The sequence below is a fragment of the Vicia villosa genome, unplaced genomic scaffold, assembly GCF_029867415.1.
Source record: "Vicia villosa cultivar HV-30 ecotype Madison, WI unplaced genomic scaffold, Vvil1.0 ctg.000926F_1_1, whole genome shotgun sequence".
NCBI classification, from domain to species: Eukaryota; Viridiplantae; Streptophyta; class Magnoliopsida; order Fabales; family Fabaceae; genus Vicia; species Vicia villosa.
The window spans coordinates 466218-538306 of NW_026705416.1; the positions used below are offsets into that span (position 1 = coordinate 466218).

The 72089-nt window shown below is 35.4% G+C and overlaps 3 protein-coding genes across 3 annotated transcripts; 1 reads left to right on the forward strand and 2 right to left on the reverse strand.

The window, feature by feature from the left end:
- The first annotated feature begins 43551 nt into the window (after window positions 1-43551).
- Window positions 43552-44804, forward strand: LOC131632303 (uncharacterized). The gene is made up of 3 exons (XM_058903077.1): window positions 43552-43648; window positions 43754-44330; window positions 44465-44804. Exons 1-3 carry the CDS (start codon window positions 43552-43554, stop codon window positions 44802-44804), a joined length of 1014 nt encoding a protein of 337 aa, XP_058759060.1.
- A 1222-nt stretch (window positions 44805-46026) lies between these two features.
- On the reverse strand, window positions 46027-52476 carry LOC131632304 (uncharacterized). Its single transcript, XM_058903078.1, has 5 exons — window positions 52422-52476; window positions 47294-48297; window positions 46922-46972; window positions 46693-46788; window positions 46027-46185 (listed from the first exon to the last, which is right to left on the reverse strand). The coding sequence occupies exons 1-5, from the start codon at window positions 52474-52476 to the stop codon at window positions 46027-46029; spliced, it is 1365 nt and encodes a 454-aa protein (XP_058759061.1).
- Window positions 52477-58963: 6487 nt separating this feature from the next.
- LOC131632305 (ABC transporter G family member 22-like) lies at window positions 58964-59448 on the reverse strand. Its single transcript, XM_058903079.1, has 2 exons — window positions 59171-59448; window positions 58964-59092 (listed from the first exon to the last, which is right to left on the reverse strand). Exons 1-2 carry the CDS (start codon window positions 59369-59371, stop codon window positions 58964-58966), a joined length of 330 nt encoding a protein of 109 aa, XP_058759062.1. The 5' UTR covers window positions 59372-59448.
- Between the last annotated feature and the right edge of the window lie 12641 nt (window positions 59449-72089).

The following is a 72089-nucleotide window of genomic DNA, read 5'->3' on the forward strand; positions in this document are numbered from 1 at the left end:
GGTCCTATCCCTTTGAGATCGAGGTTTCATAGGCTTTTTACTATCTCCCTAAGACAATCCGCCAATATTTGGGAGATGGGGAGGTTAGTAAATGGGAGGGTTGTTTAGGATTTTGGGTGGAGGAGAGATTTCTTCATTCATGAAGAATTGTTAGCGACCGAGTTTCTCCTTCTCCTTCATGACTTTCAGTTTTCCAAGGAAAGGGACTGTTTGGGCTGGAAATTCTCTAATGATGGGTTCTTCTCGGTCTCTTTTACTTACGTGTCCTAGTTAGGCTCTCGGGATCTCCTTGAGACCCTTTTTTTAGGGGGGAATCCAAATCTCCCGCGGGTTTGGGAGAGTTGGGCCTCCTCAAAAATCTATATTTTCTATTGGTAAGTTTTGCAAGACAAGTTCTCATCTCGGGAAACTATCTTTAAATGGGAGGTTATTAGAGAGTTTGGGGGATTTCTTGTATATTATGTGTTCACCGGTTGGAGTATGTGTCCCATTTATTTGATACTTGTAATTTCACGTCTGCTGTTTGGTATCGGGTGTTTGGGTGGTTAGGCTTTCAGGTGTTTCTCCCTAGGGTGTTGGGGAGTCTTTTTTAGTTTGTCTACTTGTTAGGAGGAAGGGCTAAGAAGAGGGGTGGTTTTATCATGAGTTGGAAGGCGATGAATTGGTCTATTTGGCTTTTGCGGAATGATAAGCTTTTTTCTGTTTCAACTTCTAATGTGAAAGAGGCCGAGGATAAGAGTATCCTTTTGGCCCGGTCTTGATATCTCAATACGTCTGGGCTGAACTCTCTCTCCTTCTCAAATTGGCCACGGAATCCTATCTTGTGCATTGGTCAATAGCAATTTGATTAGTCTAGTCCACCCCTCTAGCGGTTCGTGGTTTTGGAGTAACTTGTAGTTCTCTTCTTTAGTTTCTTTTCGCCTGGTGGTTTGAGTTCTTGTTTGTACTTCGGTTTGTTGGTCAGTGGTGTTTCGGAGCTCTGGTGGTGGGCCTTTTTGCTGTGGTGGTGTTTCGTTTTCCTTCAGTTGTTTTTTATATTTTTTTCTTTTGCTGGGTGTTGCACCCCAAAAATTTCCCTCCCAATTTTATTTCTAAATAGCTTAAGCTTCACACTCATGTACATATTCCCATTAGGATATTGACATAACTCAATAACTCGGCATCGGGATCAAGGATCTTGAAGTGTTATGGTTTCTCTATTTCTGTGAGGTCTCATCTTCTTTCAAGGTTGATTTAAGTTGTCTCTTTATCGCTTATGGTTGGAAGTTATGGTTTTTATTCATGGTTACTGTGGACTTCTTTGTCATTAAGCTACGGGGTTATTCTCCTCTTCCCAGCACCAGGTGGCAAGGTTTTCTCCAAGGATTAAGGATTAGTGTTTTAGACTTTTGTGCTCAGAGTTTGTCAAGATAAGAGATACATTGGTTATTAATGCAAGAAGTTTTCTTGTTCAAGTCATAAGGCATGTTTCGTGGTACAATTGAAGAATGGTTGAATAATTCAAATTCAAGGAGTTATGCTTATCAAGTGTTTTGCTTCAAAATGCAAGATAACTGGAACTTTGGATTCAAGTATTGAACTAAGGTTTTACTAAAGATCAAACGTGGCATACAAGGTTTTAATTCAAATTCTTGTGCTAGTGTGGTGTACCAAGGTTCGTTGATTCAAGTGATCACATAAAATCAAATTTATGTTCAAGATTAATCAATTGAATCCAAGTTCTTAAACATGTGATTTGTCAAGAAATAATTCAAGCTTGCTAAAATATGCAAAATTCATTCATATGGCCTTTTAGGCACATAAGTTTCAAGATTCAAGTTCATCCATCATTACAACTTCAATTCTGAAAAATTTGAACAAAAAGAAAAGAAAAGTATATTCAAGTCAAAGGAGTTTTCATTCATTAGAAAGTCCAAGTTACATTTTAAAAACACCATCTTTTCATTCAAAACTTACAAATAATGTGGTAGATCGTTCCCTTTCATTTTGAAACATTACACAAAAGAGAAAGAGAGTACATCAAAATATCTTGGAGCATACATTTGCTAAGCTTCAAGTTGCCACTCAAATAACATTCATGACCAAGCTTGATTTCAGGTCTTCAATCAAATTTCCAACATATACCTTGGCCCTTGTTTCAAACTTTGATACCAAATCTAACCAGTCCATAATACCTGCATAATGAAATTCTACACCAGAAATAAGTCTCAATTCCAAGTAAAACAAAATAAAGCTAGTCGAACTCCAAAATAAAATCGATACCAACCTGCTACCTCATCAAAACTGGCATAAAATCGAACTTCCATCCAAATAAAACCAAGCCTGCAATATCATTAAACCGAATCCGCATAACTGGTTCGACAAAAAGTCGCAGTTCCGAAACAATTTAAACAAACAGCTCTGCATTCAATTCTAATAATACAAAATCTGCATAGAAAAAAGCGGTTTACCTGCACCTAAAATCGAATCGATCCCCGGTTGAATACTAATAAAAAACCCTACACGAACAAAAAAGCAACATAATAGAACTTGGGGAAAGAAAAAGCTATAACAGAAAATGAAGAGAATAAAATCTGGTAACTGAATGATAACAAACTTGTAACAGAAATTCCTCTGGGATCTCCCATCTGAATCCACTCTTCATCTTCATCAAACATCTTGAAAAACTCTCTCCTTCTAATTCTCCAAATCAAAAGATTCAACACTCCCTTCAATGCTCTCGATCATTCATTCACCATTTTGATTTATTAATCCTTCACCTCCGTCCTCTATCATCGATCTCCAATATCTCATCACCAATCTTCAACAATTAACAATTCTGCAGAAAATCATAAAGAGATTCATCTTCTTTTTCTCAAAAATCGTGAACCTTCAATATAGTCTTCAAGCTACTCTGCAACTTCAATATCACCATAGCCAAATCTGCAACAATCACTTCATCAATCTTGTTGAAACAACATACTTAAAGAAACTTACAAATCTATGGATTTTGACATATTTCTTAACAAAGTACACTTTATATATGTTACTTATAAAGAAATCATAAATTCGTTAACTACAAAACTTTTACTAACATTTCATATATCAATGAAAATGAATGTGATTCAAGTTCAACATCAAAAATAATAAATTATAGGAAATCTTTTGCAACATAATTGTCTAATTGAGTTTCCATAACTGACAAATTATTCAAATTGAATTCAAACAGAACAATTAATTATATTCAATTGAATGTATGGCTATTAATCATAATCAAGCTCAAGTCTTACTATACTTATTTATTCTAAACTAAATTTGAAATTTGAACATGGTGAGTTATGACGAGAATGATAAATATAGTAAGTATACAAAAATAAATAATAAATTATACATTGATAAAGGCATAATACTTTTTTCCTCATATCTCAAATCATCTATACTATTTATCACGTCTGTACATTTTGGAGAATCAAGCCCATTTAACACAATTAAATAACCTAATATCACTAAGTAATATGTCATACATTTTCCAGATTCATGAATATGAAGTGAAATATATGTTTAAAATTACTTGGTATAATAAATCAATAAATAACTTATCCATAAGAAAGAAGATGAAAAATGTATAATGTATAAATATTTATTTACCTGTATCTTCATTGAGCCTGTAATGTGTAGATGTTGTAGGATGCTTAAAACCTATTACATATATTACATACTTAAATATTTGACTAGATGAATGCTACATTAGTAAACATTATAATACCAATTATGATATAATTCTACCAATTTAATCATATCAATATCAATGTAAATAATAGACTTTTCATTATTTTCATTCAATTGTAGTATTAAACTCCAAATGCATGCATACACCTATACCTAAGATAAATAAATACATAGTATTTGGAAAGTGAGTATATTAATGGCAATAAATTAGTTGTTACTAATCCTCAACCAAAATATTATTAACAAGTAATCAAGAAAGTAATGTGAAAATACCTCATCCCTAAGCATGTTCCTCCGAGCCCTAAGTGGAGGATTAGTTCTCATGAGAATGTGGTTATTACCATGAAGATGATTCCTTGATCTAGCCAATGTTGTACTGGTCTGCATGTGTTAGTCAAATTCTACAACAACACTCAATCCTGGTTCAGGTGGAGCTGGTGGAGATTTTAGGTGGTAACTACTTATTTAAGGATCAAAAGGCGACTGTGGTTATCGTGGTATAGAAGTTTTTGGTCACACATGAACAATAGACATAGTGGGAAATCGATCCACATGATATCCTTGTAAAGGCCTTGCATGTTGTTGAACATTTATGGTGCTATGAACAAATGTATCATTAGTTCTTGCAATTTTTCGAACATCGGTTAATTATGCGAGACTCTCTCATATTATAAATTTGTGTTGCACTTACACCAGATCGTTCATTTGCTCTTGCAACATACTTGAAAACACACTATTACCATTGTAATTGTATCATGTTGATAATGTAGTTGAAGATATTAAAGATATGTTATTGTTTACTTTGTCTTGATAAAAAGTGGGAGGACGTGGATTTATGCGTCTTCTTGAGGTTCCACCAACTATTTAACTTTGATTTAAACTCACTCCTCTCACAAAACTCGGTTATCTACTTCTCTTGGACGAAGCATTACCAGTACCGATAGAAGTAACGATAATAGGTGCAACAATGTTGTTAGGTGGAGCATTACTATTATTTCTTGTTCTACTTTGAACTTGATGTTAGTTAGGTGGAGCAACTCAAAGTTATCCAATGCTTGGAAACATAGATGTTGGCCTGCATGTTGTATTGACACACCAGGCAATACTTCTTCTGGTGGTATGAACTAATATGAGAGTTGAACCAAAAAGTCATGGTGGGGAAGAGTCGGAAGAAGGAGGTGTCTCATTATAATTATAATTAGTGATATTGACAGTTGTTGTAAGTACCAAAGCGGAAGGATAATGATTATCTTTAGTAGAACGAATAGTAGTAGTTTTTGTTGTGATATTGATGGTTGTTGTGTTTGCCCCACTCCTGTTCCTCTTCACACAAACACAACAAAAACTACTAATATACATTCAATTGATGATAACCAAACTACTAATATACATTCTATTGATGATAACCATTTTCTTCTACTATGGTACTTCCAACAACCATCAATATCATTAATTATAATGATAATCAGACTCCTCTTTCTTCCGACTCATCCCCACCGAGACTCTTTGGTTCACCTCTCACTTTAGTTTCTACTACTAGAAGGAGTATTTCCCTGTGTATCAATTAAACATACATACCATCATCTTTGTTTTTAAACATTGGACAACTTGGAATTGCTCCATCAAACTATCATCAAGTTCAAAGTAGAACAAGAAATAATAATGGCAGTTCTACTTCATTCAATAATGGTAGAAATAACAACGTTGTTGCACCTGCTACTGTTATTTCTACTGGTACTAGTAATGCTTCGTTCTAGAGAAGTAGATCCCCAGATTTTGTGAGACGAGAGTGTTAAAATCAAAGTTAACAAGTTGGTTGAACCATAAGAAGACTCACAAATTCCCCTCTTCCTACTTGTCAACCAGAAATGTAAACATGTGAACTCCTTAACAACTTCATTATCAACTCCATTATCAAAATAGGAAAGGTATACCTTTCGTTAGATTTTTTTTCTTTTTGTTGGGGCTAACTTAGTTGTGCTTTTTGTGATCTCTTTGTATTATCTTTTCTTTTTCACATTGAGCCTTCATTAAAAAAAATTTTAAAAAAAATGTTGGTGTAATGGAAAATCATATAAAATAATAATAATACGTTTTTTAAAATAATGTTGAACAGAAAATATTTATTAAATAAAATGACACCAATCGTAATCTACACTTCTCTCAAAAATAACTGAAGTAAACTTTAAATTGAAAACTTCTTCCACATGAAAAATAATTGATAATTCAAGTTTTACTAATAAATTGGACATAGTTTTGTTAAAGACCAAAAATAAAAGCACAAATGTGACCTCAAAGTTTATTATTTTTCTGGAAATTAACTATACAACTGTAAAATTCAATTCTACGACCCACTATACATTAGACAGCAGTAATAATTTTTTAACTGAGAAATATAAGATTATAAGTGAACTTCTTCTACCTAGTTCAGACGAAAATGATTATAAGATAATAAAAAAAATGAAAATAAACAGTTTAATATCACGCATGAAAATAAAAAGTTTAATTCAAGAAAATATACCTCAATAGATGAGTAGCTTTGAGAATGGATTGAGGCTAGGAACCAACAGCCGATCAATGCTACCGCAATATCACACACTGGAAATTCTCTGTTACTGTAATATGAAATGTGAAAATGAAATTAGGGAGAGCTTTAATTTATAGATAGAATTTTTGTTTTTTATATAGATTTAGATATTATTTTAATTCATTTTTTAATATATACTTTTATAGAAAATTCAAATTTACAAAATAATTCAAGGTAATTAGCTAATATTTTGTCTAAATTCATCCTGCACCTCAGGTACCAACATTTTTTTAAAAAAATTTCCATAAATAATTGATACCATCTATAAAATTAAAAACAATATATTTAATATATATGTCAGATAGTCAAAATATATTATATATTAAATTAATTTTAGTTTATAAAAATAAATACAGAGAATAAACTTTATAAGAATATATTCCTAATTTACACATTGTAGTTATATTAAAATGAATTTTAATTTTAATTTAACTATAAAAATTGGACTGATTTTGATAAAATGTCTTTTATATCAATTGTTGCCATACCGTTTTAATTGACTGGACACCAACTTTTATCACATTTCCACTTTGATTTTTTTTCTATTTTTATATTATTCAAAATTATCAATCAATACAAAGAATGAGTTTTTGTGGTTATTCAGTAACAAATATAATTGTTTTTAATATATATGAAACATAATGTAATAATATACATAAGGAATCAACAAAATCTCTTTTAAAACTTTCTTTTAAATGAAAATATAAACGACTTACCCTTTGACGAACTCGGGTTAAAATAATATTATTATTATTATTATTATTATTATTATTATTATTATTATTATTATTATTATTATTACTATTATTATTATTATTATGGTTAAATATGTTTTTAGTCCTTATACAAGTATCACTTTCGATTTTTAGTCCCTATAAACAAAATTAAATTTTAGTTCCTATAAAATTATTTTTGCACGCAGTTTTAGTCCCTCTACAAATATTAAAACTGCGTGTAAAAATAATTTTATAGGGACTAAAAGTAAATCTTTTTTTTATAGGGACTAAAAATCAAAATTAAGATATTTGTAAGGATCAATAACATATTTAACACTTATTATTATTATTCACCATTATTTTTTTCTTCTATAGTTCATTATAAGCTTTGATAATATTACAATGCTTATCATTTTTTTATAAACAGAGGAGAAATTTCAATTAAGTATGAGTACAAAGGTACTACATGCAAGATACTAGGGATCCACACTAAAAATTACGTAAGTTCAGATTAAATTCCCATTTTAACTAATGATACTCAAAATCACCATCGACCTTAGCTAACAACCATTCTTATTTCTAAAATTTGACCTTAACTATAGCCTTTATCATTGACAATTCTTCTTTGAACAAAATATTCTTTCTATTGAAGCAATTGATCTAACACTTAGCAATGATACCTTAAATATAGGGGAACACTCTACTGGTAATTTGCGGGTTATGAAGGCGATCCGCAGGGTTTGAGCTTGGTTCTGATCTTGGGATGAACCTACATAAGAGGGGCTTGATCGGGATTAATGTTAATCCTTCTTTTCTAAGTGTGGTTGAGAACTTCCTCCTTTGTATGGTGTAGTCTCTTCCTTTTAAATGCATTTGGCTTCATGTGGGTGTTAATCCTAGGTTAGATTCTTCTTGGGAGCCCCTAGTTACCCTTATCTAGAGAAGGCTTAACTCTAGGAGTCATGGGTATCTCAGTCTCGGATGTAGGGTCACTCTCTTTAGTTCGGTCCTCAATGTTATTCCCATTTTCTTCCTTTCGATCCTTATGATTCCTACCAAAGTTTGGAAGAAAATTGTTAGGATTTAGATGAGGTTCCCTTGGGCAGGGATGAAAGGGGGTTCTAAGATTGCTTGGGTCAAGTGGTTTGCTGTGTGTAGGCCTAAAAAGGTAGGTGGGCTAGGGTTAGAGTTCTTTTTGTGGTCAATCTAACCCTCCTAGCTAAGGGGCGTTGGCGTCTATTGTCTAGGTCTTCTGGGTTGTGGTTCGATATTTTGGTCTCTATACATGGCCTATCCATAGTGGTTTCCTTAGATGGGGGCCGAGCTTTAGAGTCTAATTTTGTCTCCTCCTGGTGGATAGATGTATCTTTCCTTAGGTCTAAGAATGATGATCCCCCTAAATGGTTTGAGAATGGGTTGTTGAGGAAGATTGGGTTTGGGTTGCAGACTTCTTTCTGGGAGGATATCAGGGTGGGTCCTATCCCTTTGAGATCGAGGTTTCATAAGCTTTTTACTATCTCCCAAAGACAAACCGCCAATATTTGGGAGATGGGGAGGTTAGTAAATGGGAGGGTTGTTTAGGATTTTGGGTGGAGGAGAGATTTCTTCATTCATGAGGAATTGTTAGCGACCGAGTTTCTCCTTCTCCTTCATGACTTTCAGTTTTCCAAGGAAAGGGACTGTTTGGGCTGGAAATTCTCTAATGATGGGTTCTTCTCGGTCTCTTCTACTTACTTGTCCTAGTTGGGCTCTCGGGATCTCCTTGAGACCCTTTTTTAGGGGGGGGGGGGGGGGAATCCAAATCTCCCGCGGGTTTGGGAGAGTTGGGCCCCCTCAAAAATCTATACTTTCTATTGGTAAGTTTTGCAAGACAGGTTCTCGTCTCTGGAAAATATCTTTAAATGGGAGGTTATTAGAGAGTTTGGGGGCTTTCTTGTATATTATGTGTTCACCGGTTGGAGTATGTGTCCCATTTATTTGTTACTTGTAATTTCTCGTCTGCTGTTTGGTATCGGGTGTTTGGATGTTTAGGCTTTCAGGTGTTTCTCCCTAGGGTGTTGGGGAGTCTTTTTTAGTTTGTCTACTTGTTAGGAGGAAGGGCTAAGAAGAGGGGTGGTTTTATCATAAGTTGGAAGGCGGTGAATTGGTCTATTTGGCTTTTGCGGAATGATAAGCTTTTTTCTGTTTCAACTTCTAATGTGAAAGAGGCCGAGGATAAGAGTATCCTTTTGGCCCGGTCTTGATATCTCAATACGTCTGGGCTGAACTCTCCTCCTTCGCAAATTAGCCACGAAATCCTATATTGTGCGTTGGTCAATAGCAATTTGATTAGTCTATTCCACCCCTCTAGCGGTTCATGGTTTTGGAGTAACTTGTAGTTCTCTTCTTTAGTTTATTTTCGCCTGGTGGTTTGAGTTCTAGTTGGTACTTCGGTTGGTTGGTTAGTGGTGTTTCGGAGCTCTGGTGGTGGGCCTTTTTGCTGTGGTGGTGTTTCGTTTTCCTTCAGTTGTTTTTTCTATTTTTTTTCTTTTGCTGGGTGTTGCACCCCAAAAATTTCCCTCCCAATTTTATTTCTAAATGGCTTAAGCTTCACACTCATGTACATATTCCCATTAGGATATTGACATAACTCAATAACTTGGCATCAGGATCAAGGATCTTGAAGTGTTAGGGTTTCTCTATTTCTTTGAGGCTCTTATCTTCTTTCAAGGTTGATTTAAGTTGTCTCTTTATCGCTTACGGTTGGAAGTTATGGTTTTTATTCATGGTTACTGTGGACTTCTTTGTCATTAAGCTACGAGGTTATTCTCCTCTTCTCAGCGCCAGGTGGCAAGGTTTTCTCCAAGGATTAAGGATTAGTGTTTTAGACTTTTGTGCTTAGAGTTTGTCAAGATAAGAGATACATTGGTTATTAATGCAAGAAGTTTTCTCGTTCAAGTCATAAGGCATGTTTCGTGGTACAATTGAAGAATGGTTGAATAATTCAAATTCAAGGAGTTATGCTTATCAAGTGTTTTGCTTCAAAATGCAAGATAACTGGAACTTTGGATTCAAGTATTGAAATAAGGTTTTACTAAAGATCAAACGTGGCATACAAGGTTTTAATTCAAATTCTTGTGCAAGTGTGGTGTACCAAGGTTTGTTGATTCAAGTGATCACATAAAATCAAATTTATGTTCAAGATTAATCGATTGAATCCAAGTTTTTAAACATGTGATTTGTCAAGAAATAATTCAAGCTTGCTAAAATATGCAAAATTCATTCATATGGCCTTTTCGGCACATAAGTTTCAAGATTCAAGTTCATCCATCATTACAACTTCAATTCTAAAAAAATTGAACAAAAAGATAGAAAAGTATATTCAAGTCAAAGGAGTTTTCATTCATTAGAAAGTCCAAGTTACATTTTACAAACACCATCTTTTCATTCAAAAGTTACGAACAATGTGGTAGATCGTTCCCTTTCATTTTGAAACATTACACAAAAGAGAAAGAGAGTACATCAAAATATCTTGGAGCATACATTTGCTAAGCTTCAAGTTGCCACTCAAATAACATTCATGACCAAGCTTGACTTCATGTCTTCAAGCAAATTTCCAACATATACCTTGGCCCTTGTTTCAAACTTTGATACCAAATCTAACCAGTCCATAATACCTGCATAACGAAATTCTACACTATAACTAAGTCTCAATTCCAAATAAAACAAAATAAAGCTAATCGAACTCCAAAATAAAATCGATACCAACCTGCTAGCTCATCAAAACTGGCATAAAATCGAACTTGCATCCAAATAAAACCAAGCCTGCAATATCATTAAACCGAATTCACATAACTGGTTCGACAAAAAGTCGCAGTTCTGAAACAATTTAAACAAACAGCTCTGCATTCAATTCTAATAATACAAAATTTGCATAGAAAAAAGTGGTTCACCTGCACCTAAAATCGAATCAATCCCCGGTTGAATACTAATAAAAAACCCTGCATGAACAAAAAAGCAACATAATGGAACTTGGGAAAAGAAAAAGCTATAACAGAAAATGAATAGAAAAAAATCTGGTAACTCAATGATAACAAACTTGTAACAAAAATTCCTCTGGGATCTCCCATCTGGATCCATTCTTCATCTTCATCAAGCATCTTGAAAACTCTCTCCTTCTATTTCTCCAAATCAAAAGATTCAACACTCCCTTCAATGCTCTCGATCATTCATTCAACATTTTAATTTATTAATCCTTCACCTCCATCTTGTATCGTCGATTTCCAATATCTCACCACCAATCTTCAACAATTAACAATTCTGCAGAAAATCATAAAGAGATTCATCTTCTTTTTCTCAAAAATCGTGAACCTTCAATATAGTCTTCAAGATTCTTTGCAACTTCAATATCACCATAGCCAAATCTGCAACAATCACTTCATCAACCTTCATCTTTATGCATCAACCATCTTCATCTTGAATTCAACGCAAGAGCAATCTCTGCATCATAATTTCGACGATACACAAAATGTGTTCAAAGGAACAACAACGAAAATCAGTAAGAGTGAAATAATGTTCACGCATCTAGTAACCAAAAGAAAAAAGAACAAGAAGAAGTGAAGAAGCGGATTCATGATGTATTATCTAAATATTTTCTTGTTTTCTATCCATTAAAATCGGTAAGCCCTATACCTTCTACAAGTCATATCCATACTAATGTTGTTAAACCTGCAATTGAAAGAAGATTGATGAGAGGGAGATAAGATGAGGGATTGAGATGCTAAATGATTCGAAAAAAGGGGGAATGAGATGAGAGGAGACGAGAGAGATTAGAGGGAGCAAGATGAGGGAGTTATCAGTAGGGATGGCAAACGGGGCGGGGCGGACATATATGAGAGGGCGGTTTAAAACCTTGTCCCACCCCGCAAAAAAATGAGGGTGGGGCGGGGAAAACCCGTGGGTATTGAATCTTTTAGGCCAAAAAGAGTAAAATTATATGAAAAAGCTCATGCCCGTTAAAAAATGGAGCGGGGCGGGGCAGGCACATTAAAGGGAGCAGGCCTAAAACCTTGCCCCGCCCCGCGAAAAAGTGTAGGCAAAACAGGCTTTCCCCGCGGGCCGGGCCCATTTTGCCACCCTAGTTATCAGTCGGCGATTGTATTCACTATTCATGGTATAACTCCCCTTGTGAGTCCAGCATACCTCCCCTTGTGTCTTCTTTTTTAGGCCATAACAAAAATCAGATTTGGGCCAATCTTTGGGCCCCTGCGCCATTCTTGTTGGCCATACACCATAATTTCACAATACACCCTTTGAGCCCACTATTTTCTTGTTACAATTTAGGTGTTTTCCTACATAGTTTGTTCCTATCATTTTAGGTGATTAAAAGAGACTAATGAACGCAATAAAAAACAACAAATCTTGTTATATTTTTCCCTTAGAATCTAATTAGATTTTTTTTCTATTATTTTCTATGGAGGGTGAATATAATCATTGTTTCTAATCATTTGCTTTGAATTTGATATAGAAGTTTGATGCGATTATTTTGATCTCAAGTGCTTGAATCTTATATTGTTGGACCACTGGGGAAGCAGCAGTAGAGTTTTCTTATTGCATGCTTGGCTTTGAAGAGGCAACGAACCTTCTCCGTTCGACACCTTTCTTTGTTTACCTTATCTCGGCATTGTCTTTCTGTTTCCTTTCCATGAGAAGTAGGAATAGATGCGCATGACTGGGAGTCCCTACTCTAGGTGGGCACTGTCATACCCCAAATTTGTCCTACCCTTTCAATTTTATCTGGCTTAGGCTTTGCATTCATGTACATCTCTCCATTAGGTCATTTAACACCTTCATGCTTAGGCTTTGCACTGTCATACCCCAGTGTTGATGTTTATCCTTTCTTTCAATTCTTGTGGATCGTAGGTCCGTTGACCTTATCCTCATCTTTTTCATTTCTTGTGGATCGTAGGTCTGTTGACCTTATCCCCATCTTTTTCAATTCTTGTGGATCGTAGGTCCGTTGACCTTATCCTCATCTTTTTCATTTCTTGTGGATCGTAGGTCCGTTGACCTTATCCCCATCTTTTTCGTTCTTGTGTGTAATACGGTGAACTGACTTTATCGAAATGTGCGGATAGCAAGAGTCGCCACCGACTTTTATTTTATCCAATTGGAAAGGCAAAAAGAACAGGAAAGACCTTTGAAAGATTTTGAGTTCGGGGGTAGGTTATGCAAAGGGAAGGTGTAAGCACCCTTTGCATCCATGGTTATCCATGGGCTCTTAGTTGCTTAGCTCACTTTTGTTTGAAATGTTTGATTTGTTTGAAAAAAGTAGTGTGTGTTTAGAAAAACACTTTTGTTTTGAAAATGTCTAAAGAGACAACGTTAGAAAACGGGGTGTGAAAAGCATTTGAATTGTTTTTGTAGTGAGCAAGCACTTAAGAGTTCCTACCCTAAGTTCGAAAGGTCTTTCCCATACTTTAAAGTTTCCCTTGGGCGACAGTACTATCCATACCATTTGAGGGTAGGTAGTCTTATACATTGGATGTGTTTAAGGGACATCGAAGGGTCATCGATGGTCTTTGAAAGCAACAAATAGAGATACTTTAGCAATTTAGCGGGACTATCATCATTTCCGAAGGGACTTCGAGGGACGAGATCTTTTACCGTAGGCAACTCCGAGGAACATTTAGGGACTAAGATCTTTTTATGATAATATTTTCATGAGGGTCATCGTTTGCTAAAGTACCTCTATATTCGAGGGACATGACCATTGTTTATTCGTAAGGCAACCAAGAGGGGCGTACCCTAGAGGTGAGTGAGTGCGAGTGTGTTAGATTCGAATATTTTATCTTGCAGTTAGTGAGCTAACGGTCAGTTGTTATCTTTCCATACAATCCTATTAACATACATCTAGAAATTATATAGCGGTTTATATGGTGCGAAAAGTAAATTGCGGAAAATTAAATCTACGCTATTACAGGGCTTCGGGGTGGGGGATTACAATTTTAACAAACGGGGATAAAAAATATTACAACCCAAAAATAGAAATTAAAAGATAATTAAAGCATATATAAAAGAATATGTAAAAATGGTAAATGTCCATAAGTAACAAGTTCGAGTGCCTAAATGATAGCAATACCTCGCAAAAAAATCAAGAAAATATTAGTATGGATACAAAGATGATATACGCATAACGGTAAAGAAAATATTAACACTCAAAATATCTAGAAAAATGTTAAATTCTAAAAAAGGAATTAACCACAACATTTTAGTATTTATATTTTTAATAAACAAATAAAAAGAAAGGCATTATTTATTTTTTGTGTTTTTAAATGTTTTTTTTTATTGTTTTCAGTATTTTTATTTATTTGAGTTTATGTAGTTATAAGATTATTTGCAAGTTAATTCAGTCGGAAAAAAAACTATGTACAGATTCATTAATCTAGCCTAATCAATTAAATTAAATTAGTTACAAGACTAAAATCAATTAAACAAAATAAATCTGAACCTAATAAAACCAATTAACCCAATAAGACTAAATTGTCATGATAAAGCTAATAATAAAAAGAAACCATTTTTTTTGTTTTTTAGATTAAAAAAGAAATTAACTTTTCAGATAGAAGTGAATCGGTCCAAGGGTGACATATGTCCTTCTTATTATTAAAATTATAACACAAACTATATTAATAAAAAAAAGTGGAAAGAGATAATCAAAATTAAGATCCAACATATTCCTCTCTCTCAAACAATAAACAAGTCTTCTCAAACAACACACAAACCAACAAAATGACACAATTTCAATCATGCAAGTGAAACAGAGATTCATAGATAGGAAAAAATACCGTATGGAGATCGGAACCGCTATCACTGAGACCTTCACAGTGCTGGGGCATGGTGGTGTTTACGGTTGCAGCGGTGTCATGGTGGAACGACAATTGAGTTCCGGATGCGGTCCTTGCCGGTTCCCGATCGGAGTTTGTGATGGCGGTGGTTCATGAGGATATGAACCGCAGGGGTTGTTGCTGCACTCGGCGAGATGGTGGATCGGAGATGCTGCGTCGTTACATGATGGCCGTGCTATCGGTGCCGCTCTTGTCCTGAAAATTAACTTAAGAAACAAACAATATAAATTTGATTAATGGTTAATGTTAGATTTATAAAGTAATGTTAATGATGATTGAAGGATGATAGCTAATGGTTTTGTGTGTGTTAGAGATGTAGTTTCAAGTGTTTTGTGTTGTTGCTAATTGGTACATGTGAATTTTTGTACAAGTCTAAAAAACGTGTGGTGAGAAAGAGTGGGTTGTTAATGGACATATACAGTGGATGAAAAGGTTGTACATGAGAGTGTTGGTTAAAATGGAGAGAGGATCGGAATATAGAAATTGGTGCGGCTACTATATGAGGCTAGGGTTAGAATTGTTGCCCTTTTGACAATGAAAAAGTGTTTATTTATACATGAAAATTTAGGTTAACAAAAAAGGAAATAATCAATTTAATCAATCAAAAATAATTAAAAGTTCAAAAATCAATTTTATTTGATTTTGATCTTGTGATCATTTTTTAATCAATTATTTGATTCTTTCTGTAAAAAGAGATTACTACCCTAAAATAAAAAAGTGAATAAAATGTTTTCTTTTAAATCTTTTTTTTTTAGTTTGATTTTTTGGACTAAATATGCATAAAAATTAAGAAAAATAAAAAATAAATATTTTTTAAAATGCTTAATTAAATTATACGAAAATTAAAATTAAATGATTTAAAAACTTATTTTTTTGTGATTTTTTGAATATAAATGGAAATAAAATTAGAACTACAATTAGAAACAAATAAAAGAGAAAAATGTCAGAAGTGAGATTCGAACCCAGGACCTCTCGCTCTTGCACCTCTTACGCTCAAATCCTTACCAATTGTGCTATGTCACTTTTTTTGAAATAAAACGACATCGCCAAATATATGAAGGCAAATTTTGGGGTGCAACATTGTGGATCGTAGGTGCGTTGACCTTATCCTCATCTTTTTCATTTCTTGTGGATCGTAGGTCCGTTGACCTTATTTTCATCTTTTTCAATTCTTGTGGGTCGTAGGTCCGTTGACTTTACCCTAGTTTCGAGTCACGGATCGTAGGTCCTACCTTTCCATCAAACCCGTATTTTCCAACCACAGTTTCACACGTAACAACCACCTCCTTTGAGAACCTTGTATTGGCACCTTGGCTACGTTACAAGCTATCACCATCCAACTATTGCTTACCATAAATCCCTCCATCATAAAAACAAAAATTTCTCTTTCCCCAGCAGATATCAAAAACAAAAAATAAGGATAACACTTGCACCGTCTTTTCAGGACAAATTTCTGGTCTTGGTATTTAATCTTCTTCTACCTCGAATGTTCGAAAGACTAGCGCCAATCTCACCTTCAGGTTTAAGACGATTAAATAGGGGCAGCTATCATACCCCAAATTTGTCCTACCCTTTCAATTTTATCTGGCTTAGGCTTTGCATTCATGTACATCTCTCCATTAGGTCATTTAACACCTTCATGAATCACTAACCGATAATTTGAGACATGGGATCAGAGGTCTTTTAGTGAATTAGGATTTTATTGGTGTGAGGCTCCTACTGCAGATAGATTTGTTTCAACTGGTTTTTCTGTGATTGCATTATAGAATTAAGGTTATGGTTCATGGATATTGTGGATTTCCTCCTCATCAAGCTTCATAGTTATTCTTCATCAAAATTCATCAAATTCAATGATTGAGGGTTTTATTTCCCTATATTTCTGGTGATGATTCAAAGGATATCGCTCATTAGTAGAATTACAAGTCATTGACATTAGGGTTCTATTCATATGCTTGAGGATGTTTAAATTGATGTTGACTTGTATTAGTGTTAAGATTCTCCATAACTTATTAGACTATCTTTTCATCAAGAACATGGAAATTAAGGTTGGGTCAGTCATGTTATGCTTATGAAGTGGTACAAGTTGGACTAAAGGATGCAGTGATCAATTTCTTTGACTTTGGCCAAGGTCAACTCGGGAGATTGACTTTTGCTAACCAAAGTCATATAACGCCTATTAAGTCATGATTTTGGATCAAGCATGAGAAGAATAAACAAGGGTCAAGCAATATGGAAAATTGAAGCATGGAATTAAAAGGTCCAAACACGTCCAAGCATTGTTCAAGTTATGTCACCAAAGTTCATTCCTGTTCATATCAAGTTACATTCAAAAGGTGAAAGTCCCAGAGTTTTCCAACCAATCATGATATCATGTTCATCACAAAAAGTTCAATCTACATCACAAAATTCATACAAAAATTTCAGACTATTACATTATTATTCATTCAAGAAAAAGAACTTCTTCATACAAAAAGCCTTGCTGCACAGAACAGTGTCGGATAAAGCTCCCAGTTTATCGGGACGACCGGTGTCACCTTGAAGAGCAATATGCCAGCCCACCAGACTTGTGCCTATCTGCCCACCGAAAAACGCCAGCCAATCGCAGTCCATGCTGCTACACAAAACCAAAGAAGATGACTCTGCAATAGAAAGTCAGTTCAGAATATACAAAGAACTGGTTCAAGACATAAACCTACTAACAGTTATAAAACCATTTCACAAACCAACAGCATTATTCATCACCGTGCAGTTTGTTCGAAATCAGTAGCGCCCACCGAAACTCACTTCACATATCAGCCCTGCACTTAACACAATTCAGTTTACATCATCTCAAGCACATACATTCACACTCAGTAGCATTGTAAACAACTTCTAACAGGCTTTATGTGAACTTGCTAAGCCACCCTGCATATTCAAGAAAAGAAAGCAAAACAAACTTCATGACAGTCTACTACATTCATACATGTTAATTCAAAATTTCCTAGGCTGCAGTTCAATATCTCAAATACAATACATTCAGGACCAAGACCAAAATCCATACATTCAAATGACCACATTAATTCACTTACCAAACAGCCCTCATCAAGTAAAGAAAATAAAATGCTGCATCATATTCAATTCAGCCCAGCAATGTTCATCAACAAACATATCATCCACACAATATACCTAAGGCATCAGTTCAAACCACAAACCATATGCTAACCACCTGCATCAAGACAGAAAATCCATGACTATACAAACATACATAAGTCAGCCCCATATTTCCTATCAATTTCAAAACTAGTCCAAACTTACTTTGAACCTATACCAACCTACTGCATTGTAAAGAAAATAAACCAGTTCCATTTAATTTTTCCCACCCTCGCAGCCAACTCCTAACCGCCTAATTCCCTAACTGAATCCAACCCCGAACCCTTTTAACTGTCCTAACAGCTCTATAACTAATTCATAACTAACCTAAATCTTCATAACAGAAATTCAAACCTCTACTACTAAACCTAGTAACTAACAGACTCGACTAACCAAGCCAGCTCAGCAAATAACCAAACTACTAACTAACTTTCCTAACAACCAAAACAGAATTAAAACTAACTTCTAACCGATTCAATCACCACCCTTAATCCTCTAACTAACTGACTTCAATCTAGTGGCTCAGAACTTCCCATCTCAACCTATATAAACTCCTCTTACCTCCATAATTCAAACCCTACACCATTTCACAGGCTCATTCTTCTTCATCATCATCAACCTTCACACGCCATTTCACACACCACAATCTTCAACCTATCACTCTTCATCTCTCATCTCTCTGTCACTCTCTCTGAACGATTCTCTCAATCTGCACCACTCTCTTTGTATCTCCCAAACATCACTACAAGCTCAATCCACCATTGAAGGATCTTCAACCTTTGAAGATCCATTCAATTGAGCATAATCCTCAACACTCATCTCACCGCAACAATAACGATTCACACACAGAGAAAATTGCCAGAAAGAAGAAGAATAGCATAAGAATTCGAGAAGAAAAACAAGAAGAGGAAGAGCAAGGCGAAACGGAGAAGAGAAGGAACAAGAGATACTCACCAGCTCGAGTTCACCGGAAGATTCATCTTCACCGCCGCGCCGGAATATCAAAAACTCCGATCAGGTTCTTTTACGCGTCTTCCTCGTTCAGTTGTGCATGTTATAGCTTGCTCTGATGTTCATAAGTGATATTCTGTTTGAGTCGTTGCTAATTTTGCTTGAATCCGGGATAACTAGAACTTAGGGCTTGACAATTGAATTCCTCGATCCGGTCAAAAGAAGGAGTTTCAGTGCAATCTGGTGAAGGAATTAAGTTCACGGCGTGATTTTAGGTTAGGTTTGTGTTTAGGTGGCGTCAGTTGAAGGAGATGGCAACGGCGGTGGCGGTGGCATTCCACCGGAAATCGCTCCGGCGAGGGGAATTTGAGAGTGGGATAGAGATAGGTTAATTTTGAAGTTGAATCGTCACCTAACCCTTTTTTTTCTTCCTTTTTAATTTTGTTATAATTCAATTTTATTTTTTATTAAAATCTGAATAAAGTTTAGAATCATGAGGGATTAATTCACAACCTCCTGGGCCTATACACGAAGCGCTATCCACACCCCACTCTGGCCCATGCGTTTTTTGGTTGGTTGAACAAAAACTCTAAAAAAATCATCCTCGGGCCGGAGCGCCATTGTTGCTGGCCGCACCCCACTTTGGCCCATACACCCCTTTTGTGAACAAAACAAAACGCCTTTGGGCTTCCTTCTGCTAGGCCTGGGCAATTTCTGGACTTTACACCCCATTGCTAGATTTTTACCCCCTCTGGGCCCTTATTTTCCTTATTAGTTTTTAACATAGTTTTCTCTTATTTTTCTTAGTGATAAAAACAATAAAATCAATAAAACATTGTTAGACTTTTAGATCATTTTTAGGAATTAATCTTGGTCCCTTTAATTGATAATTTTTCACATAAAAAACCTATAAAAAAAAATAGATAATTTTTTTGTTAATTCAAAAGTGGTTTCTAACATGAATAAAAATTGCTTGTGAATATCTTCCTCTTTAGTTTAGATTTTAACTCTCTCTTTTTGTGAATATTTGCATATTTTGTGAAATACCAAAAATGCCCTTAGTTGTTAAAACAACTCCTTTTTTAGTTAATCTCCTCTAGATTTTAGTTTAGACTTTAGGTAACAACAATAACTCTAGGTTTAGAGATTAGGCTAGTCTCCCCTTTTCTCATTTTCTTTTCTTTTACAACATTAAAACATCTAATAAATGCTTGATTAAAATCCCCATAAAAAATACAAAGAAAACACCTAAAAAACATTAATAAAAAAGTGAAAATTCTTAAAAAGGGAATGGAAGCTTGAACGTCCCTTGCTTAAGGGAATGTTCGAGTGCTTGGATCTCCCTTGCTTAAGGGTCCCATTCAGGCGTAAGTTCCCAACGTTAAAAGACACAAACCAAAGAGTAACTCGAGTTTCCCTTGCTTTAGGGATTTCCCTGAAACACTCAAAATCACTCTCTTCTCTCATTTCTTAAGGGCATTGTTATCTCCGCTCTATTGCATCCTAGGTCGATCCCTTATGCAAGAGCGCGAGCGTTAACTCCGCCCAACTAAAAAACACAAAAACAAATAGAAAATCTTGAGCCGAACTACGGCGCTCTGATTCCTGAAAAGGATACGTAGGCATCAAGTCGCGGGGCTTGAACGAGCACATTTGTAAATATTTCCTTCTTTTCCCCGTACTTCTTTTGCATTCATTCATATATAGACATAGACATAGTACACACCCTTTAGATAGAAACAAACATAGGTGGATACCATCGAGTACGATGGGCGTGAGGGGTGCTAATACCTTCCCCTCGCGTAACCGACTCCCGTACCTAGATTCTCTGGTCGCAAGACCCTGTTCCTTCCTTTGTTAGGTTTTCTGATATTCCTTTCCCTTATGGGATAAATATATTGGTGGCGACTCTGTTCATTTTTCGCGAGCGTGCGACAGCTGGCGACTCTGCTGGGGATGTTGATAGACCTGTGCTGGTCCATTCTTAGCGAGTCGATCCTAGCCTTTGTTCGTTTTATTTTATTGGGTGTTTATTTATTTGTTTTTTATGTCTATATCTTGTATATATGTTTGCATGTTTATTTTCTGCTTGCATATCATGGTTATTTCTGCTTGCACATCATGCATCTGGACTATATTATGGGTCCCCGTGGGGGCCACATATTTTTCTGCTTTTTTTTGCAGGTGGGGGGTTTTTGTGAGGTAAAAGGCCCACTACCCAGGCCAGTGACACATAGGATTAGCGTGGATGCTCATGTTGACTCCCGTGGCTCTTGCTACGATCGAGCTTGACATGGGGTACCACAACTGGGCGAGGTTCTTTCATGGAACACTGTGTCTGGCACGCTTGTTGCCTCAAACACTTTGTACCCCATGGGAACTGTAGACCCTAGTGACCATTAGGGACCACTTGTCCGTGTCTAGACTACATACCCGTGAGATTGGGGTGGGACAGGAAACCTTGACTCCTACATACCTTTGGCTCTTCATATTTGAGGTCGGACCTTTATTTGGTCTGTTCTCATGGTGCTTGGCATTCTGGTATTCGAAAGGACGTCGAACCTTTGATCCTGTGACATTTGGTCTGTACAGAGGTTTCACATCAGTTATCCAGAGGGTTGTGCGGTGGTTACTAAGATTATATGGACCTTGATCCCATGCTTTTGCATTGCATAACATCATTGCTTTATCCACTTCGTTTGTGGGGGGTCCTAAAGTCTATGTCAAAAAAAAAGAGAAAAAAAAAGATAAAAAATAGAAAAAATAGAAAAAAAAAAGAAAAGAAAAGGTACTCCATATAAAAAAGGCTTCGATTCCAAAAGAGAACAAAAAGTGTGAAAGGACTTAGGATCCCTTGGAAATGAAACATGCATTCATCCTATCATGCATTTCATGGTTCTATCAGCAACTTGTGGGGGCCTTTTCTACTCAAATTCTGATTTCAGCAACACAATTGACTTCTCACTATTACATGCTCAAATGTTGATATTGGAACAACTCTGTGGGTTTTAAATGAGATGAGAACAGAAATGGAGACTGACATGAATCAATGTATGGAGGTTATTCAAGCGTTTTCTCTTTTACAAGAAGAATTGAGACATGTTCCTCAGAGGCCTATGAGAAGGTCTTATGTATCAGAATGTTTGAAATGATGTTGAGATTCCTATTCTTGGTGAGGAGAATTCACATCATTGAAGTCTTCAAGTTTCCAAGTATTGAATTTGACAAAAGGTTTCACCTCTTGGAGAAAAGATTGAAATCCATAAAAAAGTCGTGACTCCACTGATTCAGATGTTGTTGGTTTGTGCCTAATTCCTGATATCAAGAAATGCAAGGATCATCCACTCTCACTCCTAATGATGGATATTGAAGCTAAATTGGTAATCATCTCTTATACATGTGTGGAAGTTGCTTGGGGCTCCCGATCGAGGGATAAGCAAGACGTACTCTTATCTTGAGCATTGCATCATTTGCATTGCTCGAATCCCTAAAAGCGTTACAAATTCCTAGGTGATTTCGTCAGAATCTTCTTTCAAGTGGTAATCAAAAATGTTCTACACAATGCTTCTCATTCTCAAGGTTCTACTTCATATATCAGTTGCCTTTTCTCAGGATCTCCTTCTCAGTGGCCTTGTTAGTTAACAGAGACAAGAAGAATATGAGAAACAAGTGGATGTGATTCTATTTGCCTTGTGCCCATTCGTTTCCCTGCTTGTTGGAATTCCAATTGGTTAAGATTCGAGTATTGGGTCTTCTTCACCTCAAAAGCTCTCTTGAGTTTGATGACCATACAAGATTTTTTCCCATTCATGATGGTGATTACTATTCCAATATCTATGCTTGGGGCTCCCGCACGAGGGATAAGCAAGACGTACTCTTATCTTGAGCATTGCATCACTCGCATTGCTCGAATCCCCGAAGTAAGGCAAAAATCTACAACTCTTGGGTGACTTCGTTGGAGCTCTCTTTTGAAGTAATCTGAAGTGTTTGGAAAGAACTGCAAAAAGTATTCAAGATCAAGAAGTCCAGACGGAGTCAAGTCTCCTCAACAATGGCATTCATTTAGTTTCTTTATTGCATTCTCATTTGTAACATTTCATTGTTTGTTTAAGCATTGCTAGCATGTAAAAACTTGTTAATTTCTGAATGAAAATCATAATACATTGTTTATGTTTGTCTTGAAGAAATCCATTCGTTTTCACTCATAAGATGTTTTTGGCATTACGATACCAACTTTACTAATTGCTTGCTTATGCAAAAAGCTGAGGGAGAATGATGAAGAATAAAAATGAAAAATCTCCAATTGTGTACTTTTGAATAAAACCCTACTGAGGATGTACAGGCATTATTTCAAATCCCCAAACACCGGAGATATAAGGGAGATAGACCCTCGTCAAACCCTTTGAGCCTTGAAGTAGGAGTTCTTTTCTAAATCATTACAACCCTTATTTTGACCTTGGGGAAGGGTAGTGTTCATTTAACTTGATCGAGCTTTCAAAACTCACCAAAAGGGTGTGCATCTAAGGATACAACAATGGTTATCCTTCAAAAGGTTGAGGAATGTCAAAACCGCAATGATTATCCTTATTCCATCAAGAGATCAAGAGATGACGATACCACAATGGTAATCCTTCATCAAATCAAAGGAGTGAGGCAGTCGCAATCACCTCCAACAAATCCAAGACTATGCGAGGTCACACGACTTGTTCAAAACAAAAGAGCAAAAAAAAATGGCGAAAAAATAATGAAAATAAAAAAGGATGAAAAGAAAATGGCAAAAGAAAAAAGATGATGAAATTTCCAAGCAAGAACAAAGTCGTGTGACAATGAATCAGAAGAATAAAAGGTGAGCGACCGCCATGTCCAAAGAACCTCATTGATTCCTCAACCATTTCAAATTCCTTGTGAGGGATGAACACTCGTGTCGAGTTAATTGAACCTAGGAATGGAGAACATCACGAAGGGGGTGGGCACCAAATAATTTTGAGCCTAAAAAATCCTTTGTTTCCAAAACCGTGAACCTGGCCAAGTTACAACCCTTAAAAGTCCTAATTGAAGTAGGGTTTATTTTGAAAGCGCACTCTGATGAGATAACGTTTAACTGACTCCCAATTAAGCGTGACTCATATCCATGTTGGTATCGTACGTTTGCTTCATCTTCCATATGCAAAAAAATCGAGGTTGTGTCAACTAGTGATTCGGTCACAAGAGGTCGCAACCTCATTCAACAAAAAAAGTTTTACAACTTCAAGACTAACATAGGCTTTGCATTAGAATTATCATTCTTAGAATTAACATTCTTTTGCATGCGAAATATGTGCTTAACATCAAGGAAGTTTTCAAGGATGAGAATCAGTGAGTAACTTGATCATGTCAAAGTACAAGAGACTTGAGAACTCCGAGGAGTAAAAGCTAATCATTCCAAATGTTCACCATCAAGGGGAAGGTTCTCTAAAAACTCTGTTGGGCATGAATAGTTGATGCGTCCTTTGATTACTCTGTGGGGAAGAGTTTGAAGACTCCGTTGAGCGTGGTAAAGTTGTTTCCATGTTTGTTTGACTTCAAAACAAAGAAAGCTTGAGGATTCTAGTAAGATGTACCTAATCAGGGGCAATTGAATCGAGGTTTGACCTCTCAAACTTTGATCAATCTGGGGCGATCATGTCGAGGAATCTCTCATATTCAACCAATCTGGGGCAGTTACGTCGAGATTTGACAAATCTCTACAAGGATCCATACGGGCAATTTCCTTCATGGGTCATGAAACTTGGGGCACGATCTTCTGAGTTTTATTGTCCTCTCCCTAATCATAGGAGTTTATTTCTCCTGGAACCTTGGTCTCTCCCCAAGCATGGAGTTTATTTCTCCCGAGAGTTTGTTCCATTCCTCAAGCATAGGAGTTTATTTCTCCTAGGAGTTGTCCTACTTCCCTAACCAAGGCTCGTTACTTGGATTTCTCATCTCCTACATGGTGAATCGAGGGAATCTCCTCAAGCTGAAAATCCTCCAAGCAGTGGCACATGGTGAGAAGTCAGGAATCATTCTTCAAGTCAAAGAAAGGTGCATCTTACAAATCAAAGTCCAGTATCTATTGGCATCTCTACAGAATCCTTAACACTAAGGGGATTCTCCCTGGTGTTTACCTCACTAATGCCTTTATTTGGCATCCTGCATATAGTTTTCACTGCATATAACATTGCATCCTCAAAAGCGTAGCATATCCATCAAAACGGAACATTACGCCATAGAAAAATTCAAACATGCATACAAAGCATAAGCCAGATAATACAAATCAGTACTCAATCAAGCCGACGATACTTCCCCACATAAAAAAATGACCCTACAAACTCCGATTGGTATCTGCTACTACATTACAAATCTCCTTATGCCACGGTGCCGATACATGGTATCCTTAATCCCCAAAAGAAGTCTCATTTTCTCCCTCCAACGAGGATTGGATGCAATGTCTTTCTTCGTCAGAATCGTTGTCTCCGAGGTTATTTCCCGTATGCTGCATGCAGATTATAGCGTGAATGAGGGTGGGCATTCAACCCATCTCATTTTTCAATCGTTTGAATAATCATACTTAGTGTGTGGCAATTCGAACGATTGCCGCTCTTGAAGAGTTACACCCCGCCTTTGGCCTGAGGGACCGATGTAATTCTTATGCTTCGCAAGCATCAATATCTCCGTAATTCCCAGTGGTTACTTCTATCTTCTTGTCAAGTCTAGTCGTCACTAGTCTTGTTGTGGTTATTTCCCGTGTGTTGCGTGCAAATTAGAGTGCGAATGAGGGTGGGCATTCAACCCATCTCATTTTTCAATCGTTTGAATAACCATACTTGGTGTGTGGTAATTCGAACGATTGCCACTCTTGAAGAGTTACACCCCGCCTTTGGCCTGAGGGATTAATGTAATTCTTATGCTTCGCAAGCATCAACATCTTCGTGATTATGTCTTTTGATCGAGTCTAGTCGTCACTAGTCTTCGTGGTCCTCTTCCCTCGTACGGGAAAACTTTTTAGATCCAACCCCCGTGTTGTGTATCCTTTGCCTTCCGTCCTGGCAAACCATTTCAAAACTAATTCCCAATCCCCAACCTCAGTGTTGATATTAATTCTTTCTTCCCTTGACCTCAGTCTCGATACCTTTCTTTTCCAACCTCAGTGTTGATGTCTATCCTTTTCTTGTCCAACCTCAGTGTTGATGCCTATCACTCCTTCACCGACCTCCGCGTCGATGCCAATCGTCATTCACAACCTCAGTGTTGATGTTTATCTTTTCTTGCCCAACCTCAGTGTTGATGTCCTCGACCTCAGTGTCGACGCCTTTCCTTTCACAACCTCAGTGTTGATGTCCCTCAACCTCAGTGTTGATATGCTCCAACCTCAGCGTTGATGTCCTCCAACCCCAGTGTTGATGTTTATCCTTTCTTTCAATTCTTGTGGATCGTAGGTCCGTTGACCTTATGCTCATCTTTTTCATTTCTTGTGGATCGTAGGTCTGTTGACCTTATCCCCATCTTTTTCAATTCTTGTGGATCGTAGGTCCGTTGACCTTATCCCCATCTTTTTCGTTCTTGTGGATCGTAGGTCCGTTGACCTTATCCTCATCTTTTTCATTTCTTGTGGATCGTAGGTCCGTTGACCTTATTTTCATCTTTTTCAATTCTTGTGGGTCGTAGGTCCGTTGACTTTACCCTAGTTTCGAGTCACGGATCGTAGGTCCTACCTTTCCATCAAACCCGTATTTTCCAACCACAGTTTCACACGTAACAACCAACTCCTTTGAGAACCTTGTATTGGCACCTTGGCAACGTTACAAGCTATCACCATCCAGCTATTGCTTACCATAAATCCCTCCATCATAAAAACAAAAATTTCTCTTTCCCCAGCAGATATCAAAAACAAAAAATAAGGATAACACTTGCACCGTCTTTTCAGGACAAATTTCTGGTCTTGGTATTTAATCTTCTTCTACCTCGAATGTTCGAAAGGCTAGCGCCAATCTCACCTTCAGGTTTAAGACGATTAAATAGGGGCAGCTGTCATACCCCAAATTTGTCCTACCCTTTCAATTTTATCTGGCTTAGGCTTTGCATTCATGTACATCTCTCCATTAGGTCATTTAACACCTTCATGAATCACTAACCGATAATTTGAGACATGGGATCAGAGGTCTTTTAGTGAATTAGGATTTTATTGGTGTGAGGCTCCTACTGCAGATAGATTTGTTTCAACTGGTTTTTCTGTGATTGCATTATAGAATTAAGGTTATGGTTCATGGATATTGTGGATTTCCTCCTCATCAAGCTTCATAGTTATTCTTCATCAAAATTCATCAAATTCAATGATTGAGGGTTTTATTTCCCTATATTTCTGGTGATGATTCAAAGGATATCGCTCATTAGTAGAATTACAAGTCATTGACATTAGGGTTCTATTCATATGCTTGAGGATGTTTAAATTGATGTTGACTTGTATTAGTGTTAAGATTCTCCATAACTTATTAGACTATCTTTTCATCAAGAACATGGAAATTAAGGTTGGGTCAGTCATGTTATGCTTATGAAGTGGTACAAGTTTGACTAAAGGATGCAGTGATCAATTTCTTTAACTTTGGCCAAGGTCAACTCGGGAGATTGACTTTTGCTAACCAAAGTCATATAACGCCTATTAAGTCATGATTTTGGATCAAGCATGAGAAGAATAAACAAGGGTCAAGCAATATGGAAAATTGAAGCATGGAATTAAAAGGTCCAAACACGTCCAAGCATTGTTCAAGTTATGTCACCAAAGTTCATTCCTGTTCATATCAAGTTACATTCAAAAGGTGAAAGTCCCAGAGTTTTCCAACCAATCATGATATCATGTTCATCACAAAAAGTTCAATCTACATCACAAAATTCATACAAAAAATTCAGACTATTACATTATTATTCATTCAAGAAAAAGAACTTCTTCATACAAAAAGCCTTGCTGCACAGAACAGTGTCGGATAAAGCTCCCAGTTTATCGGGACGACCGGTGTCACCTTGAAGAGCAATATGCCAGCCCACCAGACTTGTGCCTATCTGCCCACCGAAAAACGCCAGCCAATCGCAGTCCATGCTGCTACACAAAACCAAAGAAGATGACTCTGCAATAGAAAGTCAGTTCAGAATATACAAAGAACTGGTTCAAGACATAAACCTACTAACAGTTATAAAACCATTTCACAAACCAACAGCATTATTCATCACCGTGCAGTTTGTTCGAAATCAGTAGCGCCCACCGAAACTCACTTCACATATCAGCCCTGCACTTAACACAATTCAGTTTACATCATCTCAAGCACATACATTCACACTCAGTAGCATTGTAAACAACTTCTAACAGGCTTTATGTGAACTTGCTAAGCCACCCTGCATATTCAAGAAAAGAAAGCAAAACAAACTTCATGACAGTCTACTACATTCATACATGTTAATTCAAAATTTCCTAGGCTGCAGTTCAATATCTCAAATACAATACATTCAGGACCAAGACCAAAATCCATACATTCAAATGACCACATTAATTCACTTACCAAACAGCCCTCATCAAGTAAAGAAAATAAAATGCTGCATCATATTCAATTCAGCCCAGCAATGTTCATCAACAAACATATCATCCACACAATATACCTAAGGCATCAGTTCAAACCACAAACCATATGCTAACCACCTGCATCAAGACAGAAAATCCATGACTATACAAACATACATAAGTCAGCCCCATATTTCCTATCAATTTCAAAACTAGTCCAAACTTACTTTGAACCTATACCAACCTACTGCATTGTAAAGAAAATAAACCAGTTCCATTTAATTTTTCCCACCCTCGCAGCCAACTCCTAACCGCCTAATTCCCTAACTGAATCCAACCCCGAACCCTTTTAACTGTCCTAACAGCTCTATAACTAATTCATAACTAACCTAAATCTTCATAACAGAAATTCAAACCTCTACTACTAAACCTAGTAACTAACAGACTCGACTAACCAAGCCAGCTCAGCAAATAACCAAACTACTAACTAACTTTCCTAACAACCAAAACAGAATTAAAACTAACTTCTAACCGATTCAATCACCACCCTTAATCCTCTAACTAACTGACTTCAGTCTAGTGGCTCAGAACTTCCCATCTCAACCTATATAAACTCCTCTTACCTCCATAATTCAAACCCTACACCATTTCACAGGCTCATTCTTCTTCATCATCATCAACCTTCACACGCCATTTCACACACCACAATCTTCAACCTATCACTCTTCATCTCTCATCTCTCAGTCACTCTCTCTGAACGATTCTCTCAATCTGCACCACTCTCTTTGTATCTCCCAAACATCACTACAAGCTCAATCCACCATTGAAGGATCTTCAACCTTTGAAGATCCATTCAATTGAGCATAAGCCTCAACACTCATCTCACCGCAACAATAACGATTCACACACAGAGAAAATTGCCAGAAAGAAGAAGAATAGCATAAGAATTCGAGAAGAAAAACAAGAAGAGGAAGAGCAAGGCGAAACGGAGAAGAGAAGGAACAAGAGATACTCACCAGCTCGAGTTCACCGGAAGATTCATCTTCACCGCCGCGCCGGAATATCAAAAACTCCGATCAGGTTCTTTTACGCGTCTTCCTCGTTCAATTGTGCATGTTATAGCTTGCTCTGATGTTCATAAGTGATATTCTGTTTGAGTCGTTGCTAATTTTGCTTGAATCCGGGATAACTAGAACTTAGGGCTTGACAATTGAATTCCTCGATCCGGTCAAATGAAGGAGTTTCAGTGCAATCTGGTGAAGGAATTAAGTTCACGGCGTGATTTTAGGTTAGGTTTGTGTTTAGGTGGCGTCGGTTGAAGGAGATGGCAACGGCGGTGGCGGTGGCATTCCACCGGAAATCGCTCCGGCGAGGGGAATTTGAGAGTGGGATAGAGATAGGTTAATTTTGAAGTTGAATCGTCACCTAACCCTTTTTTTTTCTTCCTTTTTAATTTTGTTATAATTCAATTTTATTTTTTATTAAAATCTGAATAAAGTTTAGAATCATGAGGGGTTAATTCACAACCTCCTGGGCCTATACACGAAGCGCTATCCACACCCACTCTGGCCCATGCGTTTTTTGGTTGGTTGAACAAAAACTCTAAAAAAATCATCCTCGGGCCGGAGCGCCATTGTTGCTGGCCGCACCCCACTTTGGCCCATACACCCCTTTTGTGAACAAAACAAAACGCCTTTGGGCTTCCTTCTACTAGGCTTGGGCAATTTCTGGACTTTACACCCCATTGCTAGATTTTTACCCCCTCTAGGCCCTTATTTTCCTTATTAGTTTTTAACATAGTTTTCTCTTATTTTTCTTAGTGATAAAAACAATAAAATCAATAAAACTTGTTAGACTTTTAGATCATTTTTAGGAATTAATCTTGGTCCCTTTAATTGATAATTTTTCACATAAAAAACCTTTAAAAAAAATAGATAGTTTTTTTGTTAATTCAAAAGTGGTTTCTAACATGAATAAAAATTGCTTGTGAATATTTTCCTCTTTAGTTTAGATTTTAACTCTCTCTTTTTGTGAATATTTGCATATTTTCTGAAATACCAAAAATGCCCTTAATTGTTAAAACAACTCCTTTTTTAGTTAATCTCCTCTAGATTTTAGTTTAGACTTTAGGTAACAACAATAACTCTAGGTTTAGAGATTAGGCTAGTCTCCCCTTTTCTCATTTTCTTTTATTTTACAACATTAAAACATCTAATAAATGCTTGATTAAAATCCCCATAAAAAATACAAAGAAAACACCTAAAAAACATTAATAAAAAAGTGAAAATTCTTAAAAAGGGAATGGAAGCTTGAACGTCCCTTGCTTAAGGGAATGTTCATGTGCTTGGATCTCCCTTGCTTAAGGGTCCCATTCAGGCGTAAGTTCCCAACGTTAAAAGACACAAACCAAAGAGTAACTTGAGTTTCCCTTGCTTTAGGGATTTCCCTGAAACACTCAAAATCACTCTTGAAGGATAGAAAAACACTTAGAAAGGGGGGGTTTGAATAAGTGTAGCTTTAAAAACTTGACAGATAAAAATAAATTGCACAGTTATTTTTATCTTGGTTCGTTGTTAACTAAACTACTCCAGTCCACCCCCGCAGAGATGATTTACCTCAACTGAGGATTTAATCCACTAATCGCACGGATTACAATGGTTTTCCACTTAGTCAGCAACTAAGTCTTCCAGAGTCTTCTGATCACACACTGATCACTCCAGGAACAACTGCTTAGATACCCTCTAAGACTTTTCTAGAGTATACTGATCCACACGATCACTCTAGTTACAACCTGCTTAGATAACTTCTAAGACTTCCTAGAGTATTCTGATCCACACGATCACTCTAGTTCCTTACAACTTAATGTAATCAATTCTAAGAGTATTACAATTGCTTCTTAAAAGCGATAATCACAAACTGTGATATTTCTCTTAACGTTTAAGCTTAATCTCACTAATATATTACAACAGCAATGTAGTGAGCTTTGATGAAGATGAAGATTCTGAGCTTTGAATTTGAACAGAGTTTCAACAAGTTAATAGGCGTTGTTTTGTTCAGGATCGTTAACCTTGCTTCACATCAGAACTTCATATTTATAGGCGTTGGAGAAGATGACCGTTGAGTGCATTTAATGCTTTGCGTGTTCCGTACAGCATCGCATTTAATGTTATACGCTTTTGTCAACTACCTCGAGCCTTGTTCACGCTGTGTCTACTGACGTAGCCTTTAGTAGCTTTTAACGTTCCTTTTGTCAGTCAGCGTAGCTTGCCACTTGTACTTCCTTCTGATCTGATGTTTGTGAATACAACGTTTGAATATCATCAGAGTCAAACAGCTTGGTGCATAGCATCTTCTGATCTTCTGACCTTGAAGTGCTTCTGAGCGTGATACCATCAGAACTTCAGTGCTTCTGTTCTCTTGTTCTTCTGATGCTTCCATAGACCCATGTTCTGATTCTGCTTCGACCATCTTCTGATGTCTTGCCAGACCATGTTCTGATGTTGCATGCTGAACCCTTTGAGACAAAGCTTCTGAGCGCTGAATTATGCTTACTCTTTATATATTTCCTGAAAGGGAAATTGCATTGGATTAGAGTACCATATTATCTTAAGCAAAATTCATATTATTGTTATCATCAAAACTAAGATAATTGATCAGAACAAATCTTGTTCTAACAATTTCCCCCTTTTTGATGATGACAAAAACATATATAAATGATATGAATTTGCGATCAGAAAGAACAGACGGCAAAAGACAAATTACACAGCTATATCATAAGCATATGAATATGTCTCCCCCTGAGATTAACAATCTCCCCCTGAGATAAATAATCTCCCCCTGAAATAAATACTCGAAGAGCTTTAATAAAAGACTTCCCTGATTATTTCGGTAGAGACGATCATATAAGCTTCTGTCTTTAGAGAATTCATAGCTTCTGACTTCTGCTTCCATTGGACAGCTTCAGAACTAGAATTTCTTTAGATCCCTAGAACACTCACAGCTTCTGATTCCTGCTTCCATCTAGGACAGCTTCAGAACTTGAATTTCTTTGATCTTCTGAACATTCACAGCTTTGAATCTTCTTTCTTTGAATTTCTGCTTCCCTCGGATAGCTTCAGAGCTTTGAATTTCTACCAACATCACTTCATGCTAGATTTGTATCAGAACATTGTTGAATGTACCAGAGCATCATCAGAGCATCTCTACATCCTGAAATGTTACAGAACAAAAACTAAACGACAAAAGTCAGCATGAACGAGTCAGAATATAAAGTATATATTCGAACAACTGATATGTATCAGAGCCATATAGGCTAAAACAATGTATCAGAGCAAATAGAATTTTGTCAAAGCAAATAGACAGATATGGATTAAATTCTATTTTCAGTGCTTCTGATTTCTGAAGCTTGATAGCACTCAGCTTGCTTCAGTTTCCATGGTTTTGCTTCTTGTGTTTGCTTTGAAGATTCTCTTTACTTCTTTATACCTGCAAAACACTTAAACCATATAGAACTTGCAGTTCTTGTTAGTGAATGTATGGGAGCTTTACCCAGCAACTGATAGATTAATCAAATCATTTATCATTTATCTTCTCCCCCTTTTTGTCATATCATCAAAAAGAAAATTTCAAAAGATTCAGATGAGTAAAACGACAAATAAAAACACTGGAATGTAAAAAAAAACAAAGAAACTTTTCATTGATAATCAAAAGATATTACATGAAGATGTTTAACAAGCAGATGCAACAAGGAAAAGAAAACTACAAAGACCAAAGCCTAAGACCCTAGCTAAGACAAAGTCTGTGTCAGCATGCCATGAAGGAGTGAAACGCCTCATTGACTGCTTCTTGGGCTTCCAGGCGAGGGGTCAGGGAGACTTGGTTCTGATGCAGATCTTCCACAATCTTTATCAGAGACAACATTCTCAGCAGGTGAAGATGAGGAGATTTCTTTGGAATGGGTTGAGGGAGAGGAAAGGTTAGATGAAGAGGAAGTTGAGTCTAGAAGGAAACAAGATGAGGAAGAAGATGGAGATGATGGAGGGCTTTCACCAGGGGGTTGAAACACACGTCTAGAATAGTTTCCAGATAACATTGCTTCGAATGGATTCACCTTGAGAGGGTCATAGGTGATTTTTATCTTTTTGGGTTTGGAAGGAGATGTTTCAACAGCTTTTCTCTTGTTGTTTTGATCATTTTCATGATTTCCTGGGCTTGATGAAGAGCTCATGATGGATTTGCAGATAATGAACAGCTATGGTTTGATATGAATGCAAAAGGATAGGGAAGTAAAACAAGGACAAAGTGTAGAGAGAAAATATAAGAGGGAAAGAGAAGCGTTTGAAGAGAATTTAAAAAAAATAAAATGAAACGAATGATGAATAGCATTTAATGTTACGTGACATGAGGAGAGATAATAAAGACAAATGAGGTGACTAGCACAGTTACCTATGGTCGGCGTCCCTTCAACTGCACGCACGCTTATCCATGAATAGTAACGACAGGTTTACCGTCCCGAGATAAAACGTTACAGCTGTTTTGCTTTAAAAGAGGTTCTGAATCAACTTAGACAATGAAACGTTAGTAATAACCGAATCATAATTTCTAAAAGATTTCAATCAGAACTTCTGATATAAAGAATAGTCCATTTTCATTTCAGAAGATACTCATACATAAGAACTTCTCATCTTCTCATTCTGGGCATAAATCCATACTGATGTTCTTCAGAATGAACTTAAACCTATCTTCAGCCAGGGGTTTTGTAAAGATATCAGCCCATTGATGGTCTGTATCAACAAAGTTTAAAGATATAACACCCTTCTGAACATAGTCCCTTATGAAATGATGTTTAATCTCAATATGTTTAGCTTTTGAATGAAGAATAGGATTCTTAGATAAACATATAGCAGAAGTATTATCACAGAATATAGGAATGTTACTCTCATATATCTGATAATCTTCTAACTGACTCTTCATCCAGAGCATCTGTGTACTACAACCAGCAGCAGCGACATATTCTGCTTCTGTTGTTGATAGAGCAATAGTTGCTTGCTTCTTGCTATACCAGGAGATCAAATGACTTCCAAGAAATTGGCAACTTCCTGAAGTACTCTTTCTTTCAATTCTGTCTCCAGCATAGTCAGCATCGCAGAATCCTACTAAGTTGTATTCTTTAGATTTTCTGTAAACTAAGCCAACATTAGTAGTACCTTTCAGATACCTTAGAATTCTCTTAACAGCAGTTAAATGAGATTCTCTAGGATCTGATTGGAATCTAGCACACAAACAAACACTGAACAGAATGTCAGGTCTAGAAGCAGTCAGATATAGAAGAGATCCAATCATACCTCTGTATAACTTATGATCTACCTTCTTACTTACCTCATCCTTACCTAGGATGCATGTTGGATGCATAGGAGTTTTGGCTTCTTTGCAGTCTAGAAGATTAAACTTCTTCAGAAGTTCCTTCACATACTTGGTTTGGTGAACATACGTTCCTTCTGATGTTTGATTTATTTGTATTCCAAGGAAATACTTGAGTTCTCCCATCATGCTCATTTCAAACTCAGCCTGCATAGACTCAGCAAACTCCTTTCCAAGTGTAGCATTAGATGTTCCAAAAATAATATCATCTACATATATTTGACAAATTAAAATATCCCTTTTAAAGGTTTTACAAAAGAGAGTAGTGTCCACTTTTCCTCTAGTGAAACCATTATCCAGAAGGAAAGAACTTAAGCATTCATACCAAGCTCTGGGAGCCTGTTTCAATCCATACAATGATTTCTTTAGTTTAAAAACATGATTAGGAGACAGAGAGTCTTCAAAACCAGGAGGTTGATGGACATAAACTTCTTCATCTATATAACCATTTAAGAAGGCACTCTTAACATCCATCTGATAGAGAGTGATGTTATGTTGAGTGGCAAATGAAATTAATAGACGAATAGATTCTAACCTGGCCACTGGTGCAAAGGTTTCTGTATAGTCAATCCCTTCTTGCTGACTATAACCCTGAGCCACCAGTCTGGCTTTGTTCCTTACCACTTCACCTTTCTCACTGAGCTTGTTTCTGAAGACCCATTTTGTACCGATTATATTGAATCCATCTGGTCTAGGAACAAGATCCCAAACATCATTCCTTGTAAACTGATTCAGTTCTTCTTGCATAGCAATTATCCAGTCTGGATCTTCTAGAGCATGATCAACAGAAGTTGGCTCGATCAAAGATACAAGACCTAATTGACAATCTGCATTGTTCTTAAGGAATGCTCTTGTTCTGATTGGATCATCCTTCTTTCCAAGAATGACATCTTCTGAATGACCAGAGATGAGTCTGGATGATCTTCTGACAGATGGTTCTTCAGAAATGCTTAGATCCTCCAGAGAAGCTGATACTTGATCTTCAGATTCTTTGCTTCTGAGAAGCTCTGCTTCTGATGCATTGCTTCTTGGCTCAACAACTTCTGATATATCAATATCACAATCTGCAAAATTATCAAACTGCTTTGGTTTTTCAGAACCAAGCTTATCATCAAACCTGATATTGATTGATTCTTCCACAATCAATGTTTCAGTATTGTATACTCTGTAGCCTTTTGAGCGTTCAGAATATCCAAGAAGGAAACATTTTTGTGCTTTGGAATCAAACTTACCAAGATGATCTTTAGTGTTCAGAATAAAGCATACACATCCAAACGGATGGAAATATGAAATGTTGGGCTTTTTATTCTTCCACAATTCATAAGGAGTCTTATTTAGAATAGGTCTGATAGAGATTCTATTCTGAATATAGCATGCAGTGTTTATTGCTTCTGCCCAGAAATGCTTAGCCATATTGGTTTCATTGATCATGGTTCTGGCCATTTCTTGCAGAGTCCTATTCTTTCGTTCTACAACTCCATTTTGCTGTGGAGTTCTAGGACAAGAGAAATCATGGGCAATACCATTTTCTTTGAAGAATTCTTCAAAGGATCTGTTCTCAAATTCACCACCATGATCACTTCTAACCTTTATGATTTTGCACTCTTTTTCAGATTGAATCTGAATGCAGAAATCAAAGAACACTGAATGAGTCTCATCCTTGTGTTTCAAGAATTTTACCCACGTCCAGCGGCTATAATCATCTACGATGACTAATCCATATTTCTTCCCTCTGACAGATGCTGTTTTGACTGGGCCAAACAGATCAATGTGCAAGAGTTCTAATGGCCTTGAGGTAGAAACAACATTCTTGGACTTGAATGCAGGTTTGGAGAACTTGCCCTTCTGACATGCTTCACAAAGAGCATCTGATTTGAATTTCAGATTAGGGAGTCCTCTGACCAGATTCAGTTTGTTAATCTGAGAAATCTTTCTCAAACTAGCATGACCTAATCTTCTGTGCCAGACCCACTGCTCTTCAGAAACAGACATAAGACAAGTCACCTTCTGACTCATAAGATCTTGCAGATCTGTCTTATAAATGTTGTTCTTCCTCTTGCCTGTAAATAGGATTGAGCCATCCTTCTGATTTACAGCCTTGCAAGACTCTTGATTAAAGATTATATCATAACCATTGTCACTCAATTGACTGATAGATAAGAGGTTATGTGTTAATCCTTCTACAAGAAGTACATTAGAAATGGAAGGAGAGTTACCAGACTTTATAGTTCCAGAGCCAATTATCTTGCCCTGCTGATCTCCTCCAAACTTGACTTCTCCTCCAGACTTAAGCACCAGGTCTTGGAACATAGACCTTCTTCCTGTCATGTGTCGTGAGCATCCAGAGTCCAGGTACCATGACATGTTGTGCTTTGTCCTTTTTGCAGTCAAGGATATCTGCAATAGGAATAATCTTATCCTTAGGTACCCACATTTTCTTGGGTCCTTTCTTGTTAGATTTTCTCAAGTTCTGATTGAACTTGGGTTTAACATTGTAAGCAATAGGAGGAACAGCATGATAATTTTTAATGTGAGTTTCATGATATTTCCTAGGTTGTGTCACATGCCTTTTGGTGTGTGTTATGTGAAAACTTTGAGCATGTGAAGTGTGCCTAATATCATGGGAGTGGCCATACTTGAACTGATCATACAATGGCTTGTATGTGAATTTCATTTCATCAACAGGTTCAAGTTTGTATGGGGTTTCACCCTCAAAACCAATGCCGACTCTTTTGTTTCCAGACACAGCATATATCATAGAAGCTAGCTGACTTCTGCCAATACTTCTAGATAAGAACTTCCTGAAACTTAAATCATATTTTTTCAGAATATGGTTTAGACTAGGAGTGGATTTTTCTGAATCAGAAGGAGATCCAACATTATTGGATAATTTTAAAAGTTTTTCTTTTAATTCAGAATTCTCCAACTCAAGCTTCTTTGTTTCAAATTCAAATAGCTTTTTCAGCTTTTTGTATTTGAGACTAATCTGAGACTTGAGTTCCAGAAGTTCAGTTAGACCGGAAACTAACTCATCTCTAGTAAGTTCAGAAAATACCTCTTCAGAATCTGATTCTGATGTAGATTCTGATCCGTCATCTTCTGTCGCCATCAGCGCACAGTTAGCCTGCTCATCTTCAGAGTCTGAATCATCTTCTGACTCATCCCAGGTTGCCATAAGACCTTTCTTCTTATGAAACTTCTTCTTGGGATTTTCCTTCTGAAGATTTGGACATTCATTCTTGAAGTGTCCAGGCTCATTGCATTCATAGCACATGACCTTCTTCTTGTCAAATCTTCTGTCATCAGAAGATTCTCCACGTTCAAATTTCTTTGAACTTCTGAAGCCTCTGAACTTCCTTTGCTTGGTCTTCCAGAGTTGATTTAGCCTTCTGGAGATCAAAGACAGTTCATCTTCTTCTTCAGATTCTGATTCTTCAGGATCTTCTTCTCTAGCCTGAAAAGCGTTAGTGCATTTCTTGATATTGGATTTTAATGCAATAGACTTACCTTTCTTTTGAGGCTCATTTGCGTCCAGCTCTATTTCATGACTTCTCAAGGCACTGATAAGCTCTTCCAGAGAAACTTCATTCAGATTCTTTGCAATCTTGAATGCAGTCACCATAGGACCCCATCTTCTGGGTAAGCTTCTGATGATCTTCTTTACGTGATCAGCCTTGGTGTATCCCTTGTCAAGAACTCTCAATCCAGCAGTAAGAGTTTGAAATCTTGAAAACATCTTTTCAATGTCTTCATCATCCTCCATCTTGAAGGCTTCATACTTCTGGATTAAAGCTAGAGCTTTAGTCTCTTTGACTTGAGCATTTCCTTCATGAGTCATTTTCAAGGACTCATATATGTCATAGGCCGTTTCCCTGTTAGATATCTTCTCATACTCAGCATGAGAGATAGCATTCAGCAAAACAGTTCTGCATTTATGATGATTCCTGAAAAGCTTTTTCTGATCATCATTCATTTCTTGCCTTGTCAGCTTTACGCCTCTGGCATTTACTGGATGTTTGTAACCATCCATCAGAAGATCCCATAGATCACCATCTAGACCAAGAAAGTAACTTTCCAGTTTATCTTTCCAGTATTCAAAGTTTTCACCATCAAATACCGGCGGTCTAGTATAACCATTGTTACCGTTGTATTGCTCAGCAGAGCCAGATGTAGATGCAGGTGTAGACTTTTCACTTTCATCAACCATCTTTTACTGAAGCGTTTTTCTCTTCCTGAATCTTTTCTAAACACGGTTAAGTGCTTGCACCTTAGAACCGGCGCTCTGATGCCAATTGAAGGATAGAAAAACACTTAGAAAGGGGGGGTTTGAATAAGTGTAGCTTTAAAAACTTGACAGATAAAAATAAATTGCACAGTTATTTTTATCCTGGTTCGTTGTTAACTAAACTACTCCAGTCCACCCCCGCAGAGATGATTTACCTCAACTGAGGATTTAATCCACTAATCGCACGGATTACAATGGTTTTCCACTTAGTCAGCAACTAAGTCTTCCAGAGTCTTCTGATCACACACTGATCACTCCAGGAACAACTGCTTAGATACCCTCTAAGACTTTTCTAGAGTATACTGATCCACACGATCACTCTAGTTACAACCTGCTTAGATAACTTCTAAGACTTCCTAGAGTATTCTGATCCACACGATCACTCTAGTTCCTTACAACTTAATGTAATCAATTCTAAGAGTATTACAATTGCTTCTTAAAAGCGATAATCACAAACTGTGATATTTCTCTTAACGTTTAAGCTTAATCTCACTAATATATTACAACAGCAATGTAGTGAGCTTTGATGAAGATGAAGATTCTGAGCTTTGAATTTGAACAGAGTTTCAACAAGTTAATAGGCGTTGTTTTGTTCAGGATCGTTAACCTTGCTTCACATCAGAACTTCATATTTATAGGCGTTGGAGAAGATGACCGTTGAGTGCATTTAATGCTTTGCGTGTTCCGTACAGCATCGCATTTAATGTTATACGCTTTTGTCAACTACCTCGAGCCTTGTTCACGCTGTGTCTACTGACGTAGCCTTTAGTAGCTTTTAACGTTCCTTTTGTCAGTCAGCGTAGCTTGCCACTTGTACTTCCTTCTGATCTGATGTTTGTGAATACAACGTTTGAATATCATCAGAGTCAAACAGCTTGGTGCATAGCATCTTCTGATCTTCTGACCTTGAAGTGCTTCTGAGCGTGATACCATCAGAACTTCAGTGCTTCTGTTCTCTTGTTCTTCTGATGCTTCCATAGACCCATGTTCTGATTCTGCTTCGACCATCTTCTGATGTCTTGCCAGACCATGTTCTGATGTTGCATGCTGAACCCTTTGAGACAAAGCTTCTGAGCGCTGAATTATGCTTACTCTTTATATATTTCCTGAAAGGGAAATTGCATTGGATTAGAGTACCATATTATCTTAAGCAAAATTCATATTATTGTTATCATCAAAACTAAGATAATTGATCAGAACAAATCTTGTTCTAACAACTCTCTTCTCTCATTTCTTAAGGGCATTGTTATCTCCGCTCTATTGCATCCTAGGTCGATCCCTTATGCAAGAGCGCGAGCGTTAACTCCGCCCAACTAAAAAACACAAAAACAAACAGAAAATCTTGAGCCGAACTACGGCGCTCTGATTCCTGAAAAGGATACGTAGGCATCAAGTCGCGGGGCTTGAACGAGCACATTTGTAAATATTTCCTTCTTTTCCCCTATTTCTTTTGCATTCATTCATATATAGACATAGACATAGTACACACCCTTTAGATAGAAACAAACATAGGTGGATACCATCGAGTACGATGGGCGTGAGGGGTGCTAATACCTTCCCCCCGCGTAACCGACTCCCGTACCTAGATTCTCTGGTCGCAAGACCCTGTTCCTTCCTTTGTTAGGTTTTCTGATATTCCTTTCCCTTATGGGATAAATATATTGGTAGCGACTCTGTTCATTTTTCGCGAGCGTGCGACAGGCACTGATGTTTTGAAAGACCTTTAGAAGGAAATTCCTACTTGTGCTTGCTTGTTTAAAGTCCTCAAAGAAATACAATTCCATGTGTTTACATTTTTGCCAAAGACCTTAAAGAAGGCATCCCCATCCCCATTCCCCGTTGATATGTCCTCAAAGCAGGCATAAGTGGAAAGGGTTCGTAATTGACCTTCACGTTTCATGTCCCAGGTCGTTCTTAGCTCACGTCACCCATTGAAGCTTTGAATAGTGTTGCTCTTGTTATTGAGCCGATCAAGTGGAAAGGGCATGCGCTCAGTACCTCATAATTTGTCATCATCTTTACAATAATTAGCTCGTGTCTCTTAGACGTTGACGCTTCGAGTCTTCACTCAATTTTTGCTTGAGCATATTCTAGTGGAATAGAGTCTGGTCCTTTGACTCCCACGCCGCAATCCACCTTGGATTCTTGTGTTGGCTAGCTCGTTCCATGTGTGTGATTGGTGTTGCTTAACTTTGCTTGTTAGCTCTTTATTTACGGACTTATCCCTTATCCTTCTTACCATGACATGATATGGCACATGCATGCATTCTTATTTCCATGACTTGATATGCATGATGGTTGTTACCTAAATGATAATGAACTAGTTGGCTTGTGTGTTTGAGTTGGTGAGCTCTTTGTTGCCTTGTTAGGTGGAGAATTTTAGGAGTTGATTAGAAGCCTTGAAGGCTTATGTTTGGACACTTGTTGGTGTCATGCCATATGTGTTTTGGTGATCTAAATGTATGGTGTTGTAACATGGACATGTTTATGCTGGTGCCTTAATACTAGAAATTTAATGTTGGTTTGTCAACCACTTGAATATGGTGAACACCATGATGATATATGTGATGTTGTGAGCTCTCTTGAGCTAATGCTTGATGTGTTAACATGATGCTTTAGTTTTTACTTTAAGTTTAAACTTATGTGTTTTTTGCAGGAAACAAAATTACCAGTTGTGTCAGATCTTATAGCAAAGTCTTTATGGGGATGTGACGGTTTGGATTGGACAGCTCTGGGTTCTAGGGGAGCTTCCAGTGGTGTTCTATTGTTATGGATAAAAGAGACTTTTGAGGCTTTGTTCAGCTTCAGAGCGGAAAATTTTGTAGGGATAAAGGCTACTTTCAAAGGTACTGTCTGTTATTTTGTTAGTGCATGCTCATCTTGTAATATTGAGTTGAAGAGAAAAATGTGAGAGCAACTAATAGCTTCGGGGTTGAATTGGTCGGATGGTGAGTGGCTGGGGATTTCAACTGTGTTAGGAATCCAGGAGAAAGGGTGGGCCGTAGGGAGTATTTTGGGTCTCAAGAATCTTTATAATTCAATGATTTTATTGAGTTAATGGATTTGGTAGACTTGCCAACGGGGGATAGAAAATTCTCTTGGGGAAGGGGTGGTCAGAGGGCTCGGAGTAGAATAGACAAGATTTTACTATCGACGGGTTAGGTGAATTTGATTGGTGCTTCGAGTCTGGAAATTGGAGTGAAGGATATCTCATATCACAATCCGGTATGGCTTCGGTGCAACAATTTGAACTGGGGGCCCAAACCGTTTAGGACTTTGAACGCGTGGTTGGATCATAGAGAGTTTAAAAGGTTTGTGGATCAAGAATGGAAGAAGTTGTTGGTGACGGTCGTGCTCATATAAGATCAAAGAAAAATTCAAGCTTCTAAAAGAGGGATTAAAATGGTGGAATAGTGAAGTGTTCGGTTGGGTTAATATGAAGATTGAGAAAGCAGTGGAGGACACGAATTTCTGTAATGATCAGCTTCAATTAATAGTTGATTCTGAAGGCGTTTTGGCGAATAATCGCAGAAAAGCAAATTTTGATTTTTGGAATACCTTGAAGCTGAGGGAGTGCATCCTAAAACAAAAATCAAGGGTTGCTTGGCTGAATGAAGGGGACACGAATACAACTTTTTTCCATAGATCTGTTAAGGAAAGAAGGAAGAGAAATAGCACGGTGGGCATTGAATCCTCTTTAGGAAGATTCAAAACTGTGGAAGGAGTGAAAGGGGAGGTTAGACGCTTTTTTGAGGCTAAATACAAAGAGTCTCCGTTAAGAAGATCGGTTATAGACGGTATCGAATTCAATTCTATAACAACAGGGGAGGAAGAGGAATTGGAACATCCTTTCACTATGGAGGAAGTAAAGGACGTGGTTTGGAGTTGTGATGGCGACAAATGCCCAGGGCTAGATGGATAAAACTTCAATTTCCTAGAGAAGTGTTGGGAGGTGTTTTTGTTGGACATTTTCAACTTTGTTGTAGAATTTCATTGCAAAGCTAGATTACCAAAAGCGATAACGGCGTCATTCGTAGCTTTAATACCGAAGTTTGATAATCCTCAAAACCTTGGGGACTTTCGTCCCATTAGTCTTGTGGGGAGCTTGTATAAAATCATTGCAAAAGTTTTGGTGACAAGGATGATGAGGGTAATGGATAAATTGGTTTCAAAAACTCAAACAGCTTTTATACCGGGTAAACAGATCCAAGATGGTGTGGTCGTGCTTAATGAATTGGTGGATATGGCAAGAAGGAGTAAGAAGAGTTGTATCATTTTGAAGGTTGATTTCGAAAAGGCGTACGACAATGTCAACTAGAATTTTCTGCTGTACATGCTTAGGAGATGCAGTTCCGGGGAGAAGTGGGTCAGTTGGATTAGAGATTGTGTTTGTAAAAGCTCAATGTCAGTTTTGGTTAATGGGTCTCCAACCACAGATTTTGAGGCGGAAAAAGGATTGAAACTGGGAGATCCACTATCTCATTTTTCTTTTCACAATATTCCCTGAAGGGATATCAAGGATTTTGGCAAAGTCTAAGGTGGATGGTTCCTTTAAGGGATTTCGTGTTAGTAATAGTCTTTCATTTGAGTTGCTGCAATTTTTTGTGGACGATACGGTTATCGTAGATGAGGGATGTTGGAGTAATCTCTGGTGCATCAAAGCTATTTTGAGGGGCTTTGAGCTTGTTTCAGGTTTACAAGTGAATTTGTCAAAAAGCAGTCTAATGGGCGTTCATGTGGAAGAGTCGTTTATGCAGACGGCATCAGACTTTTTGTGTTGTAAAGTTGATAAAATCCCTTTTCCTTTTCTTGGAATCCAGCTGGAGTGTAATCAGAGACAACGATCGACGTGGGCAGGGGTGGTAAACAAGATGAGAAGAAGGTTATCGTCGTGGAAATGCAGGTGTTTGTCGATTGGAGGAAGAATCACTCTAATCAATTTTGTTCTTAACGCAATACCAGTGTACTATTTGTCGTTTTACAAAATTTCAAAGGTGGTGCTGGCTGAAATGGTGAAGTTGCAGAGGGAGTTTTGTGGTGCGGGGGGATGGATCGGAGATGCATATCTTGGCTTAGTTGGGCTGAGGTTTGTAGGAGTAAGAAGGAAGGCGGCTTGGGTGTTAGGAGTATCGAGATGTTCAATCAATCTATGTTGAACAAGTGGAGGTGGCGGTTTCTTTTCGACAAGGAAGCTATTTGGAGACCTCTGTTGGTTCATAGGTACGGTCCCTTGGAGGATTCTGTTTTTAATGGAAAGGAGTATTCGAAAAGTGGCAAGAGCTCGTTATGGTGGAAGGATTTGAGGTGTTTGGGAATCTCGACGGATTCACCGGTAGACTGGTTTCCAAAGGGCATATCTTGTAAGGTGGCTGCGGAAAGGAGGGTTCTCTTTTGGAAAAGCAAGTGGTGCGGAGGGGAGATGCTGCAGTTCGTGTATCCATTTCTTTTCAACTTATCGTCTAATCAAAATGCTTCTGTTTTTGACATGGGGTGTATGGTTGTCGGTTGTTGGCAGTGGCGGTTTTTAGATGTGTTTGTAGGTGTAGATGCGGATGCCTAACATGAGCTGCAGGACTTAATCGTTATGCTGGAAAATATCGGTCCAACATGTGAGTTGGGTGATGACACCTTCAAGTGGGTCTCTAATGGCGGGGGAAGCTATGCAGTGAGGGAGGGTTACAAGGCCATGGCAGATTTGATGGTGGGAGAGATGCTTGATAATAACAAGGAGTCGGCAATTTTTGTTTTGTGGCAAACAAAAGTTCCTTCAAAAATCCTAACTTTTGGGTGGCGGTGTATCAAGAATCGGGTGGCAACATATGATCAGCTAATGCATAGAGGATTGTTCCACGACAATGTAGTAGGTAATTGCGTTTTTTGTATAAACTCATTAGAGTCTCTCGATCACTTGTTGATTTCTTGTCCTTTTTCAAAGAGGGTCTGGGTTAAAGTTATCTCATGGTTGGAAATGATTAGTTTTGATGATACCCCAGTCATAGAACATATGTTACAATTTGTAGAAGGGCTGAAAGAAAAGTGTAAGAAACAAAAGGTATTGTTGTTTTGGTTAGCAACTTGTTGGGCGATATTGTTATCCCGTAATGATATGGTGTTTAATAATGTTGGGTTCGATGTGGAAGGTGTGTTTGACAAAATAGTTCAGTTGTCTTGGTGTTGGCACTCTATGGGGTCAAAGTACAATAGATGTAGGGATTTTTATAGTTGGTTTAAATGTCCATTGGTCTTTGTTTGATCATCGGTTATTTGTAATCGGGTGAGTACCCCTTATACTCGTGTTCTATTGAAATTCCATTGCTTATAAAAAAAAGAGTTGACATATGTGTATCAAGCAAAGCAGAGAATAATTCAATTGAACCTTTTTTAGATGGATAAAACCGAACTATAGAAATTTTCATTTACAAAATTTCAGATTGTTGTTATTTGTGTATTTGGTGTCATCAATAAAATTAATATAGGTCAACTCTATTAGAGTATATCTTATACTCATTTCATCGTAGAAAATTTGCTCATAAAGAAAGCATAGATGTGTTAATAAAAGAATTTTAAATAACATTTCTTATACCATTAAAAATGAAGGTAATTCAAGTTCAATAATTAAAAGTAAAAAGTTATAGAATTTTTTTCCAACATAATTCACTAAGTGAGTTTCCATGACTCGTAATTCATTCAAACTTAACTTTAAGCAAAACATGAAATAATGTTTGGAATGAATTGAAAAACACCAAAACAAAATAAAGTTTGGAGAGCCAACATGAAATCAATTATGAGTCCCTTTCATCCACATCTTCATTAACTCTCAGAGCTGTGTGCTTACATATTGGGCAAATATTCTTCAGCAGCAACCATTGTTTGATGCATTCAAAATGATATATGTGTCTACAATCCAACCTCCCAGTGATATCCCTTTCCACATAGTCTTCCTAATAAACATAAAAATGATAGGTAAATTATGAGAAGTGAACACGTTCATGTATAAGATTCTAAATTAATGTTAAACTTAATTCATTTTTTAAGTATCTATAATACTTAATGAAAAAAATAAAAGATAAATTCTATTTTATGAAGTTAAGAAACATGTATTTGGCCTCACTTGACAGATTGTGCAGGTTTCATTTTCTCTATTGGTTTCGTTTGGATTTGACACATGAATTTTTGCCTCAATATATGTGAGGATTTCCTCTTCAGTGAGCCCAGTCGCGACCCTCCCGATGTGTTCCTCCATAGATAAAGCCAACTGTACATTAATGCAACTTATTATTTTTAATTGATTAATGTGTATCAATTAATCATAACTAAGCTCAAGTATTGTTTAACTTATTTAATTTTGAATCCGAACACGATGAATTATGACGAAAATACTAAATTGAGTAAGAAATATATAAAATAAATAATACATTATACATTGATAAATATATAATATTTTTTACCTCATATGGCCAATCATCTATACTATGTAGCATGTCGATACGTTCTTGAGAATCAAGAACGTTTAGCACAATCGAGTAATCTAGTATCAGCAAATCCTGTGTCACACATTTGTAAGATACTTGAAAATGAAGTGAAATATATGTTTCAAGTGACTTGGTATGATAATATTATAAAAATAATTTATTTATAAAAAATATAAAAATGTATATTGTATGAGAATTTATTTACCTCTATCCGTACGGAACCACCATTCCGCAGATGTTGCAGGGTGCTAAAAACCTATTACATACATCAGATACTCAAATATTTAAGTCATATTGGGCTGAGTCAATGCTAAGTTAATAAACATAATATTACCAACTGAGATAGATTTCTATGATAGATTTCTAACAACCTAATCATATCAATGCAACTAATGCACTTTTATTATTTTCAATCAATTAGAGTATTAAACTTCCATATGTATGCATACATATATAGCTATCGTAAATAACGCTAAAATATTTGAAAATTAAGTATATTATTGACAATAAATTAATTGGCACTAATTATGAACCAAAATATTATTAATAAGTAATTAAGAAATTAGTGTGAAAGTACCTCATCCCTAAGTCTGTTTCTCTCGTTCATAAGTTCAGGAGAGGTTGAGGTGAGAATGTGATTATTATAGCGACGAAGATTCCCAGATCTAGACAATGTTGTACCAGTCACCATGTGATTATCATATTCTTCAGCATTATTGAACATTGGTCCATGAGGAGGTGGAGAAGGGTTTACGCGGTAACTAATTGTCGAAGGATCGGAAGGAGGTTGTGGTTGTCGTGATACAGAACTATTAGACCGCACATGAACAATAGATGGAGTGAAAAATTGACTCACATGATCTTCTGGTAAATGCCTTACATGTTGTTGAGCATTTATGGTGCTATGAACAAATGTATCATCAATTCCCTGTTGAATAGAATCAAATAAATCCAAATTGTTGTTATTGTTGTAGTTGTTATTGCTGTTGATATAACAACTAAACCCCCTACCTAGACTTTGAGAGGACGAAGATGAGCCTACTTCAAAAGACATGAAATTATTATTGTTCAGACTTTCTTGTTGAAAAGTATGAGGAGGAGGAGGATTTGTGCGTCTTCTTGAAGTTCCACCAACTTGTGAACCTTGATTTGAACTCTCTCCTCTTACAAAATTTGGTAATCTACTTCTGGAAGTAGGAGCTAAAGTTAGAGATGAACCAAAGAGTCTCGGTGGCGACGAGTTGGAAGAAGGAGAAGTCTGATCATCATTATAATTATTGATATTGATGGGAGTTGGAATTACCATAGTAGAATGATAATGATTATCATTAGTAGCTTGACTATTCGTAAGGTATGAGTGAAGAGGAATATGATTAGGATGAAGAGGATTGTTTTGCATGATATTATCAAGTACGACTTGATGATTAGTCCCAAATGATCTTGTGTGATTGTTAAAAGCGAGAGAAGGAAGAGAATTGGAGGCCATCAAATATCTTGGATCCCTAACATCACGAGTTGGGCTCTCGTCTTCATTCCAATTTGTTAAACGGAATTGATGATCCATTCTTACAAGCTTCTTAACTGCATACATATCATAAAGAACAATAACTATGTATTAACGATACACTAATTTGTAGATATTGACAATAATTTAAAAAAATTGAAGTGATCATTGGTTACATAGATAAAAGTATTGCGTCGGGGTAATTGAAATTCATATATTCATATATAGAGAGAATTACAAGTACCAATGTTTGATGAACAAATACTAGGTCCGAAAAAAGGCAGCAAAAAGTAGCCTTAAGAAGCCAACAAACTGACATACAAAACACACCTTCAAAGAAAAACTTCCATGACAATACAGCTAGAACCCAACCACAAATACCAATAAACTATTAATTAAAACATTCTAAAACGTGAAAATTAATAAATAAATTAGATAAATTTTGACTAAAGACTCAAAGTAGTGAAACAAAATAGTGAAACACAGCCAACCACTAGAATGTTATTTTCATAATATTCTCTAACGTTTATATTAGTGTTTTTTTTTTCAATAAGCTATGGAATTAAACGGAGTATAAGCGATACTCCAACCGCCATACAAAAAAAGTTCCTACAGTTTAAAACAAACGAGCGGCAAAATATTCCAATAATAAAAATTACATAGCTCTCCTAGCTTGTAGTTAGCTAAAAGCCAATTCCAAAAAAAGAAAGATTATATCCGACATACATTCGAAAAACTAAACCGTTCTTTCTTAAAGATAATAGAATAAATATTTTATGAAAAATGACATGTGAGTTGATTTAGAAATTGTGTAATCTATTTTTCTAAAATTGAAATTAATTTTTCCAAATTAAAATTTCAATTTTTTTATTTTTTATTATCTATATAAATATTTAAGTTAATAAAAAATTTATTTTATTTTAGAAGTTTCTTAACATAAAATAAAATATTTTTTCAATACCTAAAATAACTGTTTGACCCGTTTAACTCTTGTCAACCCTCCCAACATTCACTCAGTTTGTCAAAAAATGTCAATGTAACATTATAGACAAAGAATTTACACAAAATAAATATTTTTAAAAAGTTATATCCTTTCACTAAAAAAGTTTAAATCCCAAGGGATTTTTGCACATATGTAAGATTTCTTATTGTTACATTACAAATAGACAAAAGTTTAAAAAGTTATATCCATTGAACACTTTTTTAAAAATATCACATACATAAAATTCTGATCATGCAATATATCGTGTAAATAAAATAAATAAAAATATTAACTTTATTTTGACAAAGTTAAAACACAAATTTTAGAACATCGAAACCAAAACTATAAACAAATAAAAAAATCATAGATAATATTTTATATTATAGAATTCATAGACAAAAATAAATAAAATTGATAACTAACCAACCACTTAATTGATGAAAATCAAACACTGAGAGGCATAACAAAACACATACATAAATAGAGAAGATTAAGAAAAATAAATTGAAAAGATGTATACATAAATCAGATTAATTATATACATGAAAATGAAAAGGAGAGTTAACAATATATACCTCAGTGGAAACGAAAAGTTATGAAACAAGAAGTTGATAATTGCTACTACTCAATATCACACTTTCTGTTACTCTTTTCAATCTTAAAAGATATTAAAGAGAGCTTCAATTTATAGGGAGAATATGAAAGTCTATATTTGGTAGTATATTTTATTTTATTTTATTTTAGTTTTATATAATAATGCATTGTGATTGACTAAATGCTGACCAATTTTACAATGCATCCCCCATGGCACAATCTGTTTTAAAATTTCTCATAAATAAAAATGGAAATACATACCATTACTGTTTTATCATTATCTTTTTTCTTCTTTTTCTTTTTTTCTTTTTAAGTATTGGTATAGTCCTAAATTCTTATCTTATTGAAAAATCTTATCAGGTAAATTTTTTTATTTCCTCAATTATAAATAGCGACAGATGCAGGAAATATAAATTATGGAAGCAATGCAATAATCAATATAAATTTACAATGTTAAAAATATAATTTGAGAAAAAATTATATAAAGCAACAAGTTTGTAAAATTAAAATTATAAAAAATGTATATTATTTTTTTCAATAAAATTTTGTGCTGTAAAGAATTACTCAAAAATATATATTATTAAATAAATCTTTAGGATCAAATAATAATTACATTGTATAAATAAATTGAACATTTTTAACAATTTTATAAAATAGTAATTTACAATAAGTTTTTAAAAAATTATTGTATAAATATATTATTATATTATTTTATAATAAAAATGATCCATTGAATTTTAAATAAAAATATAAATAATCTATTGAAATTTTAGAATACATTGGATGAATTGAATCCATTCATAACTTTAAATTGTTGGATTGAATACATTGATGACTTTAAATTGATGGATTGGATTCAATCCAATACCTAATTTTTTATATAATTGATAAATTAGATAGATTATTTAGTAGATGAAATGAATTGATAATTGCTTAATGAATCAATAGTCACCCTCATTAAGAGTGAGAATAGGGCAAAACTACTTACATATGCCTATGACATGGCCTATTTAAACATGACATATTTTTCAAAAAGATAGTCTGTTTAATTAAATAGACTATTGTTACATTATTAAAAAAACTTACAAAGCCTAATGAACTCCTTATATATGCATAAACTTAATAAAAAATATTTAAAATGAAAAATGAAAATATTCAAACATATTTTAATATGATTGTTTTTGTGAAATGTTTGACATTGGGATCTTTTTACATTTTATTATCTAACATCTTAAAGCATTATAAAATGATAAATTTAGGAGTAATTTAGAAATAAAGCCATGATGTTTTTATAAGTAAAAGCATTGTATTTAAGCGAGCAGGTACTCAACCTTAATGCAATAAGGGAAACAACAAGAAAACTACATCAAAGTATCGAATAATATTTAATATTTCTATTTTTGTTTATGTAATTAGAGTTAAATAGATGTTTTTTAACTTGAAATTAACTATAAAAATAATTTGTAGTAAAATTTGGTAGCTAATCTATTATTTTCTTGTAGTGAAACTTACAAAGCCTAATGAACTCCTTATATATGCATAAACTTAATAAAAAATATTTAAAATGAAAAATGCAAATATTCAAACATATTTTAATATGATTGTTTTTGTGAAATGTTTGACATTGGGATCTTTTTATATTTTATTATCTAACATCTTAAAGCATTGTAAAATGATAAATTTAGGAGTAATTTAGAAATAAAGCCATGATGTTTTTATAAGTAAAAGCATTGTATTTAAGCGAGCAGGTACTCAACCTTAATAAACAACAAGAAAACTACATCAAAGTCTCGATAGAATTTGACATTCAAACAAATTTAGGATTTGTAAGCTAAGTGGTCTAGCACTAAGTTAATCCCAAAGCTAAGGACTTCGCCACAAGAACAAACTCACGACTCCCTTTCATTTCCCCGTTAAACAACATATCGTTTCTGAATAACCAAATTTATTCACTCCTACCCAATCCAAATTTATGGACCAAACCTCAACAACAACAAGACAATCAATATTGAGATCAAAGTGAGACTCCTCGTGGCCAAAGCATATCAGACATACTAGATTATGAATGCCTGAAATGACTCCCCTCTTAGAAAGCTCATCCGTCCTTTGGGGCCCTAGAAGGAGAACCCTCCATGCGAAAACTTGAAAATTTAAATTCTAAACAGACTTCAAGGTTGAAGTTCTACAAAAGATTCTTCTCCGCACACGAATACCACATGTCGTATGCTGATTGTACCGAAAAAACAGCAGAGGCACTCAACCATACAAACATGTCTGACACCACAATGACTGAAGCTAAATTTTGCAGAATGACGGTAAGAATGTTGTGTTGCGATGCTGCAATATCTTTAAAGACTCGGTATTTATGCAAAATATCCATTTCAAATTATCACAGAACCAAGGTCTTCAATATCTTAGCTTCCAAGAATATCTCCTTTTTTTTTAATCAAGTTGTATTGAGAAAGAACAAAAGTTCAAAACACGATTACAAAAGATGGCCGAAACGCAAGCAACATAAAGGAAAATTACACATCAAATAGATTCTAAGATAAGTATAGCAAAGGGTTTTTGCTAAAATCATAGAAATTGTAATTGGAATGGGTAATTTTCCCTATATAGGAACACCTCCAAAGCAATTCTTTGCAATTCCAAGAAACATCTCTAGCATTCCACTCGCCATCCTTGAAAAAAATATCATTCCTACAAATCCAAAGAGACCATAAAACGGCTAGCCAAACACTCCCCTCCTTACCTTTTTTGAATTTCAAATAGCGGCACGAATCACTCCAAGAAAGAAAACTTTCTTTAAATCCCACATTAATGACATGAGGCAAACCCAACCATCCGGCAATATCCTTCCAAATTCCTTCGACTTTTTTACAATCCAAGAAAGAGTGACAAGGAGATTCGGGATGAGCATTACAAAAAGCACAAAGAAGATCGAAACAATGTTATTTTTTGTATCTTTCTTCTTGGGCCGAATTTTTGGAAGCTTATTAAGCCATTTTAAAATGGAGCAAGAGGAAGGAGGCCCACTTAACCCTGCCAGATTTTTGAAAACCAATTTCTTCTTTTTATATTTTGTTCCCAACGGATCACACTTTTCCGTCTCTGCCGCTTTGTCTTCTCCTGCTTCAAACTGTGGGACCAAAGATAAAATCGGTGTGTCTTTGACCAAGGTGTCACTAGAAGAAGTAGATATAGGATCAAAGATAAAATCAGCCGCAATCATATCTTTTTTGTGTAACCTGCTCTTTGTTTCAACAACTTTCAATAATTTTGCATCAAAAGAAGATATATTTCTGCAACTATTCAAACTTTTGCCTCTGCTATCCTCTGCACCCACATCTCCTTTCCCATCTAAATCGTTTTTCATCAAAAAAGGAACTTCCAACTCACCTGTCCCATTCTCCTTCCTTCCCCCACTGTTTGCACTATTATCGTCGGAAACATAGTTACCATCCCCTATGCTATCTTCTTCCTGTTTACGGTGATTTCCGGTAAACAACCGCTAGTCCTCCAAACTATAAAATATACTTTGGTTACTCGCAGGATCGACTAGATTGAGCCTAGGACATAGTCAAACAATTGTCTTTCGATATGATTTGGTTCATGTTTGTTTGTTCTCACTTCAAGAAAACTTGTTTGTGATAAGATCGTATGGCTATTCACTCGAAACAACACTTGTTATACATGTTAATATGACTTTCGACAAAGAAAACATAAATAAAAGCGTGTAAATTGCAGAAATGTAAAGTGCAAGAATGTAACGTGCTAGAATGTTAAATGCAGAAATGTAAAGTTACTTCGAAATGAAAGTTAAACGATGAAAATAAAGGAATTGAAAAGATACTTGAATAAAGAAAGATACAAATGTATTTAAAATGGTGTTGGTTAGCAAGAATAAGATAGACGAAGATGTATCCTTATAAATGTGTTAAACTTTATGAGCTCAAAATTTCCATTATGAACATTGGACATCTTCATCTCGTCCATTAATTATATTCATATATAGGACAAAAGCGGTTTTCATTATATCAGTCATAATTAAACCCATCAATGATCACAAATATAAACACAACTAAATGACATAGATTAATCATGAAATATGTAGCATGAAAATCACATGAAGGTGATCAATACATGTCAGTTTCAACTGGTCCACCTTACTTTAAAAAAATCAATATTATCATATAAAGTGCAATAAACTAAATAACTAAACTTTATTTCTGATCAGAACATAATATGAATATATAAGTATGTATATATACTATCAAACATAGAACATAACTGATAACAATGACTAACTCACACTAAATCAGAGAATTCTCTAATTATATAACACCCATGTGAGCAGTTTGCTCATGAAAGACCTTGGGTGGAAGCCCCTTTGTCATAGGGTCCGTAATCATGGAGTTTGTCCTTAAATATTCTTTAAAAATTTGTCCACTTTGTACTCTTTCCTTTTGTCAATTATAGTTTATCTTAAATTGACCAAATTGTGCATGAAGAGATATTAACTCAGTCTCCGAACATTACAGACTGTTAATTTTGTTTGTTACGTTAATTAGAAACAAGCAAATGAATTTCAATTGTACGAACCGTTACTTCAATAAAAATCAATTGAAAACAACCTTTATTTCACGTGACCGGTCGCATCTTCTATTTTCAATAATTGACCAAAAATTGAACAAATACAATAGAAGTGGGACACTTTAGGATCAAATGAAAATTAGCAGTAAAGAAAACAGTTCATTAAATTTAATGTAAATCAAAGCAATTCAATCAAATATCCATATTCATGAAATTGCTTAATAAATTTTAATTTTCAATAATCCAATGATTTAACACTAATATCAAGAATTATCAAAATTCACACATGAATCAAGTATGAGTAGCTCTGATACCACTTGTTGAGAAATTTTCTTAATTAATTAAAACTTTATGAACCCATACTTAATTTAAGATGAAATAGAAAGCGGGAGCATACCTTTAAAATCCATGAATTTTTAATGAGAAGAAGATGATCTTGATAGGAAAATGACCTTCCAATTGTAGATTCCTTAATTCCTTAGTTTCTCTTTCAATGGGATAAAGAGAATAAATATTCTATGATATTTTTCTAGTGTTATGTCTACAATTGGGGACCATAACCCCTTATTTATATGAATTACATGCCCTTTCATGAAGAGTCATGCTTATTCAAGTTTAGAATCTCATGCCCTTCCATGAAGGGTCATGATTATTCAAGTTTTTTTATTCCAATTTTACCCATCACAAAATAGAAATAAGACCTTTGGTATCTACACAATATTTTTCATGACAATTACATCATTAGCCATTAACCTTACATTAAATAGATTACTTTAATTTGGCTAATTAAATAATGGTCCTAACACATTATTTTATTACATGTATGACCCAAAAAATTCTAACAGAAAAAAGTTTCAATAATATTTGAGAATGAACACTTGAAAACAATTTCAATTGTATGAAAAAATTATGTGAAAATTGTAATTTGAAAACTGATGTATTTTTCTTTAAATAAATCCTAATAAACCTTTATGATCAGTAAATGCATAAGTTTGAGACATTTCCATGAAGTTTTGGAAAATTTTAGAACAGTGATTCATTAAAAGACACAATTTTGCATCCTATACCCGGTTTTTAAAATCCGTTAAACGTTATATTATTTAAAAAGTGCATAACGATTTTCAAATTTCAAATAAAATTGTTTTATAAATCATATAGTAAGTTCTCTGACTTAGAAAGTGCAAACCTATTGTTTTAAAATTTATGGAAGAATGGGTATGTTATCTATTATACCTAACGTGTAACTGATTAACACCAAAAAATTATTTAAAAATATTTTTTGAAAAGACTTGAATTAAGTGGTTTTGATACCGATTGCTTAGGAACATTAGAGATGAAAAGATGAATGATTTTCTGAGCATCTAAAGATATACATAACGAATTACAATTGAGTACCTTAGCATTAAGATCAATTTCCTTTACTTCCAAAATATCGAAAAGTTTATGCATTATTGAATATTGATTCTAAACTTTTTTCTTTGATATTTCTTCTTTGATTAATTATTGTCTTAATCAAACCAAACAAAGATAGATGATGAACATCTTCTTCACAATCTTCCCCTTTTTGATGATGACAATATATATTGATGGGTAGTTTTTTTTTTGAAATTTGATGCCCCTTTATTTTGCAATTCATGCTTTGTCTTAGGTATCATGAAAATTAATAAAAACAAACATCTCTTCTCCCCCTTTTTACCTTATAAAAAGAAAAAGTGTAAAATTCAAAGTTAAGTAATATAGAGAAAAGATACATCATATTTTAAAGGACTTATCTTCTTCATAATGATTTGATGTCAATGTTGATATCCAAGTTTATGCTCTTCGAAAGTGATTATGTTGATACCAATGACATGCTCTCTGAAAGTGGCAATCTTTTCAAATGATTTTCAATCAAATGAAACTTTAATCTTACCATATCGTATGGTCTTATTTTATCTTGAAAAACCAATCTTAATTTAATAATTTTAGAACAAGGCAGTACTGCAAATAACACGTTTCACCTCGGGCGCGAAATGCATTTAACATCGTCTATAGAAGCGAGATAACGAAGGGCGTCATGAAAAGTATGAACTTTACCCCACGATTTTTAAAACACCAAGGGGAAAAATCTTATGCACATGGGTTTGAACCTCAGCTTCTACACTTTTAATATTTTTAAAACTAGCACATCATATATCTCTATTTATAAATAAAACCGAGGGGTAAGATTTATATATTTTGTTTGAACACGTTACAAACTACAAAATATAAATAAATTAATTGTTTACTCTAAATGCTATGTTTTTTACACAAAATATTTCTTTAAGTATGTGTGTGTGTCTATATATATATAACAATTTCCGAATCCGATTCATCGTCATCACTGTTGGTGAAGATCAAATATTGGATTCTCATTTTCTTGAAATATCAAAGAAGATAAAATGTTGGATGCAATACATTTTGTGCTCATTATTTTAGAGTTCTATGGAGTTCAAATTTCCATTAGGTAGTACAATAACTATTTGTCCTCCTATGTATTTATCTACTAATACATCTCTGATGCCCATCGATACATATTTCTATTTGAACAAATACATCTCTGATTCGTACACGAAACTGCTTAGCTTTGTCTTTGATGGGATGGTTTTTCTTTTTTATTTTCCATTTGAACTTTTCATGGATTGGTTTTATGAGTTGTATTCATTATCCGAATCTTAATATCATTAGAATTAGAATTATAATCATTATATGTTTTCTTCACTATATACAACAATATTATTTTTAAATATTGAAATAGAAATATGTTTGGTTCCAATAGACTAGATTTGTGTAACTAAATGTATGTATGACTTTATCTTCATGTCCAGTAGTCCAATGAGTGTAAGTTTTTTCACTTTAAGAAACTGTTAACAAACAATAAGTATTATGGTCCCAGTAGTCCAATGAGTTTCAAGAGGTGATGATATAGATTGACATGTCTACCGAGTTTGAAATTACTTAACACGGGGGTTGGATCCTTGAGGTATTGCATTCAGACACCTCACCTTGGCTGTTATAGCAATGAGACATGTACATTTAACGCTCTTTCCTCTTTTTTCAAAGTTATTCCTAATGTTTTTTTTTTGCAATGTTAACAGAAAATGAAGAAGGTTTCAAACTTGCAAAAGAAGACAGCTGCCGCACAAAAGGGTGAACAAGTTACCGCCAATTTTCGGTTGCCTCTATTTAGATCTAGTGCTGAATTGGCTAAGAAGTATGATATCAAATGTGAGATGGTAAATAATAACCGTGAAGGACCTAGTAAAGTAGGCATCCGACCTCCTTTTGTGCCTGCATCTAGGGAACTTTTCAACTTATCTAAGTTTGAAACTGCTGATTCAAGGATTGATAGTTCGGCCGATGTGTTTTATCCAACCAAAATGAGGACAAGGCAGACAACTCCCAAAAAAGTAGGGGCTGAATGTACTGATTCAAGGACCAGGCAGCAAGTACTTCCCAAAACAGGGCCTGAAGTTGCTTCAAGGACCAGGCAGCAACTTACTTAAAAAACAAGGCCTGAAATTGTTGATTCAAGGACCAGGCAGCAACAAGGAAGTGATAAGCAGAATCCTTCAAGTGCAAAGTAGCAACCAGGAAATGCTAAGCAACAAGTTTCAAGTGCTAAGCAACAAGCTTCAAGTGCTAAGCAACAAGCTTCAAGTGCGAATCAGCAACGTCCTTCAAGTGCGAATCAGCAACGTCCTTCAAGTGCAAAGCAGAATCTTTCAAGTGCAAAGCAGCAACCTAAGGGGAAACGGGTGGCTGACACTGCTGATTCAAGGTCAAACCAGAATCGTATGAAAAGGGCAATGATAGAAGTTGGTGGAAATTCCGGGAAAGAGCAAGGAAGTGGCTTGAAGAAGACAAAACGAAGCCCAATGTGTAAATCGACATCAGTTGAAGAATTCCTCAAAGAAAATGGGGAAAATAGTGAAGAAGATGAATGTGAGAATCTTGAGGAAGATGAAAATATAATGGGTGAAGAAGAAAGCACTCAGCAAAATGGAAGAAAAAAACTGAAGGTACGTACTAAGCTTCGTGTCATGCATCATTCTTTATTATTGTTTCATTCAAATTTATATCCCATGCTAATTATATTTTATCTAACACAGGGGCAAGTAAGAAAAGGACACGTGGACCAAGTAAATGTTTGAAAATCCATGCTAGAAAGAGTGCGGATCGTGAAGAGGTGGTCTTAGACGATGATGGAGAACCTATTGGACCCAATGATCGAACCGTGACAGATTTGAGTTGTTTCCTTGGCACTGTCGCAAGGAATTCAGACTTGTGTCCCTTAGTTTATACTAACTTCAAAGCTTTGAAGAAAGAAAACAAGGACCGTATATGGGAATTTGTCACTGTAAGTGGGAATTTGTCACTGTGTGAATCATTTTGTTACTTGTGTTCCTTATTTACTTGTCACTAATTTCCTTCTTTGTTGTAGGATAAATTCATTATCCCTGAAAATGGAAGTAGAGCGGTTTTCTCTCGCATAAATGATGCTTGGAGGCGTTACAAGAAAGATCTCAAAAAGAGTTGTTTTTTTAAGTACACTACTATGAGTTAAGCAAATTTACCTTTACAAAAAATCCACCAGCCAACATGAAAGTCATGACAGTAACCGAAGCCAAGGTCGTTGCTCTTTTCAAGTCCATCAGTGTTGCCCCGATAGCAAGTCCAAGTCCCTATAATCATGATCAGTTAGAAAAACATGCAGAGAATAACTATATACAAAATTACCACTACAAGTCTACAATGCATACCTGAGCTGCCACAATGCAGAGAAAAACAGTAAGAATACTAAGGAAAAAGGGTCCTGCACTGAGTCTCAAACCAGCCATGAAGTAAACAACTAGGAGGAAGAGTACTGGTAATACAAGGTCTAATGGAAGGTCACTTGTAGTTCTAGCCACAAAGTAAGCACTTAATCTGTACATATCTGTTGCTCTTTCCTTATTCAACATTGCTCTTTCTTGAGGAAATGTGAATATTGCAATAAACACAGGAAAAAATCCCCAAAACACCGCTATAAAGAAAAGCAATCCTGTATGTGCAGTAGCTATGAATGAATGCTAATAATGGACTTAGAATGAGTTGAATACTCTAAATGAATTGAATCATGTATGTGCAGTAGCTATGAATGAATGGAATTGGAATTGGGTAAATGATGGACTGACATGGATTGGTGTTATGCATGTTCATATGAATGTGGTTTGGTGATTTGTTTGGCAGTGGGTTTTATGAGAATGTAATAGGTGTATGAATTTGGTTTGGTGATTTGTTTGGTGATTGGTTTGGTGATTTGTCTGAAATAGTTTGATTATGAAATATGTGTATGAAATAGGGGAATGATTCTGAAATAGTATGACTCTGAAATAGGTGTATGATTCTGGTGGTGATGGCCTAAAACTCTCTTTCTTTTGATTCATGATTCTATTACACAACCATGACTAGTACACTTATGAATGCTGAATGATGTTTATTGCAGGGTGGAGACGAAGAAGATTGTGATGAACATATGGAAGAAGCTTGTGATGATCATGAAGATGTGGAAGAAGGTTGTGCTGAAGATGTGGAAGAAGCTGGTTGTGCCAAAGATGTGGAAGAAGAACAAGGAGAAGATCAAGAAGAATAGTTGTGTTTTATATTATCTAGCTAGCTAGTTCTTAGAACTTTTTTTTGTTATTTTGGGATGACTCTTTTTTGAGAGAAACTTGTGTTTAATTTAGCTCTTGTTTTGGATGCCATGGTTGTTTTGAATTTTGAATTTGGGATGACATCAAAACTTAGTATCCAACTATTATTAGTGGCACTACAAAAAAAACATACTTTTGACCTTAATGCTAATTTGCTTGTAATTAATTAGATTCTAATCATCAATATTATTGTTAATTTTATATTGATATATATATTTATATATATATATATATATATATATATATATATATATATATATATATATAATGACATATTTATGTAATGATACAGAAATAAACCGTGGCAAGATAAATGGTTTAGAAAGCATAACATATAACAACGGTTTTAAATATGTGGTCATAACCAAACCGTGGCTATATCTTGAACCAAAACTGTATCGTAAATGTTAAATTGAAATCGTGGCTTTACCATATAGCCACAGTTTTGCAGTCATGGCAAATACAAACCGCGGCCTTAATCAAGCTACCTAAACTGTGGCCTAAAAAAGCCACGGTTGTCAAAAAGGCGTGGTCTATACCAAAAAACCGTGGACTTTACTTTAGGCCACGGCCGCATACTCCACAGTTGGATTTCCGTGGCCAAACCGTGGCCTCAGCGTTACGCCACGGTTATTTTGCATATAGCCTCGGTTTCTTGGGCGTGGCAGGAGACCTTTTTTTTTGTAGTGCCATATCTACTCGGATCGAGGAACAAGTTATATTACCCAGCTCTATTTCCAATTGCAAGTTTGAGATGTAACCTAAGAGGGGAGATGAATAAAGGTGGCCCAATTTGTATCATTTTCACGCTATGTTCTTAATTTTCCTTTGATATGATAATGATATATTCTTAGAAATATAAAGTGCAGAAAGTCAAAGTGCATAAAATGTAAATGACACAAGTATATATCCTAGTTCTCCTTATCAATCAGTGGTACATCTGGTCCCTTAACACCTTGAAGGATTTTCAACCATGCAAGATCTTTGCACAAGCCTCACGCCAAGACCTCTCTTACAATCTTTCAACTTAAACACCAAATTTATGGTGGAATCTGAATCTCTCTGAATCGAATGACCTTTTCTTGCTTGCTACCTCGGCCTAAAGACAAAATAAATTTTTGAATTAGATTCTACAAATTTGTATTTCTTAAAATAATTATTATATATGTTGCAACTGTCATAATGCTAATAAATATAGAAGAAAAGACCAAAAATACGATAAAAATTTGATTTTTATAAAAATATATAGACATGAATCAAATTTTTTCTATAAATTAAAATTTTCTCTCATTCCATTTTTGCATTTCATATTTAGATAAAAGCAAAGAGATTAAGAGAGAACGTGAAATAAATCACAACAACACTTTAATATTGATCTGATTTCTTTGTTGCTCTCTCTTAAGGTATCTTTTATGTAAATATGAAATACAAAAATCAAATGAAAGAGAATTTTAATTTATAGCAAAAATTTGAGAGCTTCGTCTAGATATAGTAGATATAGTTTTAATTCATGCAAATAGATATTTTTATATATAAATCCAACAATGAGAGACATAACAAAAAAAACAATGCATAAATACACAAATTTAAGCAAAATAAAAAAAAAACATTTATACACAATTCAATGATTAATTACATCTATGATAATAAAAAGAGGGTTCAATAATGCATACCTTAATGTTCCAAAAATCTGATAACTTTATCGATATCCTGCGGATTTCTCTCTCACTCTCTCTACTCCCACTTCAATGTAAATATAAAATGCACAAATGAAACTAGACACAAATTCAATTTATAGAGAATACTTGAATGTGTTTTTTTTTCAGTAATAAAAGGATTAATTGTTTTTTAAATAAATTCAAAAAAGTTGTAAAATTAATTAGTTATTTTGAAATAAAAAAATTATAGTAACCTAATAGAGATATAATTTATAAAAAAAATTAAATTAAATTTTTAAAGTTTAAACCCATATTCAAAACTCACAATTCAAACACATAGGTATTTTTTATTTATTTTTAATAGAGAAACATTTGCATGGTAGATTTGAATAATAACTTTTTTTTCACAAACTAAAAACTCAATTCTCAAGGAATTCAAAAAAGAAATATTTACAAAATTATTATAACATATTAAATCATAATTGATTTTGAAGATTGACCAACCAACTAATTGATTAAGATGAAACAAAGGAAGGCATAATAAAACACAAACATATATATATACAAGATTTAGATAGATTAAACAGATCCATATACATGTAAAACTACCGTTATTATATTTTTATACAATGATTAATATCATACATAAAAATAAAAGGTTTAGTTAAAGAAACTATACCTCAATTTATGAGTAGATTAAAAAATGGATTGATGTTAACAATCATTCGCCGAACACTGCTGCCACACTGAATTCTCTCCCACTCTCTGCTCTGTGTAAATATCAAATGCAATAATGAATTTGGGTATAGCTTTAATTTATAAAGAGAATTTGATTTTTTTTTTTCAATTTAAATTTAAATATTTGTTTAACTCGTTTCTAAATATCATGTAATTGTTCATTGTTGCTGACTACATTTTTGTCTCAATGCATCCCCTCGTCAGTTGCTAACCTTCTCTAATAGTTAGAAAATATATTCAATTAGTCAAATACATTCTATACATAAACAATTTTACTTTTTAAATTATTAACATAATATTTTTCAAAATTTTTGCATGCATCAAAATACAATGTTTTTATTGACCGAAGGACCAATGTTTATCACATTTCCCCTTAAGTTATTTTTTCTATTTTTCTATTTATTTTAATTTATAAGTCAATACAATGAATGGGTTGTTTTGTGATTAATAAATAACAAAATATAATTGTTAAGTAAGGTAATAAATAATATAGATATGGAAACCATCCTAATTTGTTTTAATACGTTCTTTTAAATGAAAATCTCCAATAAAACTTTAAAAAACAAACACATTACTACTAAAAGTACATATATATCCTTTTAGTTTCACGTATTGAAATTTCATGACACTACGTTGGTGTCTTTTTATATTTCCATTTGAACATTTAAGTGAGTCGATAATTGTTTAGGTATTCAATCCTCTAGAGGTCATGAAGTAGTGTTGTTTTGTTTCCCCTTTTGTATTCCGATTGAGTACCCTTTATTTCCGCTTTAATGCAATCTTATTATTTATTAAAAAAATAAAATTAAAAACATAGTTCTAGAAGAGTGTCAAATATGACTCTGAGGGGTGACGAGACAAAATATCATTGGATTGTTATCTCTAACTATGTAAATGGTGACCCAAACCCAGACATAAGTCTTATTTTATTAAATGATTTTATTATGTAATTTTTTTTGTTCTTGAATTATAAATATAAAATAAGTTAAATTCTATGAAACTTTTTCAATAATATATTAAAATATATTAAATAATCATAAGAAATTATTTATTAATATTTTTTTATAACTAAAGCTAGAAAAAAAAACGAAAAAAATAGATTATGTTACTCAAGTTAATGATAAACACTACTAAATTGAGTATTATATCGATGGTAAACATAATAAAACTAGTCACCACAAAAATGTTTGTCATTAAATAATTAGTAAATGTCTGAAACTTTATGGCATCTTTATATTGATTTGAGTATTATAAATTTGGGTGTTTATGTGGTTCATTAGACAACCTTGATTCCTCTATAATCGATTATGTCTTGGCAACCAATCAATTCTTTCACTTCATGGCACACCATAGTACAAGTTTGGGTGTACTCTCAATCGTCCACATAGTGGTTCCTAATTTATTCCATATAGCCAATACACTAAGTGTTATCCTTTACAATGTTGTTGTAGAGTTTGACATCAAGATAGTCTTAACCCAACAATATTAACTTGGACCATGAATGATCGATAAAGTCTTTTCAACTGATATCTTATCTTCCTTAAATTCCAAACAGTCCAATTTGACCTTACCCTCTAGTCATGTGAAGTAAATCTGCATAAAAAACACGCAATATATTTTGCATTAACATCCTTAGGTGTTAACCACACAAAATCCATGCGTAATTCTGTGGAATTTCGGAAATGTATTTCCCATCAGCGACCAAATATTTCAGCAGCAAACATGTAGTTATACCTGCAAAATTTCCCCATGATTGCTTGCACTCGTTGAATAATTATTTCCTACAAAATTTACTACAATTACTTTTTATATAGGAGTCATGTATTATGAAAAGATATATAAAGATATACAAAAGAAAAAAGGGAGAGCCAAACTAAGACTCTAACCAATAGAACCAAAAGAGGCGACAACAAAAACTTAGCAAAAATAAAATTCAAGCATGACTATCTTGTTTCTAACTAAATGATGTCCAATGGCGAAAGGGGTGATCCCACCATGTGAAATCATCGGTAGGCAAACCTATGGAGGCATGTTTGTCAACACAAATGATTTCCTTCTCTATGTATGTGTTATGGTGCATCTCATGTCCTTAACTAGAGCTAAACAACAGTGCCATATGCTATGAATTTGTCAGGGGACTGGAATTTTTATTTTCTAGGCCAAGGTAACAAGCACGAAATCCATCTAAATTCAAATGAATCTCCAGTGCCTTTCATAAAGAGCAGTAAAACATCCAATTAAATCATCATATTTGTTTCTAAAAGTTTCATCACCAGACGTTGTTCCAAGATAACTACTTGCAGCATTATTTGTGTAGCATTTGTGCCAATTCATGAAGGAAGATGTCAAATAATTTACATGATTTTAGAGATGCACCATAATGTTAAAGCTTTTATGTTGTGAAAAACGATACCAATAACAAAGTATAATAGGGAATTAGGGAAGAGAATAAGAACACAAGAATTGGTTATAACTGTTATTCTTTTACTTTCTCTTAAAACAAGATTACAAGTTTACAAGAATAACAAATAACCTCTCTCACCCTAAATTAGGATTTGCAGCTTAGCAATGATGAGAGACTAGTATGCTATTTATAATAAAACCTAACATACTAACTAATGGGCTTTTTCAGCAAGGCCCATAACACAAGCCAACTTAATAAACAAGCTAACTTAACAAATTAGGGTTTAAACACTAAAACCTAATTTAACATGCTAACAACCCTAGCATCTTCGACATCTGCATGCTAGACCCATCTTCGACTACAGCATGCACACTTCGACACCAGCATGTGAACAATCCTTCGACTTCATGCTTAACTCGGTCGAACCAAGAAGCTACCCTTCGACAATACTAGAGTTCGATCCAATATCTCACAAACCTCCACCTTGGACCTAACTCTACAACGTTAAGGAACAGACTAGCTTTCTTCATGCAGCTTTATTAACTGCATACAGTGGAAAAACTTGCAACTCGGCAATGTCTTGGTGATCATATCAGCAGCATTGTCTTCAGTCGAAACCTTCAGCACTTGGACTTCTCCACGCTCGATTACTCCTCTGACGAAATGCAGCCTCACATCAATGTGCTTAGTTCGCTCATGATAGGCTGAATTCTTCGACAGGTGTATTGCACTTTGACTATCACATTTAACAGTGATACCTCGACCTTGAAGTTTCAGCTCATTCGCAAAACCTTCAAGCCACAATGCTTCTTTCACAGCTTCAGTTAGGGCAATATACTCCGCTTCAGTGGTTGATAGAGCAACAATCTTCTCAAGTGTTGCTTTCCAACTAATTGCAGTGCCAAACATAGTGAAAACATATCCAGAAATAGATTTTCTGGAATCCATACAACCTGCATAATCAGAGTCGACATATCCTTCTATTACTGCTTTACTATCTTCACCCAAGGCTCCACCATAAATTAGGACTCTATTCAGAGACCCATTTATGTACCTTAAAATCCACTTCAATGCTTGCCAGTGAGCCTTTCCAGGATTCGCCATGTACCTGCTTACAAGACTTACTGCGTAAGCTATGTCGGGTCTAGTACAAACCATAGCATACATCAAAGAACCAACTATATTAGCATACGGAATGCTATTCATATAGGCTCTTTCGACATCAGTACTGGGACACTGATCAATACTCAGCTTGAATTGAGGGTTTGTTGGAGTCACAACTGGCTTCGAATTCGACATACCATACTTTTCAAGAATCTTCCGTAGATATGCCTCTTGAGATAAGCATATCTTCGACTTCTTTCTATCTCTCCGAATGTCAATTCCAAGAATCCTGGAAGCAGCTCCCAGATCCTTCATATCAAACTCCTTATTGAGTTCAGCCTTCACCCTCATCACATTTTCAACACTGTTGCTAGCTATGAGAATATCATCCACATAAAGCAACAAAATAACAAATGAATTACCAGGTCGAAATCTGAAGTAAACGCAGTGGTCGAACTGACTTCTAATGAAACTTATGCGTGCCATGAACTTGTCGAATCTCCTATTCCACTGTCGAGGAGATTGTTTCAGCCCATACAAAGATCTCTTTAACTTGCACACATAATCTTCCTTCCCCTTTTCGACATACCCTTCAGGTTGCCTCATCAGGATCGTTTCATCTAGATCACCATACAAGAATGCAGTCTTCACATCCATCTGTTCCAATTCAAGATCGAACTGTGCCACCATGGCAAGCAACATTCTAATGGACCTATGCTTCACAACAGGAGAAAACACATCATTGAAGTCGACACCTTCTTTCTGAGTGAAACCCCTTGCAACTAACCTTGCCTTGTATCTTTTCGACGTCACTCCTTCAATTCCTTCCTTAACTTTGAAAATCCATTTACAGCTGACTAACCTTGCCCCAACAGGTTTCTTGATCAGTTCCCAAGTATGATTATCATGAAGAGATTTCATCTCATCATCCATGGCCTTCAGCCATTCAGTCTTATTTCGACTACTCATAACTTCCTTATAGTCTCTAGGTTCTTCGTCTAGAACCTCACTTGCAGAGATTAAGGCATAAGCTATAAGATCTGCATATCCAAGTCTCTGAGGTGGCTTGATGACTCTTCTCGACCTATCTCTCGACAATAGGTAGTCATCGTCAGTTTCCTCAACTTCAGCATCTTCTGCTTCTTCTTCGACTTCATCTGGGATATGCAATTCAGCATCAACATGCTCCACCTCAACAGGAATCTCTACCTGTTCCAGCTCTTCGTCAGATGTTTCTGTACTTCGACCAACATCATCAGTTTTCTTAAAAGCCATTTCAGCTTCATTGAAAACTACATCTCGACTGGTGATACACCTCCTGTGACCTGGCTCTAGGCACCATAGCCTATAAGCTTTGACTCCTTCAGGTTATCCCATGAACATGCATTTCAGAGCTCTAGGTTCGACCTTGTCTTGCCTAATGTGAGCATAGGCTATGCAGCCAAATACTCTCAGTTTGTCGAGATCTGGTGGATGTCCCGACCAAACTTCTTCAGGTGTCTTCATATCTAACGGTGTCGAAGGACATCTGTTTATCAGATATGTTGCTGTCGAAACAGCCTCAGCCCAGAACACCTTCTTTAAACCGGCACTAGTCAACATGCATCTGACTCTCTCCAAAATAGTTCGATTAAACCTTTCAGCCAAACCATTTTGCTGTGGAGTACCTGCAGTAGTTCTATGCCTTGCAATACCAGAGGCAGCACAAAAACTGTCGAATGCCTCATAGCAAAATTCAAGGCCATTGTCGGTTCTCAACCTCTTGACCTTTCTGCCAGTCTGATTTTCAACCAGAGTCTTCCAACTTTTGAAATTCTCAAAAGTTTCATCCTTAGTCTTCTGGATGAATACCCATAATTTTCTGGAATAATCATCTACTATGGATAGAAAATACCTTGCTCCTGAATGTGATGGACACCTTGCAGGCCCCCAAAGATCAGCATGGATGTAGTCAAGGGATCCATGTGTTCTTTGTTTGCCTTTGTTGAACTTCACTCTGCAAGATTTTCCAAGTACACAGGGTTCACAAAACTTCAGCTTTTCGATTTTGTCTCCACCAAGTAGATTTTGTTTCCCTAATTCGATCAGACCCCTTTCACTGACATGGCCCAATCTCATGTGCCAGATTTCTGTTTTCGACAAAGGTTTCGTGGATGCAACATTTGTCGAACCACTTACAACTTCAGCCTCAAGGGTATACAAGCCTTGTTTCTTCACGCCTCTCAAGACTTCCTTCCAACCCTTCATGACTCTTAGGATACATTTCTCTCCTTGGAAAACATATCCTTTCTTGTCGAATTCACCAAGAGAAAGCAGATTTCTCTTCAAATCAGGAACATACCTGACTTCAGTCAACAACCTTATTGACTCCTCATGGAGCTTGAATCTCACAGATCCAACACCTGCAATCTTGCAAGCCTTGTTGTTTCCCAGCAATACTGATCCACCATCTTGATCACATAATTCCTCGAACAAGTCTTTGTTTGGAGTCATGTGCCAAGTGCAACCTGAATCCATAATCCACTCCTTCTTAGAGTCACTGCTTGAAACCACAAGAACATCAGATGATTCGAAATCATCTTGACAATGGCAGCGTTGCCATTATCCTTACCTCCATGATATTTCAAGCGTTCAGGGCACACCTTTCTTGTGTGACCCTCCTTCTTACAATGGTAGCATCGAATGCCAAATGCTTCGCCACTATAAGTCTTCGACTGGCTTTTGCCTTTCTTCTTGTCGAACTTACCATCCTTTCGTAAGAGTTTTCCTTTAACGGCCAAACCTTCGCCAACAGTCGAAGGTTTATGCTCCTTTCGTTCATTCAAGTCCTTAGAGTACAAGGCTGATTGAACTTCTTCAAACGTCAGGGACTCCCTTCCATACAAGAGAGTTTCTTTGAAGTGAGCATGTGATCGAGGCAAAGAACACAATAGTAACAGCGCTTGATCTTCATCATCGATCTTCACATCAATATTTTCAAGATCAAGAATCAGCTTGTTGAACATATCCAACTGCTCAGCCAATACTTTGTCTTCAATCATCTTGAATGAATACAAAGCTTGCTTCAGGTAGAATCGATTTACCAGCGATTTGGTCATATACAAACTTTCAAGTTTCACCCATAACCCTGATGCCGTCGTCTCCTTTGATACCTGCCGGAGAACCTTATCACCAAGGCTCAACAAAATTGCGCTGTGTGCTTTCTCGATCATATTTGTCTTCTCCGCTGCCGTCAATTCTGCATTCATGGCTGCCTCTCCCTTCAACGCTTCCAAACAACCCTGCTGAACCAGTAGGGCTTTCATCTTCAAGCGCCACAGACCGAAATCATTCACTCCGGTGAACATTTCAATCTCATACTTTGTTGAAGGCATCTTCTCCACGCTCACCGCACCAATTTGTTGTGAAAAACGATACCAATAACAAAGTATAATAGGGAATTAGGGAAGAGAATAAGAACACAAGAATTGGTTATAACTGCTATTCTTTTACTTTCTCTTAAAACAAGATTACAAGTTTACAAGAATAACAAATAACCTCTCTCACCCTAAATTAGGATTTGTAGCTTAGCAATGATGAGAGACTAGTATGCTATTTATAATAAAACCTAACATACTAACTAATGGGCTTTTTCAGCAAGGCCCATTACACAAGCCAACTTAATAAACAAGCTAACTTAACAAATTAGGGTTTAAACACTAAAACCTAATTTAACATGCTAACAACCCTAGCATCTTCGACATCTGCATGCTAGACCCATCTTCGACTACAGCATGCACACTTCGACACCAGCATGTGAACAATCCTTCGACTTCATGCTTAACTCTGTCGAACCAAGAAGCTACCCTTCGACTCGATCCAATATCTCACATTTTAAAAATTATACAGTCAATATTTTAAGGAAAAAGTCAAATATTTTTTACAAAAAATTTTTGCAAATGTATTCCAGCGGAATGTTTAGCTAATTTTCATTCTTAGAAAATTGTTTAATTTGATATTTCTGTAGAAAAAATCACAGGTATTCTTGCAAATATATTTTTGACAAAAAACCTGCCGGAAAATAAAGTATTTTTATTTGTGAACAACATTAGAACATTCTTAAATATATAAGCCACAAATTTTATAACCTTTAGCTATGCTCACTTCACCATGCAAAACGTTCAATGTTCCATGATTAACTCTAATGCATAAGTTATGGTCCATGTTTTGCATAGCTTCTGGAAAATACGTCACATTATGTAGAAGAAACTCACAATATCAAATATTTAAAGTCTAACAGTGTAATTTCATAAACCTCACAAGCCTTATTGTTAACAAGGAAAACTTCTTCACCTTGGGTGAGCTTCAAATTCTTAAAATATTCTTTTCTTGGACACATGTGATAAGAGAAACCTGAGTTCTTAACCTAACTTTCTTCAATCTTCAAACTCGATACTACTAGTGCACCGATACTTTCATAACAATCCTCATCTAAAAGCAAAAGCAATCGGAAAAAAATTAGCATTGCCTCTCCTTTCATGACAATATATCAAGAAGTGTCTGATTTTGTGACAAGTTAATCATTGTATCTCTTATTTGTCAAACTTCTTTGATTGGGACATCCATCCATACTTATTTCCTCCTCTTGAGACACTAAAACCTCTACCACTTTCGTAAATCTCTACCATAATTATTTGTCATTGTAAATGTCACCAAGAGATATCCTAACTCCCTATTATCAGTCAAGGATACATCTAGTCTTTTAACAACTTGAAAGATTTTCTACTATGTTAGATCTTTGTATAAGCCTTACACAAAGGCCTCTCTTACAATCTTCTAACATAAAAACCAAACCTTTGATGGATTTTAAATCTCCCCAAAGCAAATGACCTTTTTCAAAGTCATAAAACACTTTGATGAATCTCACATAAATAATAAAGTACACTACTTTCTGTTTACAACAAAAAGAAAGCACACCATTTTCTATGACAAATAATTATCACTATACACATGGTGATCAAAACAAAAATTGAAAAAGATTTTAAATATATGCAATGTTCTTGATTCAATACTTATATAGAAAATTGATATTCTCTTTCAATGTACAATTCAAATATAAAAAATCTTAATTGCTTATAAACATTTTGGAAAGATATGACAATTTATGCAGAAAAAAGTTTCAATGATATTTGAGAATGAACACTTGAAAACAATTTCAATTGTATGAAAAAGTTATGTGAAAATTGTAATTTGAAAACTGATGTATTTTTCTTTAAATAAATCCTAATAAACCTTTATGATCAGTAAATGCATAAGTTTGAGACATTTCCATGAAGTTTTGGAAAATTTTAGAACAGTGATTCATTAAAAGACACAATTTTGCATCCTATACCCGGTTTTTAAAATCCATTAAACGTTATATTATTTAAAAATTGAATAACGATTTTCAAATTTCAAATAAAATTGGTTCCTAAATCATATAGTAAGTTCTCTGACTTAGAAAGTGCAAACCTATTGTTTTAAAATTTATGAAAGAGTGGGTATGTCCTCTATTATACCTAACGTGTAACTGATTAAGACCCAAAAATTATTCGAAAAATATTTTTTGAGAAGACATGAATTAAGTGGTTTTGATACAAATTGCTTAGGAACATTAGAGATGAAAAGATGAATGATTTTCTTAGCATCTAAAGATATACATAACGAATTGCAATTGACTACCTTAGCATTAAGATCAATTTCCTTTACTTCCAAAATATCCATAAGCTTATGCATTATTGATTATTGATTCTAAACTTTTTTCTTTAATATTTCTTCTTTGATTAACTATTGTCTTAATCAAACCAAACAAAGATAGATGATGAACATCATCTTCACAATATTCCCCTTTTTGATGATGACAAAATATATTGATGGGTAGTTTTTTTTTTTTAATTTGATGCCCCTTTATATTGCAATTCATGCTTATCTTAGGTATCATGAAAATTAATAAAAACAAACATCTCTTCTCCCCCTTTTTACCTTATAAAAAGAAAAAGTGTAAAATTCAAAGTTAAGTAATATAGAGAAAAGATACATCATATTTTAAAGGACTTATCTTCTT

Bases quoted from the DNA above. Each gene is read 5' to 3' on its own strand.
- LOC131632303 (XM_058903077.1), top strand. From the start codon at position 43,552: ATGTCAACTAGAATTTTCTGCTGTACATGCTTAGGAGATGCAGTTCCG. The intron at 43,649-43,753 runs GTCAGTTTTGGT...TATTCCCTGAAG, and splicing joins TGTGTTTGTAAAAGCTCAAT to GGATATCAAGGATTTTGGCA. The intron at 44,331-44,464 runs GTTTGTAGGAGT...GTTGGTTCATAG, and splicing joins CTTGGCTTAGTTGGGCTGAG to GTACGGTCCCTTGGAGGATT.
- LOC131632304 (XM_058903078.1), bottom strand. From the start codon at position 52,476: ATGGCGAGTGGAATGCTAGAGATGTTTCTTGGAATTGCAAAGAATTGC. The intron at 48,298-52,421 runs GTGTTCCTATAT...ATATGTATGCAG, and splicing joins TGCAAAGAATTGCTTTGGAG to TTAAGAAGCTTGTAAGAATG. The intron at 46,973-47,293 runs GTACTTTCACAC...TGTATGTAATAG, and splicing joins GAAACAGACTTAGGGATGAG to GTTTTTAGCACCCTGCAACA.
- LOC131632305 (XM_058903079.1), bottom strand. From the start codon at position 59,371: ATGTTGAATAAGGAAAGAGCAACAGATATGTACAGATTAAGTGCTTAC. The intron at 59,093-59,170 runs GTATGCATTGTA...TCATGATTATAG, and splicing joins TCTGCATTGTGGCAGCTCAG to GGACTTGGACTTGCTATCGG.